Genomic DNA, 72,089 nt, shown 5'->3' with positions numbered 1-72,089 from the left:
AGGTGGGCACCATCTTAGTTCAGTGCAGAGAAGTCTGAGCAGAAGTGACAGGGAGCAGGGGCTCTGCATGAGCTGTGCTCTGGAGGCGGGCTTAGTAACAGAGGCCCAGGCCAGGAAGAGGGAGAAGGAAGGAAGAGGAGCGGAGAAGGCTCCAGGAACGAGGAACGAAGGGATCCCAGGGGTGCGGACGAGCGAGTCGCCACCGCACGCCCGAATCCACCTGCGTGGAGGGGTCAGGCCAAAGGGGGAGACCGGTCCCCGAAACTAGTGGAGGCGGGAAACGACCCTCAGCTAGAAACCGGAGGCTGTGACATTTTATGTGGCGCAGCCCCTCGCTACACCCGCTAGGAAGGCACCACATAGGGTCAGGGAAACTGGCGCCAAGTTTACCAAGAGGAGGCCCGAGGCAGCCGGACAGAAGCGTTGGTAAGAAAGGCCAGGCAAAGGACACACATAGGGGGTCCTGTGAAGCGCTCCATAGTTATCTGGGAGTTGTCTGAGCCCGTCACCTGGTGAGCACAGTACGACGTGGGCAGCCGTTACCTGCAGAAGTGGTCTGGATAATATGAACTGTGAGTAATGGCCCTGGACTGCATCACTGACTCCGTGTTGTTACTGCTGCTGCCCTGCACCATCACCCCCATCCTCCGCATACACTGCCCTGAGGCTATACTCCTCCCGTGGGGAGTTATGCTACGCTCTGCTGCACCCACAACACCAGCCTCAGTGGTCTGCCCTGTAGCGGCGGTTCACTCTGACCACAATCCACGGGTGGCGTAGTCGGACATTTAAACATGAAAACCCACATAAATAGTTCCGCCACTGGTTTGACCGCCCTGAGCCACGGAACCGGGTCGCCGCCACGGAGACTACAGCCACCAGCATCCACCAAAAAGGGTCCGGCTCCAGGTGTCCCAAGGCCCAGGGGGTGCGTCAGAACATTTTAATCACCTTTCATAATCACCAATGGGACAAGGCAGGGATGTCCTCTCTCCCCTCTCTTATACATCCTAGTGACGGAACACCTGCTCTCATCAATTCGCCATAACCCCAATATTAGGGGGATTGAGGTGGGAGGCACAGAGTACAAGTGCTCTGCATTTGCTGATGATGTCCTAGTATATATCACTCAATCACATATATCCATCCCTGCTGTTATGGCTGAAATAGATCACTTTGTTACATGGTCAAATTTTAAAATCAATGCAGCGAAGTCTGAGGCCCTCGATGTCTCCCTCCCCAAATCCATACAGGATTCCATCCAGTCCAACTTTCCCTTTGCCTGGCCCTCAAAGGGTATCAAATACTTAGGAATTCCTATTCATAGAGACCTCTCCCGTCTATGTTTTCTTAATTTTGGGCCCTTTATTGAACAACTCCATACAGACCACGGTTGGCAAGTTAGAACTGCAAGATTCACTACGTGAACCACTGGTGTTTTGTGGAAAAGCACATGTACACTGTGTTCCAAATTATTATGCAAAAAGTGTTTAGGAGTGATAAGGGAAGAATTTGTTTGTCAGTTAAACTCATTGATGGTGATGTGTGTCAGGGCTCTTTATATCACTGTAAGCAATTGCAGACACCTGTGCTAATTAGTTTGGCAGGTGTGTCCAATGAAAGGCAAGACTACTTAAGAAGGCTGTCCCACATTATTAAGCAGCCTACATTTTCTGCCAAAATGGGAAAGAAAAAGGATGTGTCGGCTGCTGAGAAGCAACAAATTGTGGAGTGTTTAGGTCAAGGCATGACTACAATCAACATTGTGCGATGATCAGGATGAAGTGCCTTGGCAATCAAGAAGTATGTAGCTGATTCACAGTACACACGTGTGCGTGCTGATAAGGGCAAATTGAGGACTCTTTCCTACAGGCAATTACGTCAGGTTAAAAGAGCAGCGGCAAAAAAGCCTTGTCATAGCAGCAGACAAGTTTTTGAAGCTGCTGGTGCCTCCAACGTCCCCCGAATCACAAGATGCAGGGACCTTCAGAGGTTTGCAGCTGTGCGTAAGCCGTCCTGTCGACCTCCTCTATCCACTGCACACAGGCAGAAACGGCTCCAGTGGGCCAAACAATACATGAAGACTGACTTCAAAACTGTTTTGTTCACCGATGAGTGCCGTGCAACGCTCGATGGTCCAGATGGATGGAGTGGAGGATGGCTGGTTGATGGACACCCCACGCAAACATGGCTACAGCGCCAACAAGGAGGAGGTGGATTAATATTTTGGGCTGGAATCATGGGGAGAGAGATTGTCGGCCCCTTTAGGATCCCTGAAGGGGTAAAGATGAACTCCATAATGTATGTGGAGTTTCTCAAACAGCACTTCCTGCCATGGTTCAAGAAGAAGAACCGTGTATTCCACAGCAAGATCATTTTCATGCATGATAATGCACCGTCTCATGCTGCACATAACACATCTGCATCTCTGGCTGATATGGGCATAAAAGGGGACTAACTTATGGTGTGACCCCCATGCTCCCCTGACCTCAACCCCATTCAGAACCTCTGGAGCATCATCAAAAGGAGTGTCTATGATGGCGGGAGGCAGTTCACATCTAAGCAACAGCTCTGGGAGGGTATTCTGTCCTCATGCAAAACAATTGAAGCAGAAACCATCCAAAACCTGACAAATTCAATGGACGAGAGAGTTCAGAAGCTCCTTTCGAACAAAGGGTCCTATGTGCAAATGTAACATCACCTAGAATAAAATTTTGAGTTGAAAACTGTTTGATTTCAGTTTCTAATAACCTGCTAATGCTTATAATTTCAAAAATGACCATTTTTTTGTTCTTTATTAAAATAAAAAGGTTGATCGAAGAGTGTGGGGGATCTTAGAGTGTGGCATCCCAGTAGTCAGGATTACTTTGAATTCTGACAATCTGAGGGTCATGTTGCAGGTAGTGCAGCAAGAAGGCACTCATGTGTCTTGTGCATCTAGGAGCCCCAAAATTATTTTCCGGGCTAGATGCAGCTAAAAATTATTATTAATTTTAAATCTGGTGGAGCTTAGTATAGATGGCCTAATAGAATCATTGCTGCACACTGCTAGAACGCCCAAATAATTTTCCAGCCAAGATACAGATAAACATGATTAGTAATTTTAAATCTGGTGTAGCTTAGTATAGATGGCCTAATAGAATCATTACTGCACACTGCTACAAAGCCCAAATTATTTTCCAGCCAAGATACCGATAAACATGATTAGTAATTTTAAATCTGGTGAAGCTTATTATAGATGGCCTAATAGGATCAGTGCTGCACACTGCTGCAAAGCCCAAATAATTTTCCAGCCAAGATACAGATAAACATGATTAGTAATTTGAAAGCTTAAAACGGTTGGTGAGGTGATTTTAACCAATCATCAAGCTTTTACTCTCCCCAGGATGACACAGGGGTAGAAAAGTCGTTTTGGATCCATGATTTGTTCATCTTTATGAACGTGAGTCTGTCTACATTATCAGTGGAAAGCCGCGTGCGCTTATCTGTCAGCACACCACCAGCAGCGCTGAACACACGTTCAGACAGAACGCTGGCTGCGGGGCATGACAAGATCTCCAAGGCGTAAGTGGCGAGCTCCGGCCATTTATCCAGATTGGAAGCACAAAAACAGCAAGGGTCCAGTAACACAGTCATGGCTTCAATGTTTACTTGGAGATACTCCTGTACCATCGTCTCTAGGCGTTGACTATGTGTCAGACTTCTTGTCTCCTGTGGCCTTGCAAAGGATGGGCTAAAAAAGTGGTGAAATGATTCCTCAAAATTGATGTTACCAGCAGATACTGTGTTTCTGTTACGGTTTGAGTGCTGAACAATCGACGGTCGCACGGTTGGCATGTTGGAACTGTGAGATTCACTACGTGCACCACTGGTGTTTTGTGGAAAAGCACATGTAAGATTCTGCAACAGTCTCTGCTGATACTCCTGCATGAGTGCATCCCTTCCTATGGCAGGAATAATTTCTGAAAATTTACTTTTGTACCGGGGATCTAACAGTGTGGCAACCCAGTAGTCAGGATTATTTCTAATTCTCACAATTCGAGGGTCATGTTGCAGGTAGTGCAGCAAGAAGGCACTCATGTGTCTTGCGCATCCAGGAGCACCAAGTCACTGTTGTGTTGGTGGCGAGGTAACAATCATGCTTCCTTCCTCTGTCCTCTCCCCCCAACCTCGCACAACAGAAATGTGATCAAGGTCTCCCTCATCTGATGAGTCTTCCATCAGTTCATCCTCCACTTCTTCCTGGGCTCCTGCACCTTCCTCACTAGTTTGGCTGCTACCATGCGCCCTGGTAAAACCATCTCCCCCACATTCACATGCCTGCCGCCTTGGTGCTGCCGACCGTCTGGACCTTGCAGATGTTAGCCCTTCCGCATACAACTCCTCCTCCTCTACTTCCTCCACCTCCTCTTGTGCCACCAACTGACTCCGAATTCTGTTTAACATGTGCTCCAGCATGTAAATCACCGGAATAGTCATGCTGATAATGGCATCGTCAGCACTAAACATCTTCGTCGCCATTTCAAAACTGTGCAGAAGGGTGCATAGGTCCCTGATCTGAGACCACTCCTCCAGCGTGATTTGCCCCACCTCTGGATCTCGTTGGCCCAGGCTATACGTCAGAACGTATTGCACCAGGGCTTGTCGGTGCTGCCACAGTCGCTGCAACATGCGCAGAGTTGAATTCCACCAGGTAGGCATATCGCATTTTAGCCAGTGAAGTGGCAGGCGCAACAACTTCTGTAGAGATGTAAGTCGCTAAGCTGCGGGATGCAAACGGCGGAAGTGAGCACACAGCGACCGTGCCCTCTGCAGAAGGCCATCTAGTCCGGGATAGTGGGCTAAAAATTGCTGGACAACCAGGTTCAACACGTGAGCCATACAAGGCACGTGTGTGACATTGCCCCGGCGAAGGGCCGCACCCAGGTTTGCAGCATTGTTGCACACGTCCTTCCCTGGTTTCAGGTCCAGTGGAGACAACCATTTATCAAATTGGTTCTCCAGAGCTGACCACAACTCCTCAGCTGTGTGACTCCCATTTCCCAGACATTTCAAAGTAAAAACCGCCTGATGATATTGAGCCCTGCTGCCAGCATAGTAAGGAGGTGTGCAGGATCCCTTCTGCGCAGTTAGAAAGCTTGTGGCATGACCAGACAGGCTATGGGTGCAGGTGGAGGACCGAGAGGAGGTGGAGGGGGCAGAAACAGTGGAGGAACTTTGAGATAAAGAGGATTGACGCACAACTTGTGGGGACGGCAAGACTTGGACAGCAGCCCCTTGTCCTGCTGTCACCATAGTTACCTAGTGTCCAGTCAGCGACATGTAATGCCCCTGTCCATGCCTACTCGTCCAAGTGTCTGTGGTGAAATGCACCCTGTCACACACAGAGTTTCTCAAAGAAGCGGTGATGTTGTGTGCGACATGCTGGTGGAGCGCAGGCACACCTTTCTTTGAGAAGTAGTGCCGACTGGGCATCTGGTACTGGGGCACTGCGACGGACATAAGGTCTCGAAAATCCTCTGTGTCCACCAGGCAGAAAGGCAGCATTTCTGTAGCCAAGAGCTTGCAGATGGTGAAATTCAACCTCTTAGCTTTCTCATGGCTAGGAGGAAATGGTCTTTTACTTGTCCACATCTGAGGGACCGAGGGCTGGCTGTTGTGCTTAGACGGGGTTGATAAGGGTGTCCCCGGCAAACTGCCGGTCTGTGAGGAAGATGCAGGCGGACATGTTAGGTTGCCTTGATCCAAAGGTGGTGCTATCGATGTCGGACAGCGCTCAACACCAGCTGGTGTTACCACCTCCAAAGAAAATAATGACCTGCCAATCACGCTGGCTGTTGCGGGTAAAGAGGTGGCAGGTCTGCATCCCAAAACAGGTGTGACTGCTGTCCCCCCAGTCACAGAGTATGACGAGGCCGCGGATGCACAAGATGTGGCAGATAGTGGTTGGCCCGGCCGGCTAGGCCGCATTGTAGCACAGTGAGCTTCCCACTGCAACTTATGCTTCATGTCCATATGCAGGTTCATGCATGAAGTACTCAAACTATGTATTTTTTGGCCTCTACTTAGCTTTTGCTGACAAATGTTACAGATAACATGAGTTGCGTCATCTTTATCGATCTGAAAAAATGCCCAGGCTATGCAAGGCTTAGCACCCATGCGACCTGAAGAGCCACCACGACTTGTGGTCAGAGGCAGAGTTTTGTTTGAGGATGCAGTTGTTGATGTTCTTCCAGTACTACGTCTCTGTCCAGGAAGGTGCAACCTGACCTCGTCGTCACTAGCATCCTCCTCCACCTCCTCTGCTGACCTCATCTCTTGGCTGACTGTGGGTTGACAGTAAGTGGGATCTCCAACCTCATCATTATCACCCTGTGTGTTATCACACCCGTCGTCCTCAGAGCCAACCTGTTCCTGCCCTGACAAAAAACTAAAGTTGTCGCTCCAATCAGGTATTTGAGTCTCATCATCGTCTTCCTCATTGTCTCCACCAACAGGAGTTACAGTTTGGGAATGAGGGTCTACATTATGGTCAGAACCTTCTGCTTCTGGTCCTGGATCCGACTCATAAAGATTCTGGGCATCAGTGCAGATCATTTCCTTGTCTGGATTCACAGAAGCTCTGGAGCCGACCTTTGATTCCCAGGCTATAGCATGAGTAAACAGCTCTGCAGACTCAACCATCTGTTCTACCCCATACTCAGATGGGCAGCTGGAGATTTGGGAGCTGTGAGGAAGCAAGTGCGATTGAGGTGACACCTCTGAGGACTGGAGTATTTGTGATGTTGAAGTTGATGTGGAGGAGAGCCCATTTAAAGGAGCACTTGATATCCGTTGAAGCACCTGCTGTTTTTGTGCCTCATCTGGAATTTGTAGCGATTGGAGTGGCCGTAAGAAAGGGATCTTATCGCATTGTCCGCTAAAAGAAGCAGACATTTTAGTTTGGCTGGAAGATGGTGTTTCTTCTGCAGATTTTACTGTTGCTTTAACACCTACCCCACGGACACAACCTTTTTTCCCTTTCCCAACACGCTTATTCCCCTTTCCACCAGCAGCAGGCTTTTTTCCACTCATTTTGGTGGTTAACTAATTCACAACTCTGGAGTTGTTTGCACAAAAAAGCAATGGATGGGAACCGAGCAGAGCTGAGTGGCCAATCTGTGGTATTAGGCTAAAAGTATTGGTTGGGTTAGATGCAGAAAAAAATTATATTGAATTTGCAACCTGATGGAGGTCAGTATAGATGGACTAATAGACCAAGTCCCACACACTGCTAGAAGCCCAAATTTTTTTTCAGACCTAGATGCAGAAAAAAATTATATTCAATTTGCAATCTGATGGAGGTCAGTATAGATGGACTAATAGACCAAGTCCCACACACTGCTAGAAGCCCAAATATTTTTTCAGAGCTAGATGCAGAAAAAAATTATTTTTAATTTGCAACCTGATGGAGGTCAGTATAGATGGACTAATAGAACAAGTCCCACACACTGCTAGAAGCCCAATTTTTTTTTCAGAGCTAGATGCAGAAAAAAATTATATTCAATTTGCAACCTGATGGAGGTCAGTATAGATTGACTAATAGAACAAGCGCCACACATTGCTAGAAGCCCAAATTTTTTTTCAGAGCTAGATGCAGAAAAAAATTATATTCAATTTGCAACCTGATGGAGGTCAGTATAGATGGACTAATAGAATGATGCTATGCCCAAAAGGTTTTACTTCACTAGGTGCAGTAAAAAAATTGGTATTCTATACACAGGTGGTGTAGCTTGCAACACAGATAGGCTACTCCACTGACTAACACACTCTGCAATAGGCCAAAAAGGATTAGCTTTTCTAGATTTAGCCAAATGCTGTGAAAAAAACTTGCACAGCACTGGCACAGACCTGCCTGGCAAAAACAGATAGGAACTGATGTAACTTAGTCCTGAAAAGGACTGCAATTACAATTAGTCTTTACTCCCAACCTATCTATTTAAGAGCACAGACCAGCCTGATAAAAGTCATAGGAAATGCTGTAACCTAGTCCTTAAAAGGACTGCAATCACAACTCTTCCCTACTCCCAAGCTATCTGTAGATTTGTGCGAAAATTGGCTTGAAATTAACAAGGTATAGCACACACAGCAACAGCGGTGCCGTCTAACACGCAGCTGCAGCAGTGAGAAAATGGTGGCGACGGGGAAAATGGCTGGGTCTTATAGGGCAAGGACATGTGACATACACTGCCAATGACACATGCCCTTGCTTGTGTGAAAAAAAGCACTTCGTTCCGTGTGTGCGCTGCTGATAGGCTGACAGATTGCTCCTCCCCACTGTAAATGTGGGAAAGATAGAAAAAAAATGGAGATCTTCATTATTCCTGCAGAGATCCATCCCCTGCCCCTCCCCCCGCCCTGCTGTACACTAAAACTGCGTATTAACATTAATTTTCAGCATTACTGAGAAAAAATCCAGTTATGATTTTGGGGCACGAACAGTTATCGAACATAACCTCGAACAGCCGAATTTTTTTCAAATCGTTCGTGTTCGCCGAACGGCTTGAACACCACCCAAAACAGCTTGAATTTGAGATTGGCGAACAGTTCATCTCTAGCCAAGACCCTCCACTATCAAGAAAGTGCGGCAGTTCCTCGGGCTGGTAGGCTACTACAGGAGATTCATCAAGGGTTTCACCAAGATAGCGGCACCCATGCAGGACCTCTTAGTGGGCCAGTCCAAGAAGGCCAAGAAACCGAAACCTCCATTCAAATGGGGTAAAACAGAAGACGAATCTATCACTCGACTGAAAATCGCTCTTTCTGGAGACAAAGTCCTGGCCTACCCCGACTATGGCCAACCCTTTATACTTCATACAGATGCCAGTGACGTGGGACTGGGAGCGGTGCTGTCCCTGGTACAGCAGGGCAGAGAGAGAGTGATTGCCTATGCCAGCAGAAAGCTCTGACCTACAGAAAGGAACCCCGACAACTATAGTTCCTTTTAGTTGTAGTTTTTAGCCATAGTCTGGGCTGTAATGGAGTGCTTCAAACACTACCTCGCCTCCTCCATATTTACAGTCTTCACAGACAACAACCCGCTGATGCACCTGGAGACTGTGAAACTTGGTGCCCTAGAGCAATGATGGATGGCCGGACTGTCTAACTACGAGTTTACCCTCAAGTATCGGGCGGGGAATAAAAACACCAATGCTGATGCGCTGTCCAGGATGTCCAACTTTCCAGATGGGGAAGAAGACCCGCAAGATCTGGAGGAGGTTCCATCGCCACAGGGTGACCCAGTGCTCCCACTGTGTGAGGAACAAGCGCTCTGCCAACAGAGAGGCCACGTTCAACCCATTGCCCCACCATGGATGGGCAAAGACGCAAGATAGCAACCCGGCTGTCTGCCTGGAAAAGGAGTTCCTGACAAAGCTGACTCTAACCCTGATACAAATGCTCCACAGGAGGTCCAACAGTTCTGGTAGGAGAAGGGCAAACTGTTCATCTATGAGGGAAAGCTGTGTAGAAGAAGTATGAATTCCCGGACACACAATCTGGTCTGGCAGGTGGTGGTCCCGAGGTGGGATGCACCAATGGTCTTAGAAGCGTACCACGATGGAGCAGAACACTTCGGGTAGAAGAAGTTGGAAGTCCTGCTACGTGAGCGATTCTACTGGGTTGGCATGAGAAAAGCAATCGAGAGATGGTTTTGAGAATGTGGTCCATGCAACCTGAGACAGAAATACCGTGACAGCCAGAGGGCTCCCCTGCAGCCCATAATCACCAAACAACCACTTGAACTGGTAGCCTTGGACCACGTGAAGACAGACCCAAGCCGGTCAGGCTACGTCTACGCTCTCACCATAATAAACCACTATTCCAGGTTCTTGGTAGTAGTGCCAGTGAAAGATCAGATGGCTCAGATGGCAGCCAAAGCGTTTCAACAACACTTTTGTTGCCAGCACGGTTACCCTGAACGAGTGCTGACCGACCAAGGTCCTGCCTTTGAAGCAGAAGTGTTTCAGGAATTATAATGACCATGACGTATTATCCCCAGACCAAAAGATTTTGCTAGAAAATGAACCTGGTGGTAATAGACCTGTTGAAGACGTTGCCCCTTGAAGAGCGTAGCCTGTGGCCAGAGAAGTTACCAGATTTGATGGACCTATATAACCACATCCCGGTGAACTCCAGCAACTGTACACCCGCTTACCTGATGAGAGCAAGACCTGCTAAGCTACCCATTGACTTAGACATGGGAGTCTTAACACCAGAGACTACATCACCAGAGCGGCAGCAACAATACCGCAAGGTGCAAGAATGTGTGGAGAGAAGTTTGTCCCAGGCAAGACAGAAGCAGGAGAATACTTACAATCAGCACGCACGTGCAGTTCCCTTATCACCTGGAGAACAGGTAATCAAGAGGAAGAGACGAGTCCATAAATTATATGACCAGTGGGAGGTTGAGCCATATACTGTCCTACCCTCGAATTATGATAACACCAAAGTGTGCCTCATCAGTAAAAATTGAGGGGAAACTTCTGCTGCAGTCTCAAGAGACCACCTGAAGATATTCCCTGAACAGTTGAAACGCAAAGAAGAAGACCAAGACAGCCCTCAGCCCATAGAAAAAGTGGATGAAACGGTCCAGACAGTCCTTGGGGCATTTCCCCGGTCTTGGACACAGGTGAACAGAGCAATTGTGGTATCGGTCCTGACCTTTCTCCAAGCGGACTCACCGGAAGATGCAGAGGCTCCAGAACAGCAGAGAGACCAATCAGCGTCAGAGACAGATGTTTCATCAGCAGCAGATCAGGAGAATCTACCCTCTGCTAGCAGTGAACCTGTCATACCCAGGGTGAGCCAAAGAATTCGTAGGAGATTACCCAGCCTACCGGTGTTACCTCAGACTACCCGTACTGTAGTTCACACTGAACCCACAACACCAGGGGCAGACACTAGGGACCAGGGTAGGTCAGTGACAACAAATGTACTACGTAGATCGACCCGGAGTACTAAAGGTCAGCTCCCTGCCCGCTGGAGGAACTAAAGTGTATGTTATATATAGTTGTATCCATTAAATAATCTTGGAAATATATAGTTGTTAAACTTATGGACAATTGGACCACAGGACTAGGTGTAGTCAGGACAATATTGAAAATAGTTAGTAAGTGGCCTTGAAAATAAAGAGCAGGCGTGGCCGAAGACCGGGCCCAACGACAGAGTGCCCTGAAGCCACGCCTGGGGACGATAGACAAAGTGCGCTGATGCGGTTCCCACCAGCAAATTTCAATTATCCGGATTGTGGTGTAAAGACTAAGCGCCACAGTGACTGCTATACATTTTTGGTTTGGTTGTTTGTAATTTTTGACTTCGTAAACTAATTGTAATTGTTATTCTTGTTGATTGTTAATTAAAAAAAAAAGGTATCCTCAGTCCGTAAGTACTGAATTTAACTAAGGGGGAATGTGGCACCCCATGGGTCCGGTTGCCACAGTGGCATTGCCTCCCTCACAAGAGGTGATGCCATGCCAGGAAGCAAGCAGGGGTCCCATAGTCAGGTATACTAGCATGCAACACTTTCCTGGCTCCAGACCAGTGAGGGGTGCTCCTCCCCTTAGCAACTGGGATCTGGAGGCGGGTTTAGTTAGAGTTAGTGAGAGGAATTGAAGACAGGACAGCGAAGAGGAAAGACCTGGGGAGTGGAGCTGCATGGCAGTTCACCCCAGAAAGGAGCATAGAAGAATCGGACACCGGAGTCTGAGGTTGTGGGGCACTGAAGGCCCAGCAGCAGAAACCGGAGGGCAAAAGACTGCATGTCTCCTTGCCCCATCAGATGCTCGGAGGCTCCGCAGCACATAGGGCCCAGAAACACCACATAGGAGCGACACTCCAGGAAGGCCCGAGCTGCTTGCCATACGGGTGAGCACAGAGAAGTTTTACCCAGGGACGATGGCCACAGCACAGCTATAAGCAGCAGGGCCAAAGAGATTAGCGCAAAGAGAAGGCCTCAAACTTCACCTGGCGAGTTGGATTCCCAACTTGCTTTCAGGCCGCCCGGACCTCTACTACAAGCTAGTACCCGTGCCGCGGTCTGCCTATCCACCGCAAGTAAAAATAAGAGGAAACCATCATTAAGTTGTGGACTGGTTATTATCTGCGCCTTCCCCTGCATTAAACTGCACAGTAACATTTATAACATCACCACTTCCTGCCCTGGAGCTAAGCTCTGCCTGTGGAGAGCTGTCCCAACTCTGCTGAGTCACCATCAGCTCCAGAGGATCTGCACCGCAGTGCCGGCTCCACATAGCCGCATACCACAGGTGGCGTCACGAACATTAACCCCTTTAAAGCCCAAGACGTACTAATACGCGTCAGTGCCCTGGGCTTTAAGAGCCTGACCCGTATTAGTACGTCATCGCGATCGCGCGCGCACACAGGCTGTGCGGGCGCGATCGCCGCCGGGTGTCAGCTGATTGTCACAGCTGACACCCGGTACTATGTGCAGGGAGCGGTTTCGCACCACTCCCGGCACATTAACCCCCGCAATGCTACGATCGAAGTCGATCGCATCATTGCGGTGGCTGAGAGGAGGTGATCGGTATACTCACCTCCTCTTCCGGCCTCCAGCGCTGTCTGACGTGGCTACCAGGATGTTGCCATGACGACCCGATGTCGTCATGACAACATCCGGGTCACCAGACAGCAGGAAGATTTTTTGGACATGCGCAGTGCATCTCCAAACTATGTTCTCCCTGTCCAGCGCTGACTGCCTGCATGGCACAGGGATGGTGCTCCATTCCTGTGCCATGCAGGCGATCAGAGAAAAAAAAGTGAAAGTCCCATAGTGGGACAAAGTAAAAAAGTAAAAAATCTCCCAGAAAGTGAAAAAAAAAAAAAAAAAAAATTGTAAAAATATAAAAAAAATAAATAAATAAATAATCCACTAAAAATAAAAATATAATGTACCCATCAATAAATATTATAATGAAAAAAAAGCAAAAAAACAATAAAAGTACACATATTTGGTATCGCCGCGTCCGTAAAGACATGATCTATAAAACTGTTTCACTAGTTAACCCCTTCAGTGAACACGGTAAAAAAAAAAAAAATCGAAGCAAAAAACAATGCTTTATCATCATACCGCCAAGCAAAAAATGGAATAACACGCGATCAAAAAGACAAATATAAATAAAGAAGGTACCGCTGAAAACGTCAATACAGCAATACATCTCCATCAGCCAAAAATAAAAAAGTTATAGCTCTCAGAATAAAGCGATGCAAAAAAATATTTTTTTCTATAAAATAGCTTTTATTGTGTAAAAGCGCCAAAACATAAAAAACGATATAAATGTGGTACCGCTGTAAACGTACTGACCCAAAGAATAAAGATACCTTATCAATTTTACCACACGCGGAGTAGAATAAAAAAATGTAAAAAAACACAATTCCTGAATTGTTGGTTTTTGTTTATTCGGCCTCCCAAAAGCTGGAATAGAAAGCGATCAAAAAATGTCACGTGCCTGAAAATGGCACCAATAAAAACATCAACTCATCCCGCAAAAAACAAGCTGTCACATGACTCTGTAGGCCAAATGGCAATGCAAAAACTAGATTTTACAAAATATGTGTCTTTTAGTGTGTGACAGCTGTCATTCATAAAAACCCGATATGATTCTGCTATCGCTGTAATCACAGCGACCCGAAGAATAAAGTAATCTCATCACTTATACCGCACGAGGAACGGCGTAAAAAATAAACGCTAGGGCTGGGGTTGGGGTTGTGCTAATGTTAGGGTTGTGGTTGTTGTTTTTATCAAAAGTAAAAAAAAAAAAGATGACAATATGGCAACTAGTGTTGAACTCAAGTGCTCGCTACTTGAGTTTGCATCGGGTGCTCGGGTATGCACTGAGTATCGCGGGTGCTCGAGTCTCCGCCCCATATGCTTCGCGACCAAAAAAACCTTGCGGGGATTGCCTGCCATGCACGAGCGATCCTCGCATGTTTTTTTTGGGGTGTCTAATAACCGTGAAACATGCGGGCGGGGAATCGAGCATTTCACTTGAGCACCAGTGATACATGGTGAATATCTGAGTACCCGATGCAAACTCAAGTAGCGAGCACTTGCGCTCAAGAGTAATGACAACTTATTCAATATGATGACCTAATGTTATCAAATTCTGTGTCGTACCTCTGGGGTCAAAATGTTCACTATACCCCTTAATAAAATCCTTGAGGGGTATAGTTTCCAAAATGGGGTCACTTGTGGGGGGTTTCCACTATTTAGGCACATCAGGGGCTCTCCAAACGCGACATGGTGTCCGCTAACAAATTGAATGGAAAATCGGCTCAAATTGTTAGCAGACACCATGTTGCGTTTGGAGAGCCCCTGTGTGCCTAAACATTGGAGCTCCCCCACAAGTGACCACATATTGGAAACTAGACCACCCAAGGCACCTATCTAGATGCATAGTGAGCACTTGGAACCCCCCGGTGCTTCACAAATTGATTCGTAAAAATGAAAAAGTGTTTTTTTTCCACTCTTTCATTTTTACGAATCAATTTGTGAAGCACCTGGGGGTTCCAAGTGCTCACTATGCATCTGGATAGGTGCCTTGGGGGGGTCTAGTTTCCAAAATGGGGTCACTTGTGGGGTAGCTCCAATGTTTAGGCACACAGGGGCTCTCCAAACGCAACATGGTGTCCGCTAACAATTTGAGCCGATTTTCCATTCAATTTGTTAGCGGACACCATGTTGCGTTTGGAGAGCCCCTGTGTGCCTAAACATTGGAGCTCCCCCACAAGTGACCACATTTTGGAAACTAGACCCCCCACGGCATGTATCTAGATGCATAGTGAGCACTTGGAACCCCCAGGTGCTTCACAAATTGATTCATAAAAATGAAAAAGTGGAAAACAAAATACTTTTTCATTTTTACAAATCAATTTGTGAATCACCTAGGGGTTCCAAGTTCTCACTATGCATCTAGATAGGTGCCTTGGGTGGTCTAATTTCCAAAATGGGGTCACTTGTGGGGGGTTTCCACTGTTTAGGCACATCAGGGGCTCTCCAAACGCAACATGGTGTCCGCTAATTATTCAAGCAAATTTTTCAATCAAAAAGTCAAATGGCACTCCTTCCCTTCCGAGCCCTGCCGTGCGCCCAAACAGTAGTTTTTCCCCACATATGGAGTATCTGCGTGCCCAGGGGAAATTGCACAACAAATTTTGGGGTCCATTTTTTCTTGTTACCTCTGCAAAAATAAAAAAAATTGGGTCTAAAGAAACATTTTTGTATAAAAAGTTAAATGTTCATTTTTTACTTCCACATTCCAAAAATTCCTGCGAAGCACCTGAAGGGTTAATAAAGTTTTTGAATGTGGTTTTGAGCACCTTGAGGGGTGCAGTTTTTAGAATGATGTCACTTTTGGGTATTTTCTGTCATAAAGACCTCTCAAAGTGACTTCAAATGTGATGTGGTCCCTAAAAAAATGGTTTTGTAAATTTTGTTGGAAAAATGAGAAATCGCTGGTCAACTTTTAACCCTTATAGCTCCCTAACAAAAAAAAATTTTGGTGCCAAAATTGTGCAGATGTAAATTAGACATGTGGGAAATGTTATTTTTTAACTATTTTGTGTGACATATCTCTCTAATTTAAGGGCATAAAAATTCAAATTTTGAAAATTGCTAAATTTTCAAAATTTTCAAAAAATTTCCATTTTTTTCACAAATAAACGCAAGTGATATCGATGAAATTTTATGACAATCATGAAGTACAATATGTCATGAAAAAACAATCTCAGAATCAGTGGCATCCGTTGAAGCGTTCCAGAGTAATTACCTCATAAAGTGACAGTGGTCAGAATTGTAAAAATTGGCCTGGTCATTAAAGTGCAAACCACCCTCAGGGGTAAAGGGGTTAAACTATAAAATCTATAATCCCCTTTTTATTGACCGCCCTGGGTCACGGACCAGGTTACCGCCACTGTGACATCCTCCAGCACCGATCGGCCCGGCACCGAGTACCCCATTTCCCAGGGGGTGCGTCAGATAGATGGGTAAGATGGATGTGAGATCCAGGCTTCAGCCTCCATTGTCTTTATGGGATAATAATACTCTGTAGATTTAATAAACTTAGAGATGTTTCTGTAGGTCTTTTCGTGCGCTTCATATTTGCTTTGTAATTAGTAAATTACTTGGCGGCCGTCTCTGTCACATGGATGACTGTCTGCAGACACAGGAGCGGTTTACTTCTGGATTCTGTGCCAGTACATTAATGAGGTTGAGGATATTGATCTCAGCTTAAAAAATTAAGAGCAAATATTGTCACGTTGTCCCCAAGATTGCAGCTCACACAATGATTTGTAAAGTACGAGAGACGCCACATTGACCATCTCTGCCCCCTGATAACATTGGAACACCAGACCCAGAAATGTACTGACAGGCGATCCACTTATCTTCAGTAATTGGTATAGACCCCAATACTGAAAAGCCAGGGTGACACCTATAGGGGGCATTCTCCAAGAACATGACACTCCTTCCCCATGAATGAGACTTCTCTGATACCGTTCATCGTATATAATCCTGGTAATAGAAATATGGGAATGAATTTGATGCAAATTGAATTTGTGCTAAATTTTAGGAATTCACATAACTTGGCAAATTCAAACAATATGTGATTGTCTTTGTGTAAGTCTCCAAAGATGATTTTCTACATTGCAGAAGACAGCGTCCTCCAGAGAAGGATCACATGGCCTCGCATGGTGCCGCTGGGTTTCCCTTGTGGCATTTTTTCTTTTTTACATTTATACAGAAACAAGCCGCAAATATTGCTGAAAGAAAATAAAATAAAAAGAACATTTACCTCTATGATGCCTCACAAAGTGTTCATGTCACAAACAGGAGGAGTTTTTGAACACCTGTTTTATTAATCTAATTTACCAAATATTCACAGCACAATGATAATGCGGACTGCTGCTGTTATATAATTGTGTACCTTGTATTCCTTGGTCGTTCCTTTATGGGAAGTGGATAATGGTGCTAAATAAATGCCATAGAGAAGTGAATATCAATTTGTGACGGATTCATCGTGGTTAGCATTGCAGCCTTGCAGCGCTGGGGTCCTGGGATCAAATCCCACCAGGGACAACATCTGCAAGGAGTTTGTATGTTCTCCCCATGTTTGTGTGGGTTTCCTCCGGGTTCTCCGGTTTCCTCCCACACTCCAAAGACTGATAGGGAATGTAGATTGTGGACCCCAATGTGGACAGTGCAGATATTGTCTGTGAAGCGCTGTGGAATTAATGGCGCTATATAAGTGAGTAAAATAAATAGTGCGCCTGTCACATAGCAATATCAGCTTTTCACACCTATCATATTAGTCTCATTCGATGTGTGTACATGACACACTAATAAGGCTGAGTTTTGCTGCTGTTATTTTTTTGGACATTTATCTATAATTTCTTAGCTCCTTTTTTTGGAAAGTGGAAATTGTGGCTGTAAAAACAAATATTAATTATAATGCAATAAAAAGTATGGTAAAAGAAAAAGAGGCAATGGACATGGATGGGGAAATGTGAAAAATAAGGAGAAGAAAAACAAGAAACTATGAGCCGTATACCCTTGTTTGGATGGGAAGTGGTGCATGGGAATACAACAAAAAAAAAGTAACATTTGAATTGGCTTTATGCTACGCTGCTGTCATCCGGTGGAGTTGAGAAGTCTGGCCCAATCCAGCCCTTTTTCAGTTTGATAAGAGTCGGCCTGTCAGCATTTTCAGTTCACTTGCCTTTGTTGGACCTGGTGTGTGTCTCCCTCATCTCTCCTCTTTGGTTGCCGAAGGAACTATGTCCTCTGCCTCCAGCGTTGTCAGATGGTAATTTTTTTACTAATTGTTTGACTAGGGAATTCTGGTATTGCACCATTTTACTAGTCCTGTTCGCCACAGGAAGGAGTGATGAAAAGTTCTCCTTGTAGACTGAGTCGAGAAGGGTGAACAACCAATAATCAGTGTTGGACAAAATGCATATAACGCGAGGTTCACGGAAAAGGCAGAGAGACATAAAGTCAGCCATGTGTGCCAGACTCCAAACAGGCAAGACTTCACTGTCCTCACCGGGAGGATGACTCTCCATCTACTCCTACTCCCTCTCTTTCTCCCCCTCTTCAGCCCATCCACGCTGAACAGACTAAATGAAGATGGTTTGGCTGGTATCCTCTGTAGTGCAGGCAACCATCTGCTGTTCCTCCTTCTCCTCCTCAGCCTCCTCCTCTTTATTACCCATTCTGTGCTGAGATGAGGTTGGGCTGGGCAGTATCACCCTGGCTATCATCCTGCGTAATTGCTTCTAAGGACACCAGGGACAAAATTGTAGACCTGTACAAGGCTGGGATGGGTTATAGGACAGTAGGCAAGCGGCTTGGTGAGAAGGCAACAACTATTGGCACAATTATTAGAAAATGGAAGAAACACAAGATGACTGTCAATCTTCCTCGGTCTGGGGCTTCATGCAAGATCTCGCCTCGTGGGGTAATGATAATTCTAAGAGAGGTTGGGAATCAGCCCAGAACTAAATGGGAGGAGCTGGTCAATGATCTGAAAAGAGATGGGACCACAGTCTCAAACATTACCGTTAGTAACACATTACGTTGTCATGGATTAAAATCCTGCGGGGCACGCAAGGTCCCCCTGCTCACGCCAGCACATGTCCAGGCCCGATTGAAGTTCACCAGTGACCATCTGGATGATCCAGAGGAGACATAGGAGAAGGCCATGTGGTCAGATGTGACCAAAATAGAACTTTTTGGTATCAACTCCACTCGTCGTGTTTGAAGGAAGAAGAAGGATGAGTACAACCGTAAGAACACCGTCCCGACCGTGAAGCATGGATGGGGGAAACATCATACTTTGATGGCGCTTTTCTGCATAGGGGACTGGATGACTGCACCGTATTGAAGGGAGAATGGATGGGGTCATATATCACGAGATTTTGCCCATCCACCTCCTTCCCTCAGTAAAAGCATTGAAGTTTCTGGGTCTTTCAGCATGACAATGACCCAAAACACACAGCCAGGGCAACTATGGAGTTACTCCGTAAGAATCATTTCATGGTCCTGGAGTGGCCTAGCCAGTCTCCAGACCTGAACCCAATGGACAATATTTGGAGGGAGCTGAAACTCCATGTTGCCCAACGACAGCCCCGAAACCTGAAAGATCTGGAGAAGATCTGTATGGAGGAGTGGACCAAAATCCCTGCTGCAGTGTGTGCAAACCTGGTCAAGAACTACAGGAAACGTCTGACCTCTGTAACAGCAAACAAAGGTTTCTGGACCAAATATTAAGTTCTGTTTTCTTACTGTTTCAAATACTTATTTCATGCAATAACATGCAAATTAATTATGTAAAATTCATACAATGTGATTTTCAAGATTTATTTTTAGAGGGAAAATTTGTAAAGTAGGCAGTGTATCAAATACTTATTTACCCCACTGTACATCGTTAGAAGTGTCTGGTGAGTGCTACTGTCTCCTCATTATCTGTGCTGTTACATCCGTGTACCTGTTTACACTTGCATCATAGTCAAGTTGTGCCGGTTGGATGGGTGGGTGGAGGGCTGCTTGTAGGGAAAGGTCTCTTGTAAGCGCCAATGGCATCTGTAGTTCTGTATGAACTATAATCCTAACTTTATTTGAGAACATTATGATCTTTGTTCTTTACTTGCTGGCAGAGACCAACATCCTGAATTGCATAAAACGTTTTGGCGCAAAACCCAAATGTAAACAGCACCTGGCCGTCCTGCATCATCAGACCATCATCCATGTGACAGAGGTGGTGCCAAGTCAGTTCATTAATCGCAAATTAAATATGAAGCACAACAAGTTCACATATTGTACTGTATATAGCAATATTATATTATATAAGACAATGGTGGTTAAAACATATTTATCTATCTATTTTCTATAATCTACCTTTTATCTATTTATCTGTAATCTACCTATTATCTATCTATCTATCTATAGATAGACATGTTCCCTAATAATAACAGCTCACAGCTGTTTCATTAGCCGCCGCATCCCCACGAACAGCTAGAAGCAGCACTTTGGATGCAGCGTATTTTTGTTGCGTTCAAAACGTGGGGTTCTTATCCTAAATCTAAACTCTAGTCTACGCTGCAGGTTTTGACCGATTGAAGTGTCATTATATGCATTGGATTCATATTTACTGACAACAAAATTGCGGTATTAGAACCCCGCATTTTGGATGCAATGCAAAATACACTGAGTCTAAAGTGCTCCTTCTATCTGTTAGTGGGGATGTAGCGGCTAATGAATCAGCTGTGAGTTGTTATTATTAGGGAACATGTTTGAAATCTAACTCTTTTGTTTGATGATGACAAAGTGTGAATCAGACCCTTTCATCACCAAAGTAAAGTAAAGAGCAAAATAAACACACAGACACAGAGTAAACACTTTATTTGAAATACAACAGACACATTATTTAATCATTTAAATTATATAATGACACTTCATTCGGTCAAAATCTGCAGCGGAGACTAGCGTGTCCGCTACAGAAATTGACATGCTGTCAGTGAATTTACGTTCAGGAGCCGTTGCAGGTTTTACACTGTGTACTTGTGCAGTGTCATACCCGCAGGATTCAGATGTTACAGCATAGTGGATGGGATCTCTAGGAATCCCATGTCCGCTATGCGTGCATCAGAGGCTACGAATCACTCGTGGACACGGACATGCAATGAGTCTTTCAGGACAGCAGCATGTAAAATTCTCTTGCAGAGTCGCTAGTCTTCGCAACCGAAATTTGTTCATGAGAAAGTATAGAATGCGATAAATCCACATGGTACAGTGAACACATTCAATAGAACGCAACGTTTTGGATGCAGCAAAAGATATGCTTCCAAAGCGTGTCATTTTTATAACCAGCAGAGGGAAAGCCGACAGCTGAAGGCTGATATTAGTAGACGGGGAAGAAGCCATTAGCCAAAAATGTTCCCTGGCGATTAATAATAATAAACTGTTTGTTTAGCCTTTATTTGCTAGATTACAGGGGGACCCCAGAAAAAATTGACGTAGGGTTCCCCTATAAAATCTAACCAGAAAAGGCTAAACAGGCAGCTGCGGGCTGATTTTAATAGCCAGGGAAGGGGTGATGGATACTAGCCCCTTCTGCAGCTAATAATATCACCCCTCAACAGTCCCAGAAATGGTGCTTAGCCTCCACTTTTCCCACTGCCCTGTAGCTATGTCAAGTGGGGTAAAGGGGTTGGAGTTCACGTCAGCCTTGGACTGGCGGCTGACTGAAGCTCAGGATAGTAATGGAGGGTGTCTTATAAGACGCCCCCATCACTAACCGCGTAGTTAAGTGGTCACCGCTTTTTCAATAAATACACAGCCAGAATAAAGTATTTTAATTAAATAAAAAACACACGGTTCTAAAAGAAATTTTATTACCCTCTCAGTCCCTGAAGCCTTTGATCGTCTGAAAAAAAGGTCAAATAACAAACTACCATATCCCTCACCTATCCACCATCAACGACGTAGTTCACGCGCCGCCAACAATTGTCCTATGATGATCCGTGTCACTTCTACAGGAGTAATATGAAAGAAAACCTCAGCACACCATTAGAAAAATAGAATATGGACAATGCAGATTGTGCAAAAAGAATATAGTTTATTCAGCCATCCTTTTCATAGCTCAAAAAATAGCTATATGTAAACTTATACCATCCTTTACTTATTCATAGTCCAAGAATATTGTGATCAAGCATTCACCGACGTTTCGACCTATGTAGGTCTTTATCAAGGTAATTTGGTGTTAGATCAACAAGGACTGATGTTTCGACCTATGTAGGTCTATATAAGGTAATTCTATAATAGAAAAAGACATTGGTGAACTGGTCATATACAATGGAGAAAGGTAAGCGACTACACACGTATAAGAGTGAAATGTAGTTAGGAAAGGGAAAGAGGAAGAAAAAAAGGGGGAGAAAAAGAGCAAGTGAATTAATAGACAAATATCCGTATATGAAAAGGATACTGACATATACTGTTAGTTCTAAACTCAGGCCCGTTTGCATAGAGGGGCATATATAAATTAAGAAATATTATCAGAAAAAAATCTGATATCATCGTATATCATGAAAACAAATGCCCATAAAGTCAGAGAACTTACTGGTATATGTTGTTAGGACAATAGGGACCAATGGAATAAAGGCCCCTGTGGTGCTAAGGGAAAACCTCATAAAAGGAAAAAAATTATTTTTAAAGAGAAGACCAAACTATTAGAGAGATAATGGATACATATCCAAACCTAATTTGCCGTATTGCAGTGTTGTACCGACATACGTGTGAGGGATAGAGAGTGCTGGCCAAAGGATTCGTCCCGTGTCAGGAGCGGTGAGTGAAGTGAGCACAGGGGTGTATTATATATATGCACGCTGGTGATTATGCCCTATGTCCGCATCCAATCGCGTGTCCGTAGCCCACGTGCATGGTCGGTATATCCGGTGAAGTTCGTCGCTAAGAGCCCGAGTGACGTCATTGAATTTCCGGGAGAGCGCTTCCTGTCTATGGAACGCATGGTGAACCGCATAGGGATTCTTGCGCATGCTCCCTATGTAGTGACATGTATTTCCGGGTATTGGAGCGCACAGTGGGACGCTAACAGGATGCTGGCACCTATAATTTTAATAACGGGGACGGAGACTAGGATCAAACAAGATTATAAGTGACCACTATGTGTAATGTGTAACAGAAGGAGAAGATCCTATCCTACATAACGGGGAAAGGGGGAAAAAGGGATTCTCATTCTTAATTATGAGTCTGTAAGAGAAAAGAAAGAAAAGAAAAAAAGGGATACAAGTTAGAATACAGCTGAAACCCATTAAATATTCAGGTACAAAATCATGTTGTTTATGAATATAATCGACGATAAAGTACAGTTGAAATCAATCATATATACAGATACAAAATCATGTTGTTTATGAATATAATCAGTGATAATGGGTCTCGTACTCCCTATTCAAACCCCCAGGGGATAAAGTTTGTAAAGTGTGGATCCAATAAGATTCTCGTTCTTTCAATCTCGCAACACGATTACCTCCTCTTCTGTTTATTGGAATGTGGTCAATCACTTGAAACCTCAACTGCGAAATCATATGTGACATTGCTATAAAATGAGCTGGAATTGGTAACATCGTACGGGAGCATCTAATAGTAGACTTGTGTTGAGAGATACGGTCTCGGATATGTTGGGTAGTCTCACCAACATATCCGAGACCGCAGGGGCACTTAATTAAATAGACCACATAGCTGGAATCGCATGAGCAGTATCCCTGTATAGGATATCTTTTCCCCGAGCGGGGATGTGTGAAAGAATCACCTTTGGTGATATTTGAACACTGAGGACATGATAAGCAGGGAAAAGTGCCTCGACGTGGAGTAACCAGAGACCGTTGAGTAGGTCCTGTCTGCTTAGATCCAATGTCTGCCCGGACGTGGAAATCTCATAGGTTACGAGTTCTTTTGTAACAGCACAGGGGGGTAGTGCTGAATTCAGGAATTGTAGGATAAGATTCTTTCAATAGGGGCCAATGTTGTTCAATGCATTTGTAGATGGCTCTACTAAATGGATGGTATGTATTAAGAAATGCTATCCGAGAGTTTTTAACTTTTTTAGAATTGTGTATTGTCTGTCGTAAAGATTCGACGGGGTAGCCTCTTTGTCAAAATTTAGAGTCCATCTCTGAATGTCTCATGTGCTTAGCCGTGTCATTGGATACGATTCGATCAACTCTGCAATGTTGTGATTTGGGAAGTGACTTCTTCACATGTCGTGGGTGGCAACTAGAATACAGCAAAAGGCTGTTTCTATCAGTGGGTTTTGTATACAAGTCACTCTCAAGTGCTCCCGTACTGAGTAGTGTAATAGTTGTGTCCAAAAAATGAATAGAACGTGGATCGCAGTGTCGGGTAAAGGTCAAACCTGGAACTCTCGTGTTAAGATAATCGAAAAAGAGGGTAAACTCAATGTCAGTACCAGTCCAGATCAAAAAAATATTGTCTATAAAACGTTTCCAATAGCGTACATTGGTTTGATAGAGATGATGAGTGTATATATAATTGTTTTCGAAATCAGCCATGTAAATGTTGGCATAAGGGGGTGCCACATTGGACCCCATTGCAGTTCCCCTTTTCTGTAAGAAAAATTGATCCCCAAAAAGAAAAAAGTTTTTCTTCAAAATGATATTCAGTAGATCTACACAGAAATCAATTTGTTGTATTGTAAGTTCTGTCTGTGTATTGAGGAAATGAGTTATAGCTTGAATTCCTCTGTCATGGTCAATGCTGGTGTAAAGGCTGTTGACATCGATAGTAACGAGCGTACTATTGGTAGGGATTGGGCCGAGTGCCCTCATAGTGGACAAAAAATGAGTTGTGTCCTTTAGATATGAGGTAATATGTGGCATGTATGGAGTGAGGATCTTTTCCAAAGTTATGGCGAGTGGAGATAAAATAGAATCGGTCGAGGCAACGATTGGTCTCCCTGGTGGTGTCTGTAGGTTCTTATGTATCTTTAGTAATGTATAGAAAACAGGGACGATGGGGTGATTGTTAACCAAAAATTCCTCCAGTTTAGTATCAATGGACCCGACCTGTACATGTTTCGTAATCAAATTGGCAATGAGACCAGATATTTCAGAGGTAGGATTAGAGGATAAAGGTAAGTATGTGTCTCTATCCAATAGTTGTGTTTGAATCTCTGTAATATAGTAGGTGCGGTCCATAACTACCACTGCGCCCCCTTTGTCGGCGGGTTTTATGATCAAGTCCTTCCTGTTTTTTAATGAGGAAAGGGCACTTGTTTCCTCAATCGTGAGATTATTTTTATTGTGAAACTCACCACGTTTAACTGCATCTAGGAACCCATTAATATCCCTCTGTACTAGGTCTATGTATGTTTCCACATGATAGTAGGACCTGGGAGGCTGAAAACGACTGGGAATATTCAATTTTAGATCTTGTAAATGAAACATATTGGTTTTGTCACTGTGATCATCGACAAGACGATCTATACAATATTTATCTGATGAAAAATGTACTTTTAGTCTCAAAGTCCCATAGAAACAAAGAAGTTCTTGTTCCAGGGTAAAAGAATTCAGGGGGGGGGGGGGGGGTTGGGCAAAAAGAGAGTCCTTTTTGTAGAACGGATAGTTCAGTTGGAGTTAGTATGCTTGATGAAATATTAAAGACTATGTTTGATGTCCTACCTGGGATCTCTTCATCATTCAGGTATTGTCCCATTGGTAATGCTCGCCTCCCCCTCCTTGTCTTCTTCGGAAGAGTGGTGGTCTTTGTTGCTGTAAAAAATGACTCGGATAGCTTATGTCTCTTTCACTATCCGTAGAAGAATTATGACCTGTAGATGAAGTATAACCACGTCTGTGAGAACTGCTCCCTCTGTAAAAATCGGACGTACGCCAATTGTATACTCGATTATTAAGATAATCTTCGGTATCACAAAGAAATTTAGCTTTTTTCTTTGCTTGAAGGTCGTTGCGATAATCACTGATGACTTTATCTACCCTGTTCTTCAGAGCCGTGAAGTCCTCAGAGGAGATGGTGTTGTTAAGTTGTTGTTCTGTTGCTGTGATCCTAGTGTTCAAGTCTGTTATTTCCTTGTGGAGAAAATCAACAGTAAGTGAAATAATGTCCATTGAACATTAGTTTAAGATTCCCTCAAATTTAGCACAGAATTCCGGGTTGTCATGGAATAAGGTGGGCCGTAATGGAACTCTCAAGCCCCGTGGAATGTGTTGGTTTTTATGGTATTCGGCAAGAGTTATACTATGTAGCTCGAGGGCCGTATGTCTTTTACGTTCTTTTTCTAAATCTCTTGTTCGTACTTCCTCTATTGGGGTATGGAGGAAAGTACCAGGGGTTGTAACACGTGAAATGATGCCGTTAGCCTCCTCCTGATTGTATGCAAAAGTGGAAAAAGACATGGAGACTACAGGAGCGGGAGCCCAAAAAAATATATATTATGCAAAATGAGGGGTCGCTCACTGTGGAATTGGGGGCTCAGAGGTAATGTAAAGTCTAATAATATGAAAGAAAACCTCGGCACACCATTAGAAAAATAGAATATGGACAATGCAGATTGTGCAAAAAGAATATAGTTTATTCAGCCATCCTTTTCATAGTCCAAAAAATAACTATACGTAAACATATACCATCCTTTACTTATTCATAGTCCAAGAATATTGTGCTCAAGCATTCACCGACGTTTCGACCTATGTAGGTCTTTATCAAGGTAATTTGGTGTTAGATCAACAAGGACTGACGTTTCGACCTATGTAGGTCTATACAAGGTAATTCTATAATAGAAAAAGACATTTGTGAACTGGTCATATACAATGGAGAAAGGTAAGAGACTACACACGTATAAGAGTGAAATGTAGTTAGGAAAGGGAAAGAGGAAGAAAAAAAGGGGGGGGGGGAGAGCAAGTGAATTAATAGACAAATATCCGTATATGAAAAGGATACTGACATATACTGTTAGTTCTAAACTCAGGCCCGTTTGCATAGAGGGACATATATAAATGAATAAATATTATCAGAAAAAAATCTGATATCATCGTATATCATGAAAACAAATGCCCATAAAGTCAGAGAACTTACTGGTATATGTTGTTAGGACAATAGGGACCAATGGAATAAAGGCCCCTGTGGTGCTAAGGGAAAACCTGATAAAAGGAAAAAAAATCTTTTTAAAGAGAAGACCAAACTATTAGAGAGATAATGGATACATTGTCCTACTGGAAAACCCATGACTTCTGAGGGAGACCCAGCTTTCTCACACTGGGCCCTACATTATGCTGCAAAATTTGTTGGTAGTCTTCAGACTTCATAATGCCATGCACATGGTCAAGAAGTCCAGTGCCAGAGGCAGCAAAGCAACCCCAAAACATCAGGGAACCTCCGCCATGTTTGACTGTAGGGACCGTGTTCTTTTCTTTGAATGCCTCTTTTTCTTTCTTGTACACTCTATGTTGATGCTTTTTCCCAAAAAGCTCTACTTTTGTCTCATCTGACCAGAGAACATTCTTCCAAAACGTTTTAGGCTTTCTCAGGTAAGTTTTAGCAAACTCCAGCCTGGCTTTTTTATGTCTCGGGGTAAGAAGTGGGGTCTTCCTGGGTATCCTACCATACAGTCCCTTTTCATTCAGACGTCGACGGATAGTACAGGTTGACACTGTTGTACCCTCGGACTGCAGGGCAGCTTGAACTTGTTTGGATGTTAGTCGAGGTTCTTTATCCACCATCCGCACAATCTTGCGTTGAAATCTCTCGTCAATTTTTCTTTTCCGTCCACATGTAGGGAGGTTAGCCACAGTGCCATGGGCTTTAAACTTCTTGATCACACTGCGCACGGAAGACACAGGAACATTCAGGTCTTTGGAGATGGACTTGTAGCCTTGAGATTACTCATGCTTCCTCACAATTTGGTTTCTCAAGTCCTCAGACAGTTCTTTGGTCTTCTTTCTTTTCTCCATGCTCAATGTGGTACACACAAGGATGCAGGACAGAGGTTGAGTCAACTTTAATCCATGTTAACTGGCTGCAAGTGTGATTTAGATATTGCCAACACCTGTTAGGTGCCACAGGTAAGTTACAGGTGCTGTTAATTACACGAATTAGAGAAGCATCACATGATTTTTCAAAGGGTGCCAATACTTTTGTCCACTCCCTTTTTTAGGCTCGGTGTGGAATTATATGCAATTTAGCTTTAGGACAATTATTTTTGTGTTTTTTTCTTTGAAGACAAATTAAATAAAGAGAATAATACCAAAGAATTTGTGATTGCAATCATTTTCAGGAAGAAACTGAGTATTATCTGACAGAATTGCAGGGGTGCCAATACTTTTGGCGAGCACCTACATAGGTCAAAACGTCAGTCCTTGTTGATCTAACACCAAATTACCTTGATAAAGACCTATATAGGTCGAAACGTCGGTGAATGCTTGATCACAATATTCTTGGACTATGAATAAGTAAAGGATGGTATATGTTTACGTATAGCTATTTTTTTGAATATGAAAAGGATGGCTGAATAAACTATATTCTTTTTGCACAATCTGCATTGTCCATATTCTATTTTTCTAATGGTGTGCCGAGGTTTTCTTTCATATTACTCCTGTAGAAGTGACACGGATCATCATAGGACAATTGTTGGCGGCGCGTGGACTACGTCGTTGACGGCAGATATGTGAGGGATATGGTTGTTTGTTATTTGACTTTTTTTTCAGAAGATCGAAGGCTTCAGGGACTGAGAGGGTAATAAAATTTCTTTTAGAGCTGTGTGTTTTTTATTTAATTAAAATACTTTATTCTGGCTGTGTATTTATTGAAAAAGCGGCGACCACTTAACTACGCGGTTAGTAATGGGGGCGTCTTATAAGACACCCTCCATTACTATCCTGGGCTTCAGTCAGCCGCCATTACAAGGCTGACTTGAACCCCAACCCCTTTACCCCACTTGACATAGCTACAGGGCAGTCGGAAAAGTGGAGGCTAAGCACCAGATTTGGCGCATCTTATGGATGCACCATATCTGGGACTGTTGAGGGGTGATATTATTAGCTGCACAAGGGGCTATCATCCATCACCCCTTCCCTGACTATTAAAATCAGCTCACAGCTGCCTGTTTAGCCTTTTCTGGTTAGATTTTATAGGGGAACCCTACGTCAATTTATTCTGGGGTCCCCCTGTAATCTAGCAAGTAAAGGCTAAACAAACAGCTATGGGCTGATATTAATTGCAAGGGAACATTTTTGGCTAATGGCTTCTTCCCCGTCTACTAATATCAGCCTTCAGCTGTCGGCTTTCCCTCTGCTGGTTATAAAAATGACGCACTTTGGACGCATATCTTTTGCTGCATCCAAAACGTTGCGTTCTATTCAATGTGTTCACTGAACCATGTGGATTTATCGCATTCTATACTTTCTCATGAACAAATTTCAGTTGCGAAGACTAGCTACTCTGCAAGAGAATTTTACATGCTGCTGTCCTGAAAGACACATTGCATGTCCGTGTCCACGAGTGATTCGTAGCCTCTGATGCACGCATAGCAGACATGGGATTCCTAGAGATCCCATCCACTATGCTGTAACATCTGAATCCTGCGGGTATGATGCTGCACAAGTACGCAGCGTAAAACCTGCACCGGCTCCTGAACGTGGCCACGTACCCAAATTCACTGGCAGCATGTCAATTTCTGTAGCGGACACGCTAGTCTCCGCTGCAGATTTTGACCGAATGAAGTGTCATTATTAGTGTTGAGCGAGCAGTAAAATGCTCGGGTGCTCGAAGCTCGGGCCGAGCTCGCCGTGATACTCGGGTGCTCGACCCGAGCAATGAGCCCAATGTTAGTCTATGGGAGACTCGAGCATTTTTGCGGTGGCACCCCCGGCAGTCTTTTAAAAGCCTAACAAGTGCCCAAAACGATAGTGACAGTGCTCAAATGACATGGGGATAGCATGGGGATCGCCCCAGGAAGCATTTCTGACCCCCATGTCACTGCTGTCAACAACGTGGTCAGAGGTATTAAGCCACTTTTACAGGCTCACAATAAAACGAAAGTGAAACTTTTTTCCTGTGAAATATGTTAAGGAACATCCTTTCCAGGGAAAAGACTTGTGTATAAGTTAAAATAAATGACCAAAAACAAAAATACTCCTCCACACCTTCGGCTATGTTCACAAGCAGCATTTTTTATGCGTTTTTGCACTTTTGTATTGCTTTCAACTATGACAAATGCATTCACCGGGAAATGTCATTTTAACATTTTACAACCTTATCTGGCCATGTGCTGTGTGACACATGCATAAAGTGCTGAAAAGACATGGGAACAGCATGGGGAAGACCCCTGGAAGCATCTCTGACTCCCAGGTCACTGTCTAAAAATGTGCCCATCATAAGTGATCCTTGCCGCATCAGAAGATGCAGACTTGCAACTATCCCCATGCAAGTTCTAGTCCCAGGGCAGTGTTCAATTGTACCTCCCCCATTCCTTGCAATACAAGCGCAAGTATGCAGCCTGCCAGCCACCCACCCCCAGGCTGCAATACCATACTGCTTGCTTGCTTGAACTTGAAATTGGGCCTTTTAGGCATGTGGAGGCGGAATCTGGCCACCACGTCATGGCTGCGTTGGCGGCCTGGACTCCATACTCAGTCCCCAGCCGCCCGGCGGCCGGGTGTCCATACTCAGTCCCCAACCGCCCCGCGGCCGAGTGTCCACACGGTCCCCAGCCGCCTGGGGGCAGTCGGGTGTCCATAAACGGTCCCCAGCCGCCCCCATTTCTCCTTGGAACATCCCCCCACACACTTTTCTTAGCCCGGCCTGCTTTAGGCAGCATTGGACGAGCCCACCAAAGAACCAGACTCCTCCGGTGGGCCCTGACTTCTCACTCGGTGGAGTTGAGAGTGCCAAGGTGAGGAGCATGATGATGATGACAGAAGTTAGCATCTGCTATGTTTTCTTTTAATGCAAGTGTAAGTGTGCAGCCTGCCACCCACCCCCAGACTGCAATTCCATACTGCTAGCTTGCACTTGAAATGGGGCCTTTTAGTTTAGAGGAGTCCGAAGCTGGCCACTTCCTCATGGCTGCTTCGGCAGCGAGGTATCCATACTCAGTCCCCAGCTGCCCCTATTTGTCCTGGTGTGCCTTATACATAAGATTAAGCGCGTATACCAAAACATTACCTGTGCCCTCCCCAGTGCATTTAGTGGGAAGGAGAGCCTATTCCGCTGTAGTGTGTGCATGCCAAACCCCTGTTCATGGTACATGCGAAGATGCCTCCCACTTTGCACCTGTCGTTGCAGACTTGCAACTATCCCCATTTAAGTCCTTGTCCCAGGGCAATGTTCAATTGTACCTCTCCCTTTCCTTGCAATGCAAGCACAAGTATGCAGCCTGCCACCCACCCACCCCCAGGCTGCAATACCATACTGCTTGCTTGCTTGCACTTTAAATTGGGCCTTTTAGGCATGTGGAGGCGGAATCTGGCCACCACGCCATGGCTGTGTCGGCGGCCTGGTATCCATACTCAGTCCCCAGCTGCCTGGTGGCCGGGTGTCCCCGCTTGCTCCCCAGCCTCCAGGGGGTGGCCGGGTGTCCATACTCGGTCCCCAGCCACCCCTATTTGTACCGGTAACCTTTCCCACACTTTTCTTAGCCTGGCCTGCTTTAGGGCAGCATTGGCCGAGCCCACCAGACTATCAGACTCCTCCGGTGGGCCCTGGCTTCTCCATCAGGGGAGTTGAGAGTGCCAAGGTGAGGAGCATGATGAGGATGATAGAAGTTAGCATCTGCTTTGTTTTGTTGTAATGCAAGCGCATGTATGTAGTAGCGGCTAGGCCTGAGGAGGTCAGCGTTTTGGCGCATATCCTACCTCCTCCGAGGATTGCTGGATGTTTTCCTGCTACTATCCAAGTTCTATGACTCCCGTTAAAACAAAGCTTCAGGTGATAAATGATGGATGAGGTAGTGGCAAAGGAGAAAGAGCAGGAGGAACAGGGACCATTCACATCAATATCAGGCCAGTCAACCAGATATGTATTGTAGGATATGTTTCTGTAACAAAAGGAGCGGTTCGGCTACACAGTTATAGGGCATACAGTGAGTGCAATGCCTACCAAAAATTTCGAGGCACTCCAATGCCCCTTGGAAATGACATGGAGGTCAGAGGGCGTTAACTAAACTTTTTTTTCCATTTATAGCAACTGGGTCTCCTGTGCACTGTTGGCCTAAGCAGTGAATGGAAGGCTTTCCAAAAATTATGAGGTACTGCAATGCCCCTTACAAGAGCCATGTGTGTCACCCCAGGGGTCTGGTCACCACAGTAATAGAGATTACGTCGGAGAGCAAGTGGGAGGTTTCCTGGTCAGGATCCCTTAAACATGCAACATCCTCCTGCCCCAGTCCTGGGAGGGGAGAATTCTGCCCTTATAAACTGGATCTGGGGTGGGGTTGAGTGAGTCAGAGAACAGACAACAGTCAGAGTCAGAGTGAGAGCAAGGGAAAGTAACACCAAGGAGCTCTGTAGGAGCTAGGAGCTAAAGACGAGGGGCTGGAAGCTGAGCAGAGCTCGCCCTGGCAGAAGACAATAGGAACCGGACACAGGAGTCCGAAGCTGTGAGGACTTATATATCCAGCAGCAGAAACCAGCCGGCAGGGGATTTCAGGTCCTCTGGCCATAGAAGCCCAGAGGCTCAGTCACAAACAAGGGACCAGCACTGCCGTCGTGGAGCGGAGGCTAATAGAAGGCCCCAAGTCACCAGCCATACGGGTGAGCACTACACGGTACACTCAGGGACGTGGGCTACTTCTACCCGCTTACAGCAAGGTAGCCAGGAAGAGTGCAGACAGACAGGGAGGCCTACAACTCCACCTGGCCAGGGGAACTCCTGCTTGCTCACAGACTGACCAGGCCTCTTATGCTAGCCAGTACTCCCGGGAGGGTCTACCTTATAATCATCAGTAAAGACCCTGAACTGCACTGCAAAGACTCTGAGTCATCCCTGCTGCGCTCGTGCACCATCACCCCCATCATCCACACTCACTGCCCTGAGGCTATACTCCTCCCGAGGGGAGTTATCCCATTTTATGCTGCGCACACAACACCAGCCTCAGCGGTCTGCCTCGCAGTGGTGGTACTCCCTGACCGCAATCCACGGGTGGCGCAGTCGGACAATTAACCTCAAAACCTAAGAAAGATTGCCACTGGTTTGACCAGCCTGAGCCACGGGACCGGGTCACCGCCACGGAGACTACAGACCCCAGAGACCGGGCACCGGGTATCCCACACACGTGTACACACGGCCCAGGGGGAGCATCACATGCAGTACAGCATATTACAAACATAAGTCCCATTATTGGGGAGTGGGTGTCCCATAGTATTTGCTTATGCCTTGCAAGCAAAAGCTGCCAAAAATTAGGACTGAGCAATTTGCAATGCCCCTTACAAGAGCCATGCAGTACAGCATATTACAAACATAAGTCCCATTATTGGGGAGTGGGTCTCCCATAGTATTTGATTATGCTTTCCCAGCAAAAGATGCCAAAAATTAGGACGGAGCAACTTGCAATGCCCCTTACAAGAGCCATGCAGTACAGCATATTACAAACATAAGTCCCATTATTGGGAAGTGGGTGTCCCATGGTATTTGCTTATGCTTTCCCAGCAAAAGCTGCCAAAAATTAGGACGGAGGAACTTGCAATGCTGGCACCCTGGTGGTATAGTGGTGGTGGAGGCTGAGGATAAGGAGAAGAAGATTAAACAGCCGAAACGAGGAAGCGTATACCGATGTGTGGGTGTGAAGCGGTGCATGTGAATACACCTCCCGAAATAACACAGTGGATTTGACTTTATATTACTCTGCTGTCATTTGGTGGTGATGAGAAGTCTGGCCCAATCCAGCCCTTGTTCATTTTGATAAGGGTCAGCTTGTCAGCATTGTCAGTTGACAGGCGAGTGCGCTTATCAGTTATAATTCCCCCAGCGGCACTAAAAACACGCTCCGATAACACGCTAGCGGCAGGGCAGGCCAGGACCTCCAAGGCGTACAGAGCGAGTTCATTCCAAGTGTCCAGCTTGGATACCCAATAATTAAAAGGCACAGAGGAATCACGGAGGATGCTGGTACGATCGGCAAGGTACTCCCTCACCATCTTTTGAAACTTTCCACTCCTTGTGAGAGTACCCCGCGCCTCAGGGCCTGTAAGCTGGGCGGGTGTCAGAAAACTGTCCCAGAACGTTGACAGTGTTCCCCTGCCTCTTCTGGCTTGGAGTTGCATCTCTCTCACCTGTACGCCTTGGTTGGGCAACGAACTGTGACCTCTGCCGCTAGCGTGTTCAGATGGGAATTTTTTTAAGAGTTCTGCAGCAAGGGCCTTCTGGTATTGCCCCATTTTTGTAGACCTCTCCACCTCAGGAATAAGAGAGTGAAAGTTATCCTTGTAGCGGGGGTCTACAAGAGTCACCAACCAGTAATGACTGTCACCCAACATTTTGACAACGCGAGGGTCACGGTTAAGGCAGCGTAACATAAAGTCAGCCATGCGTGCCAGACTGGTAATGGGCAAGATTTCCGTGTCCTCACCAAGATGACGACTGACCATGCTCTCCTCCTCCTCCTCCTCTTCCTCCTCCCCCCTGTCCTCAGGCCACCCACGCTGAACCGACGGTATGACACTTGTACAGGTACTACCGTCTACAACGCATGATAGCAGCTCCTGTTCTTCCTCCTCCTCCTCTCCCTCATTGTCCCCCAATGCACTTTGGGATGAGATGAGGCTGGGCTGTGTGTAATCGCCCGCTACGGCTTCTTGATCCATCTCATCATACTCTGGCTGCAATGCCTCCTCTTTAATTCTCTGCAGAGAGCGTTGCAAAAGACAGACAAGTGGGATGCTGACACTAATGATGGCGTCATCGCCACTCACCATCTTGGTGGCCTCCTCAAAGTTTGTCAGGATGGTACATATGTCAGACATCGAGGTGCACTCCTGAGGTCTTATGTGTGGAGTCTGACCTGAATATCGACGGCCTTGTTGCAGCTGGTACTCCACAACTGCTCTCTTCTGCTCACAAATCCTTTGCAATATGTGGAGGGTAGAGTTCCAACGTGTGGGGACATCACACACCAGTCGGTGTGCCGGAAGCTACAAACGCTGCTGCAACACAGCAAGGGCGGTGGAAGCTGTAGCCGACTTGCGAAAATGAGCTGACAGGCGGCGTACTTTCACGAGCAGATCTGGCAACTCGGGATACGATTTAAGAAACCGCTGAACCACGAGGTTAAGCACATGAGCCAGGCATGGTACGTGTGTGATCTCACCTCGCCTCAGAGCCGCCACCAGGTTACGGCCATTGTCACACACGACCATGCCGGGATGTAGGTTCAGCGGTCTCAGCCACAGATCTGCCTGCTCTTTCACAGCTGTCCACAACTCACAAGCAGTGTGAGGTTTATCACCTAAGCTTATGAGTTTCAGCACAGCCTGTTGCCGCTTGGCGGAGGCAGTACTGCAATGCTTCCAGCTTGTAACTGATGTGGTGATATCTGAGATGGAGGCTGAACATGAGGAGGAGGAGGAGGAGGAGGATGCGCAGGAGTTGTACACTGTGGGGGCAACTCTGACTGACATAGGGACCGCAATCCTCGGTGTGGGGAGGATGTGTTCCGTCCCAAGGTCCGACTGGGTCCCGGCTTCCACTATGTTTACCCAGTGTGCCGTCAGAGAGATGTACCGTCCCTGGCCACAAGCACTTGTCCACTTGTCCATTGTCAGGTGGACTCTCCCAGTAACTGCGTTGTTGAGGGCACGGCAGATGCTTTGGGACACGTGCTTGTGTAGTGCGGGGATGGCACACCGGGCAAAATAGTGTCGGCTGGGGACCGAGTACCGAGGGACGGCCACCGCCATAAGATTGCGGAAGGATTCCGTTTCCACCAGCCTAAAAGGCAGCATTTCCAATGCAAGCAGTCGTGAAATGTGCGAATTTAGGACTGTGGCCTGTGGGGCGTTAGCTGCGAATTTCTGCTTTCGTTCAAAGGTCTGGGATATGGACAATTGAACGCTGCGGTGGGACGTGGACGTGGACGTTGATGCTGTTTCTTGAGAAACTGCTATAACAAGTGAAGACTGAGAGGAGGGGGCATCTTTACATGCAGTATGGACAGGAGATTGCCTTGCACACACAACAGGGGGTTCTATTGCACGCACAACAGTGGAAGAAGCAGTGGTGACACCCGCTGACACTGGTCGTGGACCCTGGGTTTCGCCCCACAAAGTCGGGTGCTTTGCTGCCATGTGCCTGATCATGCTGGTGGTGGTCAGGCTGGTAGTTTTGTCACCCCTGCTGATGCTGGCATGGCAGGTGGAACATATGGCCTTTTTGGGGTTATCAGCAGAGTCTTTAAAAAAATTCCAGACTCTGGAAGACCTACCGCTTGTACTGGCAACGTCCCTCGTGTTGGTGTTACGGGGAACGGTTGCCTGCCTTCTGTCTGCGGCCACCACACTGCTTCTTCCTGCCTGTTGGGGTACTCTGCCTCCCTCCCCCTGTGTGCTGCTGGCCTCACTCTGCATGTCCTCCTTCCACGTTGGGTCAGTTACTAGATCATCCACCACCTCCTCCTCTTCCACTTGCGCACCACGATCCTCCTCCTCACTTCCTGGCAATTGTGTCTCTTCATCGACCACCTCTTGTGACAGATTGCCAACGTCGACTTCCTGTGGCCGTGGCTGTTCAAATATTTGGGCATCGCAACATGGGATCTCCTCTTCCACCACTTCAAGCGTATCAGGCGAGGGGCCCAAATATGGAAATGGACCAGTGAACAGCTCTTCAGAGTGTCCAAGTGTGGGATCACTTGCTGTCTGACGACACTCGGCATGGTGGGAGGAAGGAGCATCAGGGTGAGGAGGAGTATGCGGTCGAGACTCACGGCTACTAAGAGTTGACCGTGTGGAAGACAGACCGGAGGTGGTGGTGCCCAGGTAACTGGAAGTATTGTCTGCTATCCAATTAATAACCTGTTCACACTGATTAGTTCTCAATACTGGTGTTGTTCTGTGCTTTCCTAGTAATTCGGTCAAGAAGTGGGAGCGAGAAGATGTGGCTGTTAGTTGTGGCACATTTTCACCTTGGCCACGGTCTCATCCTCTGCACGAACCATCACCAGAACGTCCACTTCCACGTCCCTTGCCACGCGCCTTGCCCATTGTAAATGAAGTAAAATAGCTTACACTTGCACTATCAATGGAAAAAGGGTAATAAAGAGTAGATTAGAACCATGGAAGAGGAAAACCCCAGTTATTGTTTACTGGGGTATACCACACTTTTTTAAATAGAGATATTTGCGGCTGACCAGTGAGCGACACACTCAAACTGTTTTTTTTAGATACAAATGGCCCAAAAGTGGATAATACAGGGGTTTGTACCGTGGAACTGCAAAACTACACTTGTATTTCTCGGGCCTACACCAGACTATTTTCAACAGATATATTTGTGTCTGAAAATTCAGGGAGACACTATTATTATTTTTATACAGCAAAAAAGACAAAAACAGGATAATAGAGATGTTTTACCGTGGAACATCAAAACCACAGTAATAATTTACTGGTGTATACCAGGCTTTTTAAAATATATATATATTTGCGGCTGAACAGTGAGCGACACACTCAAACTGTTTTTTTTAGATACAAATGGCCCAAAAGTGGATAATACAGAGGTTTGTACCGTGGAACTGCAAAACCACACTTGTATTTCTCGGGCCTACACCAGACTATTTTCAACAGATATATTTGTGTCTTGCCAAGTAAGTTTCGTAATTGCAAAGCAAATATGAAGCGCACGAAAAGACATACAGAAACATCTCTAAGTTTTTTAAATATATTATTATCCCATAAGAGAGGGTCTGCTATACAGTTATAGGGTATGCAATAAGTCAGACGGCTGAACAATTGTAGGAAAAATCCCATGAAGAATTTAAAGACACATAGATTAGGGCCACAGTAACGACGAATTCCCATTAGAAAGGAGAGGGTCTGCTCTGCAGTTATAGGGTATGCAGGAAGTCCGCGCACGCCGTCCTAAGGAGTCCCCGGCCAATTGCCGGAAGATCTCCCATATATAAGGCACCTCCTCCAAAATGGAGGTGCCTGAGCAAAGTTGTTTGCACTGTGTCTTCCTGTGCTTCTGCCCTCAGGTTCCGCTGCTAGCCTGACTTCTCGTCCTGCCTGCCAGCCTGTTATCCATCAGTTACCTGCCTGTTACCTGCCTCGTCTGTCAGACCATTCACCTGGGAGCGTCCACCAGTTACATGCCTGTCACCTGCCTCGTCTGTCAGACCGCTCACCTGGGAGCGTCCACCAGTTACCTGCCTGTTACCTGCTTTGTCTGCCAGACCTCTCACCTGGGAGCATCCACCAGTTACCTGCCTGTTACCTGCTGTCTCCGTCAGCCCGCTCACCTGGGAGCGCCCGCCAGTTACCTGTCAGGTATCCGCCTCGCCTGTCTACCCAGAGACTGTCCCCGTCACTTGCCTTGACCTCCTGCCTGTCTACCAAGAGACTGTCCCCGTCACTTGCCGTGACCACCTGCCTGTCTACCCAGAGACTGTCCCCGTCACTTGCCGTGACCACCTGCCTGCTTACCCAGAGACTGTCCCCGTCACTTGCTGTGGCTACCTGCTTGCCTTCCCCGGAGTCACCCGCTTCCTTACAAGGACTTCCCCTTTGTATTGCAGCTCAGAGGTTCCACCTCCCGGCCCCGTTACAGTTTGCTCGGGCCATGGAACCCGGTGGCACCCAAGCTCCCTCACTCTCGGACCTATGCCATGAACTATCCCATCAGAGGTCCCAACAGGAGCCCATCCTGAGTCACCTGCGTAGTGTTAACTGCCGCCTGGACACACTGACTGCCTCATCGGGAGCTGCTTCCACTCGCACAACTACTACCCCGGCAGCGTCGCTGCCCATCAATACCATGGCATCCCTTCCCGGTCCCCGCCTTTCCGCCCCGCCTCGTTTTGGTGGAGACCCCGGCCTGGCACGGGGCTTCATTAACCAGTGAACCCTGCACTTCGAACTTTTGGCACACCAGTTCACCACCGACCGGGCCAAGGTGGCCTTCATCATGTTCCATCTCACTGGGGAGGCACTGGCCTGGCTAAATCCTCTATGGGAGAGAAGAGACTCCCTGGTGTCCAACTTGCCAGCCTTTCTCACGGCTTTCCGGAAAGTCTTTGATGAACCAGGAAGAAAGACCTCTTCTGCCTCCTCTCTGCTACACCTTCGCCAAGGGAGTCTCACCGTGGGCCAATATGCCATACGGTTCCGTACCCTTGCTTCCGAGCTTGCCTGGGATAACGAGGCCCTGGTGTCCGTCTTCTGGGAGGGCCTATCCGGCCGGATTAAAGATGACATTCCAACCACCCTGGATGCCTTGGTGACACTTGCCACCCGGATTGACATCCGGTTCCAGGAGCGTACCAAAGAGGTCACCCGTGAGAGGAAGTTTCCCCGCCTTGCTCCTACATCTGTAACTCCCCGGGCGCACTCGCCAGAGCCCATGCAGGTCGACCAGACCAAGATGGTCAAAACCCGTCAAGAGTCACGCCGTGTCGAGGGGAGCTGTTTCTACTGTGGCAGTAAGGAGCACCGGATCCGTGCCTGCCCAGAGAGGCCGGGAAACGCCTGTGTCTAGGATCGCTCAGAGAGGTCGTCCTAGACAAGAGTAAACCCTCTCTATCTCTTATGCTGTCAGTCTCTATCATCTGCGGGGAGAACCGTTAATTTGAACTAGCTCAACTTGATTCTGGAGCTGCCGGAAATCTCATTTCTCAGTCCCTGGCAGAGAAATACCGCATTCCCACTAAACCTCTGGCTGAACCCTTATCTGTCGCCTCCGTGGATGGGGGTCTCTTACCGCAACCCATCCAACTCATCACCGAACCCATAACGCTGCAGGTGGGAATGCTGCACTCTGAGAGCATCTTCTTCCATGTTCTACCGGGACTCTCTCACGCCCTTTTGTTAGGCCTACCTTGACTCCAGAGACATGCACCCGTGCTGAATTGGCAGACCGGAGAAGTCCTACGCTGGGGGCAGGACTGCCATAAGACTTGTTTAGTTCCTGTTCGTCCTGCTCGTCCCTCTCATTCTCCAGCCAATCTACCCGGCCTACCGGTCCCTTATTGGTCTTATGCTGATGTTTTCAACAAGAAAGAAGCAGAGACATTACCCCCTCATAGACCATACGATTGCCCAATCGACCTGGTACCCGGCGCTACTCCACCCCATGGGCGTATTTACCCGTTGTCCGCTGCCGAGACCCGGGCCATGTCTGAATATATCGAGGAAAATCTGGCCCGGGGATTTATCCGGAAATCTACCTCCCCGGCGGGAGCAGGCTTCTTCTTCGTTAAAAAAAAAGATGGTTCACTCCGTCCCTGTATTGACTATATAGGTCTTAACCGGATCACGGTGAAGAAAAAATACCGCCTTCCGCTCATTCCTGAATTATTTGACCGTCTGAGTGGTGCCAGAATCTTCACCAAGCTGGATCTCCGTGGGGCGTATAACCTGTTCCGTATCCGTCGCGGGGATGAATGGAAGACGGCATTCAACACCCGGGACGGCCACTATGAATACCTCGTAATGCCCTTCGGCCTCTGTAATGCTCCCGCCGTCTTTCAAGAGTTGGTCAATGACATCTTCCGTGACCTTCTTTACTCCTGCGTGGTGGTGTACCTGGACGACATCTTGATCTTCTCTCCGGATCTTCCCGCACACTGGAGGGACGTTCGTCAAGTCCTGCTCAGGCTCAGGCAAAACCACCACTACGCAAAATTTGAGAAGTGCCTCTTTGAGCAGACCTCACTTCCATTTCTGGGCTACGTCATCTCCCAGACAGGCCTACGAATGGATCCTGAGAAACTTTCTGCCATCCTGAAGTGGCCCCGACCGGAGGGGTTGAAGGCTATTCAGCGGTTACTGGGCTTCGCCAACTACTACCGCCTCTTCATTCCTCACTTCTCTTCCAGGACTGCCCCTACTGCAACGCCTCCTTCACGTTTAAAGCATAGTCCCATACACTGTCCTGCACCCTTTGTTTGCACCTGTAGAACTTCCTTTTATTCTCTGCTGTTCTACGGGTGTCAAAGGTATCCTTCAACCGGGCCAGTATTTCCATAACAGTGCCTTTGTCCCTGCCCGGCCAGGACTTCACCTCTCTCTGGGCTGCACTGATTAGCTGGCCGATGAGGATGTTGACTTTTTGCTCCTCAGACAGGGGGTACACTTTAAACAAACTGCACAGTCTCTCCTCAAAGTCGCTCAGAGTGTGCGACTCCCCTGAGTACTGAGGCAACCACGCCGCCCCCAGTATGTGCGGCATTGATAACGGCATTACAGTGGCGGCTGCCGAGCCCGCAGCTGAATCCTCTCCCAGGTTGGGCATCTCCCCCCCCCCTAGTGAAACTCAGCCAGGTCCTGGGCGTCTGCTGACGTACCAATATGCTGCTCTGCAGGCAGTTTCCGGATCGGGGCCTCCTGCTTCCCCTCGGCTGATGGCAAATGACATGATGATATAGTTCAGTAAAGTCTATGGCACACAGTACCCGGTTATACCTGGCTTCGTGAATCCTGTTTGTGACGCCTAGTTGACGCTCCCCCTGGGCCATGGGGTATGAGGTAGCTGGGCCGGTCGGTGCTGGGGGATGTCACAGTGGCGGTGACCCGGTCCGTGACCCAGGACAGTCAATAAAAAGGGGATTATAGTTTTTATAGTTTAATGTTTGTGACGCCACCTGTGGTATGGGGATATATGGAGCCGCCGCTGCGGTACAGTTCCTCTGGAGCTGATGGTGACACAGCAGAGTTGCGACAGCTCTCCACAGGTAGAGCTTAGCTCCAGGGCAGGAAATGGTGATGTTATAGATGTTGCTGTGCAGTGTAATGCAGGGGATGGCACAGATAATAACCAGTCCACAACTTAATGGTGGTTACCTCTTATCTTTACTTGCGGTGGTTAGGCAGACCGGGGCACGGGTACTAGCTTGTAGTAGAGGTCCGGGCGGCCTGAAAGCAAGTTGGGAATCCAACTCGCCAGGTGAAGTTGGAGGCCTTCCCTCTGCGCTAATCTCTTTGGCCCTGCTGCTTATAGCTGTGCTGTAGCCCTCGTCCCTGAGTAAAACGTCTCTGTGCTCACCCGTATGGCAGGCAGCTCAGGCCTTCCTGGAGTGTCGCTCCCACGTGGTGGTGCTGGGCCCTCTGTGCTGCAGAGCCTCCGGGCATCTGATGGGGCCAGAAGACCTGCAGTCTTCTGCCCTCCGGTTTCTGAGGCTGGGCCTTCAGTGCCCCACAACCTCAGACTCCGGTGTCCGGTTCTTCTACGCTCCTCTCTGGGGTGAGCTGTCGTGCAGCTCCACTCCCCAGGTCTTTCCTCTTCGCTGTCCTGTCTTCAACTCTCACTAACTCTAACTAACCCCACCTCCAGATCCCAGTTGCTAAGGGGAGGATCTCCCCTTGCTGGTCTGGAGCCAGGAAAGTGTTGCATGCTACTGTACCTGATTAGGGGATCCCTGCTTGCTTCCAGGTATGGCATCAACTCCTGTGAGGGAGGCAATGCCACTGTGGTAACTGGACCCCTGGGGTGCCACATATCTATCTGAGATGAGAGAATTTATTCAATGGGAATCACGTTCGTGTTGAAGTTCATGAAATTTGCAAATGCCAGAGAATTCTAAAAATGTGCAATTCAATTTCCCCGAATCACAAAATACTGCCCAGCGCCTCTTTACACTTTGCAGATGATGAATATCAGACACTGAAGACTCCCATGGACTGAGACATGAGCACAGGCGCTGCTCCATAATCCATGCAGATGTCTCATGGTGGAGCGTCATCCATCAGCTGTCATACGCTTCATGGACACTAGTCCTCCGAGACTGGGAAGGGACAAATTGTTCCTTACAAGTAAACCAAAATTCTGCCCATTCCACTGGGAAATGAGAGGACTGTCTGTCCAGTACCATCCGGACATGGAGTCCTACAGCATTAACTCCTTCATGACTGGAGCATTTTACGTTTTTGCCTTTTCGTTTTTTTCTCCCCTTGTTCCCGGAGCCATAACATTTTTATTTTTCGGTCAGTATGGGCATGTGAGGGCTTATGTTTTGCAGGGTGAGTTGTATATTTGAACGACATCACTGGTTTTACCATATCGTGTACTGGAAAAAAGTGCGGTGAAATTGCAAAAAAAGCACAATTTCACAGTTGTTTTGTTTGTTTTTTTTTACCACGTTCACTGAATGATAAAACTGACCTGCCATTATTATTTTACAGGTCATTATGAGTTCGTAGACACCAAACATGTATAGGTTCTCTTTTATTTAAATGGTGAAACAAAAATCCAAAGTTTGCAAAAAAAAAAAAAATTAAAAATGGTGCCATTTTATGAGACCCGCAGCGTCTCCATTTTTCGTGATCTGGGGCTGGGTGAGGGCTTATTTTTGTGCGCAGAGCTTTAGTTTTTATTGATACCGTTTTGGGGTAGATCCTATGTGTTGATCGCCCGTTATTGCTTTTTATTGCAATATTGAGGTGACCAAAAAAATTAATTTTTAATTAATACAGAGTACCTGAGGAACTAGAACAGAATTGTGAGTAAAATCGGATGACTGCACCCCACTGCCTCCGTCAGTTATTTCCTCTGTGTCATCACCCCCTGCACTACAAGTCCCAGCATCTCCACCACCCACTCTACACTGCCCTGGGGCCCGCTCCACCTGTGGGGAGCCGTTCCAACCAAGCTGCCCTGTCAACTGCCCGAGAGGTCTGCAGCAGCGCTGGTACCGATTACCGGAAACCACAGATGGCGTCACGAAACAGAACTACTAATCATTCCATCGAATGACAGCCCCTTTTTCAAGAGAGACCCCAGAGTACGGGCCCAGGAGAAGACTGCTGTGACAACCTACAACGAAGGTAAAGGCCCGGGTACCGAGTTTCCCCATATCCCCTGGGCAAGTCATTTCCGTCTACTGTGCTTAGTAGTGGTGCTCCCTCCGGGGAAGCTCTTGTCCACTGTAGGCTGGCCCAGCCGGGTCTTCAGCGCTGTAGGGTGAAGAACTGCTCCTTTTCTCCACCCTGTGGACATTCAGGGCATACCAGCCCCTCTCACCTCTGTGCCTTGTGTAGGTGACGTAATCACCCGGGTACAAGTTCCGGCCCGGATGACCTTCTTTTAGCTGGGACTCCACGTCCCTCCGGTTTACAAAAAGATCCGTCTCAGACTGCGGGTCCTGGATGAAGCCCCAACCTCCGTCCAGGTTGAACTTCACTACGGTTCCTTCGGCACGGGGACCGTATGCTGAACTCCTGTGCAAAAAATACATATATAGCACCAATCCATAATAGTACAAAACTATATGCAAATATATTATTAAGAAGTACCTCATGTACTAAAAGTGACATGTGCTATACATATATGCCTATTGACAAGGAGCATGTTATGTGCATAAAATAACTAATACATCACAACGTAGTGCAGTAGACAAAAAACAGCAGCAAAAACAGCAAAAAAATGCATATGAATCAATCAAACAGACAGCATATGGCATCCATCACAGGAAGGCCTGGGAATCCAACAACCTCAAGGAAAAACAACAACATACAACAAAAGACAATAAAAAAGGGGGGATAAAAATGGAATAAAACCAGCATACATAGGACTCAGGTCAAAAGGTGGAAAGGACATCCATAAAAGTACAAGGCAATTTAGAGGAAAGGCACAAAGCTGTTATGATCATTGAGTCCATGGGGGGATATAGTATTCAATTTATAAATCCATTTTGTTTCTTTTTGGGCCAATAGTTTTTTCCAGTTACCCCCTCTGGGGCTCAAAAAAAACACGATCAATGCCTCTAAACACCAATCCAGTTGGGTCAGAATTGTGAGTCACTTTAAAGTGACGGGGGATCGGTTTTAATAAAGATATATAGGGGATCCTTATATATACCTACCCATTCCAGCATCCCATCACCCCTGGACGAAGCATTTCCCGTGCGAAACGCGCGTCGGGTGCGTGGTGGGTGCCTGGACCACTGACCTGAGCTTGTTGGTAATTATGGTTATATCTTAGTCTCTTTAATAGTCCCTTTGGGCATTGATATTTATACATGTAATTGTACTGGAATGATTGACCAACAGAGGTTATTTATTAACTATTAATTTATATATTTATGGATTGTTATTATTCTCTGTAACAAGTATATATATTTTCTCTGTTGCTCGATGTATTTAATATCTTATTTTGTACTGATTATCAACTATATGCCTATGTTAGCTACTTGAATGACATAGTTGTTAGCTTATACATATTATGGGTCCAGGCACCCTACCACCTTTTTCATCTGTGGAGTGCCTTGTTTTTATTATTGTTGTATGTACTTTTTAAATGTTTTCATTAAAGTATTGGCAATTTTCAACTTTGGGTCATATAGTTGTTTTTTTGCCCTTATTACTTTTGGTGCATTCTAGGTCTGTTTCGCCCATAAGATTCATTGGTGTCTATTGACCTCTGTAACTGAAATAAGTTTATCAGATACATATTTTCCCCACTCTACAAAGATAGAAGTGTCTGTTAAGTGCTACTGTCTCCTCATTATCTGTGCTGTTGCATCATACCTGTTTACATTGCATTATAGACAAGTTGGGCCGGTTGGATGGGTGGGTGGAGGGCTGCTGGTGGGGAAGGGTCACTTGTAAGCGCCAATGGCATCTGTAGTTCTGTATGAACTATAATCCTAACTTTATTTGGAAACATTAAGATCTTTGTTCTTTATTTGCTGGCAGAGACCAACATCCTGAATTGCATAAAACGTTTTGGCGCAAAACCCGAATGTAAACAGCACCTGGCCGTCCTGCATCATCAGACCATTATCCATGTGACAGAGGTGGCGCCAAGTCAGTTCATTAATCGCAAATTAAATATGAAGAGCAACAAGTTCACATATTGTACTGTATATAGCAATATTATATTATATAAGACAATGGTGGTTAAAACATATTTATCTATCTATTATCTATGTATCTATCTATCTATCTATCTATCTATCTCTCTATCTCTCTATCTAAAGTAGCACCAACACAGTTTTTGGCTATGTGCGCACGGTCAGGATTTGAAGCAGAATTTTCCTGACTGTTTCTGTATCTCCTTGGCAGGAAAATTGGTGTGGAAAAACCGTGCGGTTTTGACGTGCTTTTGATGCATTTTTCATGCGGTTTTTGAAGCGTTTTTTGTACATCAATGATGCTTTTTGGAGCTAAAATTAAGTTATTTGATGGGACCTTATTTTTTGGATTACAGAACTGGGGCGAGTATACTGATTAATTTAAATGATTAAAGAATGTGTCTGTTATATTTCAAATAAAGTGTTTACTCTGTGTCTGTGTGTTTATTTAACTCTTTACTTTACTTTGGTGATGATTCACACCTTGTCATCACCAAACAAAAGAGTTAGGTGTCAAACATGTACCCAAATAATAACAGCTCTCAGCTGTTTCATTAGCTGCTACGTTCCCACGAACAGCTAGAAGCAACACTTTGGACGCAGCGTGTTTTTGTTGCATCCAAAATGCAGGGTTATAATGCCGCACTTTTGTTGTCAGTAAATGTGAATCCACTGCATATAATAACTTTTCAAAATTCGGTCAAAATCTGCAGAGGAGACTAGCATGTCTGCTACAGAAATTGACATGCGGGTGAATTTGGGTACGTGGCCACGATCAGGAGCAGCTGAAGGTTTTACACTGCATACTTATGCAGCGTCAAACCCGCAGCATTCAGATGTTATAGCATAGTGAATGTGATCTCTAGAAATCCCATGTCCGCTATGCGTGCATCAGAGACTGCGAATCACCCTTGGACATGGACATGCAGTGTGTCTTTCAGGACTGCAGCATGTAAAATTCACTTGCAGAGTCACTAGTCTTCGCAACTGAAATTTGACCATGAGAAAGTATAGAATGCGATAAATCCACATGGTTCAGTGAACATATGTGGGCTTTCCTGTGTTCAATCGAATGCAGCGTTTTGGACGCAGCAAAAAATATGCGTCCAAAGCGCGTCATTTTTATAACCAGCAGAGGGAAAGCCAAGTACTGGGGACTAATATTAGTAGCTGGGGAAGAGGCCATTAGCCAAAAATGTTACCTGGCTATTAGTATCAGCCCACAGATGTTTGTTTAGCGTTTACTGGCTGGATTACAGGGGTACCCCAGAAAAAAATTGACGTAGGGTCCCCCTATAAAATCTAACCAGAAAAGGCTAAACAGACAGCAACAGGCTGATACTAATAGCCAGGGAAGGGGCCATGGATACTAGCCCCCTCCGCAGCTAATAATATCACCCTTCAGCAGTTCCAGAAATGGCGCATCCATAAGATGCATCTGGCGCTTAGCCTCCGCTCTTCCCACTGCCCTGTAGCAGTGGCGAGTGGGGTAATGGGTTTGTGGTTCACATCAGCTTTGTATTGGCGGGTGACGTGAACCCCTGGTTTGTAATGGAGGATAGACGCCCCCATTACTAACTGCATAGTAAAGTGGTCACCACTTTTTCAATAAATACATGGCCAGAATAAAGTATTTTAATGAAACAAAAAACACACATTTCTAACATTTTTTGTATTACTCTCTACAATGACACTATATACAGAGCTCCTGTGTATAATGTCACTGGTAAGCCCTGTATTACCTGTACACTTATACTATATACTGTGTACTATATACAAAGCTCCTGTGTATAATGTCACTGATGAGCACTGTATTACCTGTACACTATACGCTATGTAGTGAGCTCCTGTGTATAATGTCACTGATGAGCCCTGTATTACCTGTACACTTATACTATATACTGTGTACTATATACAGAGCTCCTGTGTGTAATGTCACTGATGAGCACTGTATTACCTGTACACTATACGCTATGTAGTGAGCTCCTGTGTATAATGTCACTGGTAAGCCCTGTATTACCTGTACACTTATACTATATACTGTGTACTATATACAGAGCTCCTGTGTTAAACGTGGGTGAGGGATGGTCACAGCACAGGACTTATAGTTAGGTCCTAGTTTTATAAACCAACCAGTTTATAAAACAAAGGAAATGATGTTAGGTAAACAGCGTATAAGTAACAAATCAGATGACAGCAGTTATTCTAAATAATACCAACTAAAAGTATACGCAGGTACACTTAACAGAATTAACAGTTCTATATAAGCAAAATACACGCGATTAACCCTTTCCATGCATAAAGCCATAAAACGACAGTGTTGTGCCAGTACTTTAGTAATCGCCTACTCAGAGCAGTTTTTGAAGTGTCTCTTACAGAAGAGGCCTTTTCTTCTAACTAAACCTCTGTAAAGTTATTTATATATATTTAGATGTACGATAGAACCTGTTCGTCCTCAGACTGAAGTAGAAGGGTCCTTGCTGGGTCGAGTACCAAATAATCAGAAATGCTGACTTGAATCTCTTAGAGAATGCTGATCTCTCTAACACAGGACTTCTCTAAGTCCTTTGAGATAGAGCCTCACGAGGCCGAGCTCAAGATGCTGTGTCCTTGGTTGTCCTCCCCAAATTGGTTCATATCAAGCCAAACAACACGTCCCAGAGTCACCAAAAACAGATCCAGGGTCGCACCGCTGTATCCAGACCTTTTCTCCAATGATGTGCAGCTTCACTCAGTCTTTCAACTCCCCTAGCAAATGTCAACAACTGCCGAACCTCCACGCTGCAACTCTGTCCTCCCCACTGCACTCTACTGGCCAGATCATATATTACATCACAAATCTCCAGCAGTACAGTAAACTATAATTATCCATTACATGTGTATGATGGCACTTATTGTATTATTAGTGTTATTTGTATTGGGGTTTTAATTAATGGTCAGTATTGTAGTATTCATTGACTATGTGGTGGTAGTATGTGGTCTGGTCATGATGTGGCAGTATTTCGCACATATTTTGCCTGTGACCGATGGGGACAGAGATTAGGTGTAGCAGAGAGTTGAGGTGACACATGGACAGGATGTCCTCCTGGAGACAGACTTATAGGGTGTTACGGGTCCGGGTGGTAGAACCTCTGTGCTTCGGTGCAAGGAGGGACCAGAGGGGTGTAACTAAGTGCCTACTTGCACCGACCCAGATCACACGACTCCGTGAACCAGGGAGGAACCGGGCAGGTGAACCAGGTGCCACTCTGGTACCGACCTTGTGTGAGAGCAAGTGACTCCCATGGGTCAGATGACAGGAGCTGACTGGTACAGTGGATGAGCATAGCAGGAAGACTGGTGGGTGATCCGGGTAGGTAAGCAGGCAGTTACGGCTGATAGCCAGACATGTAAGCAGGCGGGTACGGCAGGTAACTGGCAAGTGGTCTGGGTAGGCAGGCTGGTGGGCACGGCAGATAACTGGCAGGTGCACCAGGTAGGCAGGCTGGCGGGCACGGCAGGTAACTGGCAGGTGCCCCGGGTAGGTAGGCTGGCGGGCACGGCTGATAGATAGACTGGTGGGCAGGACTGTTAGACTGGCAGGCAGAACTGTTAGACAGACTGGCAGGCAGGACTGTTAGACAGACTGGTGGACGAGGCTGACAGGCAGCAGGACCTGAGGGCTGAGGAAAGTGTTAACACACAAAACAACAACCTTACACAGACACCTCCATTTTGGAGGAGGTGCCTTAAATAGGGGAAGTCCTCCGGCCATTGGCCGGGGACTCTTTAGGATGGCACACGCGGCCCTTTTAAGAGGGAGGGAGTGCGTGCGCACCCTAAGCACAGTGCCCGGGAAGCTGCATGAGGTGTGCACCACAGCAGCAACAGGAGGGGAGCAGGAAGATACGGGACGGGGACCGCGGCGGTGAAGGGAACAGTGTCTCTGCCCGGCAGGAGGCAAAGACGCCGATGCTACGTAGGGGTTTTCCTACAAAAAAAGCTATGCTATGTACTGTGTAATGACTGTGTGTCACCGTACAGGGACATGGTCTGATCATACCAGAGAGCCCAGTGGTCGGCACTCATACCAAGAAAGCAAAACTGCTACATATAGGCAATCTGATCATCGCCTGTGTGTAGCAGAGGACATCTGACAAGTGCTGCTTCTAGTCTCCTATGGAGACTATTGATGCAAGTAAAAAGTGTAAAAAAATGTATTTAAAAACATTAAGAAAATAAAAAAAATATAAAAGTGTAAATCACTCCCCTTTCGCCCCATTCAAAATAAAATAATAAAAAACCACATATACACATATTTTCAATTGCCCAGTTCAGAATCACCCGATCCATCAATATAAAAAAATAATTCATTCGATCGGTAAACGCTGTGACAAGAAAAAAATTCTAAATGCCAAAATTAATTTTTTTTGGTCGCCTCAATATTGCAATAAAAAGCAATAACGGGCGATCAACACATAGGATCTACCCCAAAACGGTATCAATAAAAACGACAGCTCTGCGCACAAAAAATAAGCCCTCATCCGACCCCAGATCATAAAAAATGGAGACGCTGCAGGTCTCATAAAATGGCGCCATTTTTAATTTTTTTTTTGCAAACTTTGGATTTTTGTTTCACCATTTACATGAAAAAGAACCTATACATGTTTGGTGTCTACGTACTCATAATGACCTGGAGAATAAGAATGACAGGTCAGTTTTAGCATTCAGTGAACGTGGTAAAAAAAATTAAAAAAAACAACCGTGAAATTGCACTTTTTTTGCAATTTCACAGCACTTTTTTCCAGTACATGATATGGTAAAACCAGTGATGTCGTTGAAAAATACAACTCACCCTGCAAAACATGAGCCCTCACATGCCCATATTGACCAAAAAATAAAAATGTTATGGCTCCGGGAACAAGGGGAGCAAAAAACGAAAAGGCAAAAACGTAAAATGCTCCAGTCGTGAAGGAGTTAATGCTGTAGGACTCCATGTCCGGATGGTACTGGACAGACAGTCCTCTCATTTCCCAGTGGAATGGACAGAATTTTGGTTTACTTGTAAGGAACAATTTGTCCCTTCCCAGTCTCGGAGGACTAGTGTCCATGAAGCGTATGACAGCTGATGGATGACGCTCCACCATGAGACATCTGCATGGATTATGGAGCAGCGTCTGTGCTCATGTCTCAGTCCATGGGAGTCTTCAGTGTCTGATATTCATCATCTGCAAAGTGTAAAGAGGCGCTGGGCAGTATATTGTGATTCGGGGAAATTAAATTGCACATTTTTAGAATTCTCTGGCATTTGCAAATTTCATGAACTTCAACACGAACGTGATTCCCATTGAATAAATTCTCTCATCTAAGATACACTGGTGGCCAAAAGTATTGGCACCCCTGCAATTCTGTCAGATAATACTCAGTTTCTTCCTGAAAATGATTGCAATCACAAATTCTTTGGTATTATCATCTTCATTTAATTTGCTTGCAAGGAAAAAACACAAAAGAGAATGAAGCAAAAATCAAATCATTGATCATTTCACACAAAACTCCAAAAATGGGCCGGACAAAAGTATTGGCACCCTCAGCCTAATACTTGGTTGCACAACCTTTAGCCAAAATAACTGCGAACAACCGCTTCCGGTAACCATCAATGAGTTTCTTACAATGCTCTGCTGGAATTGTAGACCATTCTTCTTTGGCAAACTGCTCCAGGTCCCTGATATTTGAAGGGTGCCTTCTCCAAACTGCCATTTTGAGATCTCTCCACAGGTGTTCTATGGGATTCAGGTCTGGATTCATTGCTGGCCACCTTAGAAGTCTCCAGTGCTTTCTCTCAAACCATTTTATAGTGCTTTTGGAAGTGTGTTTTGGGTCACTGTCCTGCTGGAAGACCCATGACCTCTGAGGGAGACCCAGCTTTCTCACACTGGGCCCTACATTATGCTGCAAAATTTGTTGGTAGTCTTCAGACTTCATAATGCCATGCACACGGTCAAGCAGTCCAGTGCCAGAGGCAGCAAAGCAGCCCCAAAACATCAGGGAACCTCCGCCATGTTTGACTGTAGGGACCGTGTTCTTTTCTTTGAATGCCTCTTTTTTTTTCCTGTACACTCTATGTTAATGCTTTTTCCCAAAAAGCTCTACTTTTGTCTCATCTGACCAGAGAACATTCTTCCAAAACGTTTTAGGCTTTCTCAGGTAAGTTTTGACAAACTCCAGCCTGGCTTTTTTATGTCTCGGGGTAAGAAGTGGGGTCTTCCCGGGTATCCTACCATACAGTCCCTTTTCATTAAGACACCGACGGATAGTACGGGTTGACACTGTTGTACCCTCGGACTGCTGGGCAGCTTGAACTTGTTTGGATGTTAGTCGAGGTTCTTTATCCACCATCCGCACAATCTTGCGTTGAAATCTCTCGTCAATTTTTCATTTCCGTCCACATCTAGGGAGGTTAGCCACAGTGCCATGGGCTTTAAACTTCTTGATGACACTGCGCACGGAAGACACAGGAACATTCAGGTCTTTGGAGATGGACTTGTAGCCTTGAGTTGCTCATGCTTCCTCACAATTTGGTTTCTCAAGTCCTCAGACAGTTCTTTGGTCTTCTTTCTTTTCTCCATGCTCAATGTGGTACACACAAGGACACAGGACAGAGGTTGAGTCAACTTTAATCCATGTTAACTGGCTGCAAGGGTGATTTAGTTATTGCCAACACCTGTTAGGTGCCACAGGTAAGTTACAGGTGCTGTTAATTACACGAATTAGAGAAACATCAAATGATTTTTCAAACAGTGCCAATACTTTTGTCCACCCCCTTTTTTAGGTTTGGTGTGGAACTATATCCAATTTGGCTTTAGGACAATTCTTTTTGTGTTTTTTCATTGATGACAAATTAAATGAAGATAATAATACCAAAGAATTTGTGATTGCAATCATTTTCAGGAAGAAACTGAGTATTATCTGACAGAATTGCAGGGGTGCCAATACTTTTGGCCACCACTGTATATATGTGGCACCCCAGGGGTCCGGTTGCCACAGTGGCATTGCCTCCCTCACAAAAGATGATGCCATGCCTGGAAGCAAGCAGGGGTCCCCTAGTCCGATATACTAGCATGCAACACTTTCCTGGCTCCAGACCAGCAAGGGGAACTCCTCCCCTTAGCAACTGGGATCTGGAGGCGGGTTAAGTTAGAGTTAGTGAGAGGAGTTGAAGACAGGACAGCGTAGAGGAAAGATCTGGGGAAGGGAGCTGCAAGGCAGCTCACCCCAGAGAGGAGCGTAGAAGAACCGGACACTGGAGTCTGAGGTTGTGGGGCACTGAAGGCCCAGCAGCAGAAACCGGAGGGCAGAAGACTGCAGGTCTCCTGGCCCCATCAGATGCCCGGAGGCTTCGCAGCACAGAGGGCCCAGCATCGCCACGTGGGAGCGACACTCCAGGAAGGCCTGAGCTGCCTGCCATATGGATGAGCACAGAGACGTTTTAATCAGGGACGAGGGCCACAGCACAGCTATAAGCAGCAGGGACAAAGAGATTAGTGCAAAGAGAAGGCCTCCAACTTCACCTGGCGAGTTGGATTCCCAACTTGCTTTCAGGCCGCCCGGACCTCTACTACAAGCTAGTACCCGGGCCCCGGTCTGCCTAACCACCGCAAGTAAAGATAAGAGGAAATCACTATTAAGTTGTGGACTGGTTATTATCTGCACCATCCCCTGCATTACACTGCACAGAAACATCTATAACATCACCATTTCCTGCCCTGGAGCTAAGCTCTGCCTGTGGAGAACTGTCCCAACTCTGCTGCATCACCATCAGCTCCAGAGGAACTGCACCGCAGCGGCGGCTCCATATATCCCCATACCACAGGTGGCGTCACGAACATTAAACTATAAAAACTATAATCCCCTTTTTATTGACTGTCCTGGGTCACGGACCGGGTCACCGCCACTGTGACATCCCCCAGCACCGACCGGCCCGGCTACCTCATACCCCACGGCCCAGGGGGAGCGTCAACTAGGCGTCACAAACAGGATTCACGAAGCCAGGTATAACCAGGTACTGTGTGCCATAGACTTTACTGAACTATATCATCACGTCATTTGCCATCAGCCGAGGGGAAGCAGGAGGCCCCGATCCGGGAACTACAGGTAAGAGATCCCTTCTGCCTGCAGAGCAGCATACTGGTACGTCAGCAGATGCCCAGGACCTGGCTGAGTTTCACTAGGGGGGAGTAAGATGCCCAACCTGGGAGAGGATTCAGCTGCGGGCTCGGCAGCCGCCACTGTAATGCCGTTATCAATGCCGTACATACCGGGGGCGGCGTGGTTGCCTCAGTACTCAGGGGAGTCGCACACCCTGAACGACTTTGAGGAGAGACTGCGCAGTTTGTTTAAAGTGTACCCCCTGTCTGAGGAGCAAAAAGTCAGCATCCTCATCGGCCAGCTAATCAGTGCAGCCCAGAGAGAGGTGAAGTCCTGGCCGGGCAGGGACAAAGGCACTGTTATGGAAATACTGGCCCGGTTGAAGGATACCTTGACATACTTCCTGTTTGATGATGCACAATAACCCTGTCTGTATATCTGGTTGCTAACCAACCGTATCATGTGACCATGACATACTTTCTGTTTGACGATGCACAATAGCGTCTCCTTGGTAACCGTGTCACATGCTTATGACACATTTCCCCTTATGAAGCTGCAGCCCCAGGCAGCGGAACGCGTGGGGTGGGCCACGGGGACCTCATATCCCTATTTTGGGGCTGGCAATATTGTGGCAGGCTATTGCATCAAAACCCATGCTTTCTTTTAGGCTATGTGCCCACGATGCAGAAATGAAGCAGAAAATTTCTGCAGCATTTCTGCATCTCCCTGGCAGAAAAAACGCATGCGGATTGTGCATGCGGATTGTGCATGCGTTTTTCCTGCAGAATACATGCAGATCCACATGCGGATTGACAAGTGCTTTCCAGGCGATAGCATCACTTGGAAAGTGCTTGACAACTAGGTCACACTGTATAAATCCATGCAAATAGCATATACAGTGTGAACCGTAAAAATTAAAACAAATAAAGCTATACTCACCCCCGAGGCCCCGGCGTGGCTGCAGCGCTCGTTCCTGTCTGGTTCCTGGCTGCCGGCATATCGCGAGACAGAGCGGTGAAGGGCCTGCGGTCACATGACTGTGACGTCACCGCAGGTCCTCAAGCGATGCCAGCATTCAGACAGAAGCCTTTGGAAAGGTGAATATAAACTTTATTTGTTATTTTATTCTTTTTTTACAGGTACAATGGTACCCAGGTCTGGATGAGAGTCTCCTCTCCTCCAGAACTGGGTACCATCCGCACATAGAGACGCATAGAAGCCGCTTGTAAAAATGTACAGTCGCGGTTTCTATGTGTCTCAATGCAAGTCAATGGCGGGATTTCCGCTGCGCTTCTGCAAAATTAAATGACATGCTGCGGATTTTTGTACGCAGCATAAACGCTGCGGAAAAATCCGCAGCATGTGCATAGAACATGCGGAATCCCATTGGGGACCATGGGGTGCGGATTACCAAGCCTTTTACAAGCGTTTCCGCTGTGGAAATTCCGCATCAAAAATGCTTGTAATCCGCAACGTGGGCACGCAGCCTTATGGTCACTTAGATTATGCCATATCCATGGATTTTTATCCAGACCTATAGAACTGCATGAGGTATTTGCTTGCATATATAGGCTTTTTATAAGCTATTACAGAGGGTAGTATATGGAATTTATAGACACCATAGGATGTAACTTCCCATTTAGGATTTTATACTGTCCTTTTGGAGATTATATGGATATATTCCAACCATATGCGTATGAACATCACTATATATAATGCCTATATCTGCTCTGTGTATCTTCTGTGACACATTTTGATCAATTTATTGGCCGCCAACTGTATTGTCATGAATTTCAGATACATATCCTCTGGGGTTAATAGTGTGTGTTCATATATTTTGTCATTATAATCATGACCTACTAAGAATTTATCACGCACTATTGACGAATTAACTTATTCATGATCATCCTATTGCGATAATTGTGTTTCCCATGATCTTGGTATCTTGTATCTGACTACTTGAGGTTCCCTTGTGTGTGTTATTTAAATGATTTTATCTTGTTTTTGTCCACATGCTTGTAAAGAAATAAATCTGTACTTTTTTGCATACATAATTCGGTGTGCTTCCTCTCCATTATATGCCATCATTTTTTTCTTCTGGTTCGTTGGTTGTTTGTTGGCATGGTGAGCAGCCATTTACATTTGACTTAATTAGTGGTGCTCCTCTATCCCTTAGTGCAGGTTGAAGGATACCTTTGACACCCGCACAGCAGCAGAGAATAAAATGAAGTTCTACAGGTGCAAACAAAGGGTGCAGGACAGTGTATGGGACTATGCTTTAAACCTGCAGGAGGCGCTGCGGGCCGTTAAACAGGTAGACCCCGACAGTGTGCGAGATGAGGACAGATTGCTAACTGAGCAGTTTATCGAGGGGCTCCTGTCTAATGCTCACCGGACACAGCTGCGCATAATGGCTCTGCAAAACCCTGATCTGGACTTTGTGCAATTTAAAGACCGAGCCATCCGGGTGCTGCGAGAACCAACCCCAAGTGGCACTGCACCCCTCTGGCGCCCAGCTATCACCTACCACCAGGAGGTGGCATCCTTTTCCCCAGAACCTGTGGAGGCTGACGCGCAGACCGTAGATAATGACCCGTCTGCAGACCTACGCCTTCAGTTCCAGTAGCTGACCAAAAGTGTGGCTACACTAACCAAAACCAAGCAGGCCATACAAGTGTCTCCTAAGGAAAAGATCCAGCTGGATTCCAGTCCAGATGATGTCCCGTGGCGGTGACAGAGAAGGATTCCACCGACCAGAGGGAGGAACAGCGATCGCTACGACAAGAACGGACAACCCATCTGCCGCCGTTGTGAGAAGGTGGGGCACTTCGCAAGATTCTGTAATTTTAAACGAGCAACCCCTGGGGCAGAGGGCCAACCCCCAGGAGTAAGACGACCGGGTCCACAAAGCTGGCAAGACAAGTACGTGGGAGGATGTCCGGTCCTACCTGTCGTGCTTGATGGAATCCCGATGAATGCACTGCTGGACACTGGGTCCCAGGTGACCACGATGCCATATATCCTTTATAAACAATACTGGACTGACTCAGACATCACCTGCCATCCAGATGAACCTCTTAGTATCTATGCCAGCAATGGTCAGCCCTTACCTCAGGTGGGGTATAAAGAGGTGACCATAAAATTTGGCCGAGTGGAATTGCCATCACAAGGAATGATTATTGCTGATATTGATCGCTGTGAAAGTCATCCTATGATAACTATAAGCACCAATGTGTTAGAGAATTGTCTTGGGGAAATTATTCTTTTGTTACAACAGGTCGCAGATACTGCCAGTTCCAGTCAGCAGCGAGTTCTGCAAAAGGAGATCAGAGCCCTGATGCAAAGACAACAGGTAGAGCTGTGTGGTGGAGAAGTCGGCAGTGTCAGGATGAGCGATCCATTCCCCATTGCAATGCCTCCTAGGAGTGAAATGTTAATATGGTGTCGGGGAGCAATTGGTCTCAGGGGTCAAGATTATCAGGCCCTGGTAGAACCCGTGTACTCTGATAGTAGGCCCACCATCTTGACAGCCAGGGGGCTAGTCTATGTCCGCAAGGGGAGATTACCGATACTCATCCTGAATTGTGGGGAGAAAGAGGTCCATTTACCCTGGTATGCTACCCTTGCTAAGCTATTCACTGTCAGTAACAACGCAATAAAGACAGTTGAACTGTTGCCTCTGTCCAAACCTGCAGAAGATAATGGCTCCAAGGGGCAGATGGAGGATTGGTGTCAGAAGCTACAAGTGGGCACTGACTCCACCCCTTTGCACCAAAAGCATGGAGTATACCGGGTGGTCCAAGAATATGAGCGAGTCTTTAGCAAACACCCACTAGATTTTGGGCATGTAAAAGGAGTCCAACATCACATCCCCACGGGAGATCATCCGCCTATTAAAGAGAGGTACCGGCCTGTACCCCCAGCTCACTATCAATGTGCCAAAGGAATGTTACGGGAGATAAAGGAGGCTGGGGTGATCAGAGATAGTTGTAGCTTCTGGACAGCTCCATTAGTTCTTGTCAGAAAGAAATATGGTACAATGAGGATGTGTGTTGATTACAGGCAGATTAACAGCATTACACATAAGGACGCCTACCCATTACCCAGAATTGAGGAATCATTAGCAGCATTGAGATCAGCTAACTATTTCTCCACTTTGGATCTCAAAAGTGGGTATTGGCAGGTTCCTGTGGCAGAGGCGGACAGAGAAAAGACCGCGTTTACAACACCAATGGGCCTCAGCGAGTTCAACTGCATGCCATTCGGGCTCTGCAATGCCCCAGGAACCTTCCAGCGGTTAATGGAGTGTAGCCTAGGACACAGAAACTTTGAAACCATCCTGTTGTACCTAGACAACGTAATTGTCTACTCAAAAACATATAAACACCACCTGGCCGAGGTATTCGAAGCCCTATCTGGTTATGGCCTAAAAGTAAAGTCGTCAAAGTGCCACCTGTTAAAGCCCAAGTTGTAGTACCTAGGTCATGTGGTAAGCGCCGAAGGTGTAGCACCAGACCCTGAAAAAGTCACTGTGATCAAGGACTGGCCGAGACCCTCCACTATCAAGGAAGTGCGGCAGTTCCTCGGGCTGGTAGGCTACTACAGGAGATTCATCAAGGGTTTCACCAAGATAGCGGCACCCATGTAGGACCTCTTAGTGGGCCAGTCCAAGAAGGCCAAGAACCCGAAACCTCCTTTCAAATGGGGTAAAACAGAAGACAAATCTTTCACTCGACTGAAAATGGCTCTTTCTGGAGACAAAGTCCTGGCCTACCCCGACTATGGCCAACCCTTTATACTCCATACGGATGCCAGCGACGTTGGACTGGGAGCGATGCTGTCCCTGGTACAGCAGGGTAGAGAGACAGTGATTGCCTACGCCAGCAGGAAGCTCCGACCTACAGAAAGTAACCCCGACAACTACAGTTCCTTTAAGTTGGAGTTTTTAGCCATAGTCTGGGCTGTAACGGAGTGCTTCAAATACTACCTCGCCTCCTCCATATTTACAGTCTTCACAGACAACAACCCGCTGACGCACCTGGAGACTGTGAAGCTTGGTGCCCTAGAGCAACGATGGATGGCCGGACTGTCTAACTATGAGTTTACCATCAAGTATCGGGCGGGGCATAAAAACACCAATGCTGATGCGCTGTCCAGGATGCCCAACTTGACAGATGGGGAAGAAGATGCGGAAGATCTGGAGGAGATAGAGCTACCCGCTTTCCATCGCCATGGGGTGACCCAGTGCTCCCACTGTGTGAGGGACAAGCGTTCCGCCAACAGAGAGGCCACGTTCAACCCATTGCTCCACCAAGTATGGACAGAGACGCAAGATAGCAACCCGGCTGTCTGCCTGGTAAAGGAGTTGCTGACAAAGCTGACTCTAACCCTGATCCAGATGCTCCACAGGAGGTCCAACAGTTCTGGAAGGAGAAGGGCAAACTGTTCATCTATGAGGGAAAGCTGTGTCGAAGAAGCATCAACTCCCGGACACACAATCTGGTCTGGCAGGTGGTGGTCCCGAGGTGGGATGCACCAATGGTCTTAGAAGTGTACCACAATGGAGCAGGACACTTCGGGTGGAAGAAGTTGGAAGTACTGCTACGTGAGCGATTCTACTGGGTTGGCATGAGGAAAGCAATCGAGAGATGGTGTTGAGAATGTGGTCCATGCAACCTGAGACAGAAAGACTGTGACAGCCAGAGGGCTCCCCTGCAGCCCATAATCACCAAACAACCACTTGAACTGGTAGCCTTGGACCACGTGAAGCTAGCCCCAAGCCGGTCAGGCTACGTCTACGCTCTCACCATAGTAAACCACTATTCCAGGTTCTTGGTATTAGTGCCAGTGAAAGATCAGATGGCTCAGACGGCAGTCAAAGCGTTTCAACAACACTTTTGTTGCCAGCATGGTTATCCTGAACGAGTGCTAACCCACTAAGGTCCTGCCTTTGAAGCACAAGTGTTTCAGGAATTATAATGACCATGACGTATTATCCCCAGACCAAAAGGTTTTGCGAGAAAATGAACCAGGTGGTAATAGACCTGTTGAAGACGTTGCCCCTTGAAGAACTTAGCCTGTGGCCAGAGAAGTTACCAGATTTGATGGACCTATATAACCACATCCCGGTGAACTCCACCAACTCTACACCCGCTTACCTGATGAGAGCAAGACCTGGTAAGCTATCCATTGACTTAGACATGGGAGTCTTAACACCAGAGATGACATCACCAGAGCGGCAGCAACAATACCGCAAGGTGCAAGAATGTGTGGAGAGAAGTTTGTCCCAGGCGAGACAGAAGCAGGAGAATACTTACAATCAGCACGCACGTGCAGTTCTCTTATCACCTGCAGAACAGGTAATCAAGAGGAAGAGACGAGTCCATAAATTAGATGACCAGTGGGAGGTTGAGCCATATACTGTCCTACTGTCACGCTGTCTCTGTATACTGGAGGTAGGGGGCCTAAGCTGACCCTAATCTGGGGCCCTGACTAATCCCTCAACCTGGAGGTACTGTTAAAGGTACAGAGGTCCAGGCCACCAGCGTAACCCCTACCTCCTGAGGATCCCTGCACCTAAGTAATCTAGTCCTGAGAAGGACCCCGATCACAACAAAAGGGGACAAGTAATAATATGCCCACACACAGTACTTAGACGAACGAGACAGTACAAGGGAAAAACCAAAACCACCTTGCATACAAAAACTACACAACTACAACAGAGGGAACACCAACGGGAAAGGAGATAAATGATAAAGCGAGGAAGGGAAAAAACTCTCCAAATACACTTATCTCTGAAACTCCAAAAACCACGATCCGCTCTGTTAGTCTGCATGAAATGCTTTCACCGACACTCCCCTAACAGACCAGCAGGCATTTGAAGGAGTCTCACTACAGCAGCATTGATTGCAGCTGGGCGAGGCTGGACCTCGTCTAGCACAGAGAGAGAGAGAATTAACTCCCTCACTGCCGAAAAACACAAAGCACCAAAAAGTCAGCTGCGAGAAGTCAGGCTGTGTAATCGTGACGATCTTCGTGGCGACACACCCGTGACAGTACCCCTCCTTCTACGAGGGGCCTCCGGACCCTCAGGGCCAGGTTTATCCGGGTGAGTCGTGTGGAAGGCCCGAACTAATCGGTCTGCGTTAATATCCGACGCAGGAACCCACATCCTCTCCTCAGGACCATACCCTTTCCAATGAACCAGGTACTGAAGGGACCGGCGATTAAAGCGTGAATCGATGACCCTCGATACCTGGAACTCCAAGTTACCATTGACCACCACTGGAGGGGGAGGTAAAGGTGACGGTACCACCGGCGCCACATACCTCTTAAGCAACGATCTGTGGAACACGTTGTGAATTTTAAACGTAGGGGGGAGGTCAAGACGGAATGCCACCGGATTAATAATAGAACTGATTCTGTACGGCCCGATGAACCTGGGACCCAGTTTCCAGGAGGGAACCTTAAGTTTTATATTCCTGGTAGACAACCATACCCGATCGTTCACACTTAGGTCCGGACCAGACACTCTCCTACTATCAGCCATACGTTTGTATCGGTTCCCCATAGTATTCAGATTCTTCAGCACCCCTCTCCATACTGAAGCGAGTGATGAGGAAAATCGTTCCTCCTCAGGAACCCCCGAAGAGCCCCCCCTACTGAAAGTACAAAACTGGGGGTGAAAACCATATGCCCCAAAAAACGGGGACTTACCAGTGGACTCGCTCCGCCTATTATTAAGAGCAAACTCTGCCAGAGGTAAGAAAGAAGCCCAGTCCTCCTGGTTCTCTGACACAAAACACCGGAGATATGTCTCCAAGCTCTGGTTCATACGTTCCGTCTGACCATTGGTCTGAGGATGAAAAGCCGATGAGAACGACAAATGCATCCCCCGCCGTGCACAAAACGCCTTCCAGAACTTGAACACAAACTGAGACCCCCGATCAGACACCACCTCGGAGGGTACCCCGTGAAGCCTCACAATCTCCCCAATGAACACCTGCGCAAGAGTTTCAGCATTAGGGAGAGCCGGAAGAGCGATAAAATGTGCCATCTTGCTGAACCTGTCCACTACAACGAGTATGACCGTTTTACCCGAAGACGGAGGGAGGTCCGTAATAAAGTCCATAGACAGATGAGTCCAAGGACGCTCCGGGATCTTCAAAGGTAAGAGGGCCCCAGACGGACGGGTATGTGAGGTCTTAGAGCGCGCACAAACCCCACAGGACGCGACAAAAGTTACCACCTCCTTATGTAAGTTAGGCCACCAAAACCGACGCGAGAGGAGATCCACAGTTGCTCTACTCCCCGGGTGTCCTGCAAAAGCTGAGTTATGGTGTGCCTCGATCACCTTTTGTCGCAACTGATCTGGAACAAACAGTCTCCCCGGAGGTCCAACAGGGGCGTCCCCCTGAGCCTCCAATACCTCCTCCTCCAGCTCAGAGCATACTGCCGAAACCACCACCCCCTCCTGAAGGATAGGAATCGGGTCGTAAGTATTCCCGGCCCCAGGGAAACTACGAGATAAGGCATCCGCCTTTACATTTTTTGACCCAGGACGATATGTAGCGACAAAATTAAACCTGGTAAAAAACAATGACCACCTAGCTTGTCTGGGATTCAGACGTTTCGCGGACTCCAGATATAGCAGGTTCTTGTGATCGGTGATGACGGTGACCGGATGGACTGCCCCCTCCAAAAAATGGCGCCACTCCTCAAAAGCTAACTTAATGGCCAAGAGTTCCCTATTGCCGACATCGTAATTCCTCTCAGCGGACGACAATTTTTTAGAGAAAAAGGCGCACGGATGCCACTTACCAGGGGACGAACCTTGTGACAATACTGCTCCCACCCCTACCTCGGAAGCGTCTACCTCTACAATGAATGGCTGTGACGCATCAGGTTGAATGAGTATGGGTGCCGAGGCAAAACATTTTTTCAAGGAGGAGAATGCTTGACAAGCCTTGTCAGACCACCTAGAAAAATCCGTCCCCTTTTTAGTCATGTCTGTGAGAGGCTTAACCACGGACGAGAAATTACGAATGAACTTCCGGCAATAATTAGCAAACCCCAGGAAACGTTGTAGTGCCTTAAGATTCTCTGGCCGATCCCACTCAAGAACTGCCCGCACTTTCCCAGGGTCCATACGAAAACCGGACGCTGAAACCAGGAAGCCTAAAAACTGGAGTTCCTGTACGGCGAACACACACTTTTCCCATTTGGCACACAGTTTATTATCCCGCAAGATCTGTAACACCTGCCTAATGTGCTCCTGATGAGACACCAGATCCAGCGAGTAAATTAAGATATCATCCAGATATACGACAACAAACTGTCCCACCAGGCGGCGAAAAATGTCATTAACAAAGTGTTGGAACACCGCCGGGGCATTAGTCAGACTGAATGGCATGACAAGGTTCTCATAATGCCCCTCCGGAGTGTTAAACGCCGTCTTCCACTCATCCCCCTCCTTCATCCTAATCAGATTGTACGCCCCCCTGAGATCCAACTTAGAGAACCATTTGGCGCCCACGATCTGATTAAAGAGATCGGGAATAAGTGGGAGCGGATACGGATCTCGGACCGTAATCCGATTAAGTTCACGGAAATCCAGGCAAGGGCGTAGGCCTCCATCTTTCTTCTTAACAAAGAAGAACCCCGCAGCCACCGGTGAAGATGAAGGTCTAATATGCCCCTTAGCCAGACTTTCTGAAATATAATCCTTCATGGCCTGCCTCTCAGGACCAGAAAGGTTATACAACCTAGCTTTAGGTAACTTGGCCTCAGGGAGCAGTTTTACAGAACAGTCATACTCGCGATGAGGAGGTAGTTCCTGACACCCTTTCTCCGAGAATACATCCTCAAAGTCCGCCAGAAATGGAGGTAAGACCCAAGGAGTAACCGCACCGATGACCGTGTTCATGCAGTTTTTATTACAGAATTTACTCCATTGGCTTATCTCTCTGGTTTGCCAATTAATAACCGGGTTATGCTTAGTTAACCAAGGAAGGCCCAACACTATAGGAGTGGGAAGACCCTCCAACACGTAGCAAGACAACAGTTCTTTATGTATCGCCCCCACTTGAAGTTTTACGTCATGCACAGCTTGCAAAAAACTTCCCTGACCGAGAGGCCTGGCATCGATCGAGAATATGGGGATGGGTTTAGCCAACTCACTCAATCGCATACCTTGAACCCGGGCAAACCGAGCATCAACCAGATTAGCCCCGGCCCCACTATCCAGAAGAACAGATATCCTCTCAGTTCTCGTACCCACCACCACCTCCGCCGGTACGAGAAACTGAGACGAACTTAGGGACGAAATACCTACTCCCAGATTGCCGTCCACCACACAACCTGGGATCAACAGTTTTCCGACGACTCTTCACTCTGCAAGGGACGGGATGGACACCCCCCAATAAAATGTCCCTTTCTCCCGCAGAAGAAACACCTTCCTGTCTTATGGCGCACCACCGGTCCCCTCCCCCGAAATGATATCCCTCCTAATTGCATAGGCTCCTCTGGACTGACCAGGGAAACCACCATATGAGGGGACCTTGTAGGAGGTGGAGTCATCACAGGGGGTAGAGTTATCCCGCACCTCTCCCGAAGCCGTCTGTCAACGCGAATAGCAAGGGCCATAGCGGCTTCCAGTGACGCGGGAGAGTCATACTGTGCCAACACATCCTGTAATTTGTCGGATAAACCTTGACAAAACTGGCTCCTAAGAGCCGGGTCATTCCACTGGGTGTCCGTGGCCCACCTACGGAACTCCGAACAGAATTCCTCCGCCGGACGATCTCCCTGCTGGATCCTACGTAACTTAGACTCAGCAAGGGAGATCCGATCTGGGTCATCATATACGAGTCCCAGAGCAGCGAAAAACCTATCCACTGACTGGAGAGCCGGGGAGCCCGGGGGAAGAGAGAACGCCCAAGATTGTGGGTCCCCTTGTAGGAGCGAGATGACAATTCCCACCCTTTGTTCTTCACTCCCCGATGACCGAGGCCGCATCCGAAAGTACAACTTGCATGCTTCCCGGAAAACAAAAAACTTGTCCCGCCCCCCAGTGAACCTGTCAGGGAGAGCTACTTTAGGTTCTGGTCCGGCTTGCTCCCGAGGATACAAAACCTTGGACCTAACGTCCGCCAGCTCCATGGACAAACTCTGCAACTGCCGAGCTAGACCGGCTACTGGATCCATGGTAGCTGGAGAAAAACTAAGTGGGTCGGTGAAAATGTCACGCTGTCTCTGTATACTGGAGGTAGGGGGCCTAAGCTGACCCTAAGCTGGGGCCCTGACTAATCCCTCAACCTGGAGGTACTGTTAAAGGTACAGAGGTCCAGGCCACCAGCGTAACCCCTACCTCCTGAGGATCCCTGCACCTAAGTAATCTAGTCCTGAGAAGGACCCCGATCACAACAAAAGGGGACAAGTAATAATATGCCCACACACAGTACTTAGACGAATAAGACAGTACAAGGGAAAAACCAAAACCACCTTGCATACAAAAACTACACAACTACAACAGAGGGAACACCAACGGGAAAGGAGATAAATGATAAAGCGAGGAAGGGAAAAAACTCTCCAAATACACTTATCTCTGAAACTCCAAAAACCACGATCCGCTCTGTTAGTCTGCATGAAATGCTTTCACCGACACTTCCCTAACAGACCAGCAGGCATTTGAAGGAGTCTCACTACAGCAGCATTGATTGCAGCTGGGCGAGGCTGGACCTCGTCTAGCACAGAGAGAGAGAGAATTAACTCCCTCACTGCCGAAAAACACAAAGCACCAAAAAGTCAGCTGCGAGAAGTCAGGCTGTGTAATCGTGACGATCTTCGTGGCGACACACCCGTGAAACCTACCCTCGAATTATGATAACACCAAAGTGTGCCTCATCAGTAAAGATGGAGGGGAAACTTTAGTCTCAAGAGACCACCTGAAGATATGCCCTGAACAGTTGAAACACAAAGAAGAAGACCAAGACAGCCCTCAGCCCATAGAAAAAGTGGAGGAAACGGTCCAGACAGTCCTTGGGGCATTTCCCCGGTCTTGGACGCAGGTGAACAGAGCAATTGTGGTACTGGTCCTAACCTTTCTCCAAGCGGACTGACAGGAAGCTGCAGAGGCTCCAGAACAGCAGAGAGACCAATCGGCCTCAGAGACAGATGTTTCATCAGCAGCAGACCAGGAGAATCAACCCTCTGCTAGCAGTGAACCTGTCGTAACCAGGGTGAGCCAAAGAATTCGTAGGAGATTACCCAGCCTACCGGTGATACCTCAGACTACCCGTACTGTAGTTCACACTGAACTCAACACACCAGGGGCAGACACTAGGGACCAGGGTAGGTCAGTGACAACAAATGTACTACGTAGATTGACCCGGAGTACTAAAGGTCAGCTTCCTGCCCGCTGGAGGAACTAAAGTGTATGTTATATATAGTTGTATCCATTAAATAATCTTGGAAATATATAGTTGTTAAACTTATGGACAATTGGGCCACAGGACTAGGTGTAGTCAGGACAATATTGAAAATAGTTAGTAAGTGGCCTTGAAAATAAACAGCAGGCGTGGCCGAAGACCGGGCTCAACGACAGAGTGCCCTGAAGCCACGCCTGGGGACGATAGACTAAGTGCGTTGATGCGGTTCCCACCAGCAAATTTCAATTATCCGGATTGTGGTGTAAAGACTAAGCGCCACAGTGACTGCTATACATTTTTGGTTGGGTTGTTTGTAATTTTTAACTTCGTAAACTAATTGTAATGTGAATTGTTATTCTTGTTGATTGTTAATTCAAAAAAAATAAGGTATCCTCAGTCCGTAAGTACTGAATTTAAATAAGGGGGCATGTGGCACCCCAGGGGTCCGGTTACCACAGTGGCATTGCCTCCCTCACAAGAGGTGATGCCATGCCTGGAAGCAAGCAGGGGTCCCCTAGTCAGGTACACTAGCATGCAACACTTTCCTGGCTCCAGACCAGCAAGGGAACTCCTCCCCTTAGCAACTGGAATCTGGAGGCTTGGTTAGTTAGAGTTAGTGAGAGGAGTTGAAGACAGGACAGCGAAGAGGAAAGACCTGGGAAGTGGAGCTGTATGGCAGCTCACCCCAGAGAGGAGCGTAGAAGAACCGGACACCGGAGTCTGAGGTTGTGGGGCACTGAAGGCCCAGCAGCAGAAACAGGAGGGCAAAAGACTGCAGGTCTCCTGGCCCCATCAGATGCCCGGAGGCTCCGCAGCACATAGGACCCAGAAACACCACAAAGGAGCGACACTCCAGGAAGGCCCGAGCTGCTTGCCATACGAGTGAGTACAGAGAAGTTTTACCCAGGGACGATGGCCACAGCACAGCTATAAGCAGCAGGGCCAAAGTGATTAGCGCAAAGAGAGGGCCTCCAACTTCACCTGGCAAGGTGGATTACCAACTTGCTTCCTGGCCGCCCGGACCTCTACTACCAGTTAGTACCCGTGCCCCGGTCTGCCTAACCACCACAAGTAAAGATAAGAGGAAACCACCATTAGGTTGTGGACTGGTTATTATCTGCGCCATCCCCTGCATTACACTGCACAGCACCATCTATAACATCACCATTTCCTGCCCTGGAGCTAAGCTCTGCCTGTGGAGAACTGAACCAACTGCTGCATCACCATCAGATCCAGAGGAACTGCACCGCAGCGGCGGCTCCATATATCCCCATACCACAGGTGGCGTCACAAACAATAAACTATAAAATATATAATCCCCTTTTTATTGACCGCCCTGGGTCACGGACCGGGTCACCGCCAGTGTGACATCCTCCAACACCGATCGGCCCGGCACCGAGTACCCCACAGCCCAGCGGGCGCGTCAGATAGATGGGTAAGATAGATGTGAGATCCAGGCTTCAGCCTCCATTGTCTTTTATGGGATAATAATACTCTGTACATTTAATAAACTTAGAGATGTTTCTGTAGGTCTTTTCGTGCGCTTCTTATTTGCTTTGCAATTACGTAAATTACTTGGCGGTCGTCTCTGTCACATGGATGACTGTCTGTAGACACAGGAGCGGTTTACTTCTGGATTCTGTGCCAGTACATTAATGAGGTTGAGGATATTGATCTCAGCTTAAAAAGTTAAGAGCAAATATTGTCACGTTGTCCCCAAGATTGCAGCTCACACAATGATTGGTAAAGTACGAGAGACGCCACATTGACCATCTCTGCCCCCTGATGACGTGGGAACACCAGAGCCAGAAATGTACTGACAGGCGACCCACTTTTCTTCAGTAATTGGTATAGACCCCAATACTGAAAAGCCAGGGTGACACCAATAGGGGGCATTCTCCAAGAACATGACACTCCTTCCCCATGAATGAGACGTCTCTGATATCGTTCATCGTATATAATCCTGGTAATAGAAATATGGGAATGAACTTGATGCAAATTGAATTTGTGTTAAATTTTAGGAATCCACGTAACTTGGGAAATTTAAGCAATATGTGATTGTCTTTGTGTAAGTCTCCAAAGATGATTTTCTACATTGCAGAAGACGGCGTCCGCCAGAGAAGGATCACATGGCCTCGCATGGTGCCGCTGGGTTTCCCTTGCAGCCTTTTTTCTTTTTTGCATTTATACAGAAACAAGCTGCAAATATTACTGAAAGAAAATAAAATAAAAAGAGCATTTACCTCTATGACGCCTCACAAAGTGTTCATGTCACAAACAGGAGGAGTTTTTGAACACCTGTTTTATTAATCTAATTTGCCAAATATTCACAGCACAATGATAATGCAGACCGCTGCTGCTGTTATATAATTGTGTACCTTGTATTCCTTGGTCGCTCCTTTACGGGAAGTGGATAATGGTGTTAAATAAATGCCATAGAGAAGTGAATATCAATTTGTGACGGATTCATCGTGGTTAGCACTGCAGCCTTGCATCGCTGGGGTCCTGGGTTCAAATCCCACCAGGGACAACATCTGCAAGGAGTTTGTATGTTCTCCCCATGTTTGTGTGGGTTTCCTCCAGGTTCTCCGGTTTCCTCCCACACTCCAAAGACTGATAGGGAATGTAGATTGTGAGCCCCAATGTGGACAGTGCAGATATTGTCTGTGAAGCGCTGTGGAATTAATGGCGCTATATAAGGGAGTAAAATAAATAGTGCGCCTGTCACATAGCAATATCAGCTTTTCACACCTATTATATTAGTCTCATTCGATGTGTGTACATGACACACTAATAAGACAGACTTTTGCTGCTGTTATTTTTTTGGACATTTATCTACAATTTCTTAGTCCCTTTTTTTTGGAAAGTGGAAATTGTGGCTGTAAAAACAAATATTAATTGTAATGCAATAAAAAGTATGGTATAAGAAAAAGAGGCAATGGACATGGATGGGGAAATGTGAAAAATAAGGAGAAGAAAAACAAGAAACTATGAGCCGTATACCCTTGTTTAGATGGGAAGTGGTGAATGGGAATTGGCTTTATGTTACGCTGCTGTCATCCGGTGGTGTTGAGAAGTCTGGCCCAATCCAGCCCTTTTTCAGTTTGATAAGAGTCGGCCTGTCAGCATTTTCAGTTGACCTGCCATTGTTGGACCTTGTGTGTGTCCCCCTCATCTCTCTTCTTTTGTTGCCCAAGGAACTATGTCCTCTGCCGCCAGCGTCGTCAGATGGTAATTTTTATACTAATTGTTTGACTAGGGAATTCTGGTATTGCACCATTTTACTAGTCCTGTTCGCCGCAGGAAGGAGAGATGGAAAGTTCTCCTTGTAGACTGGGTTGAGAAGGGTGAACAACCAGTAATCAGTGTTGGACAAAATGAATATAACGCGAGGTTCACGGAAAAGCAGCGAGACATAAAGTCAGACATGTGTGCCAGACTCCAAACAGGCAAGACTTCACTGTCCTCACCGGGAGGACGACTCTCCATCTACTCCTACTCCCTCTCTTTCTCCCCCTCTGCAGCTCATCCACGCTGAACAGACTAAATGAAGATGGTTTGGCTGGAATCCTCTGTAGTGCAGATGTAGCGCCCTGAGGGCTCGGCCGCTACAGGGGTATTGCACCTCAGACCAGAGGTGTGGTATTCCGCTCTCGGGTAAGGATGGAGTATGGACCAGGGCTCAGTTAGCTGCATGCAGCACACACACCCCATTTCTCAGGGACAGCCCAACGGTGCTCCCACTAGACATAAGTGCAGGCACGACCGACCATGTCCCTGCTGGAGTGGGGAGGGAGGGGTGGAACACCCAGTGCTGTAGGGGCAGATAGGGGGCGGTTTCTGAGCGTAGGAAGGAGCCCATTGGTTGCTGGTCACCTGGGCTCATGGCTAGAGGGAGATATAAAAGGTGGGCACCATCTTAGTTCTGGGTCAGTTCAGCCAGAGGAGAAGACAGGGAGTAGAGGCTCTGTAGGAGCTCTACTCCAGGAGGGCCTAGTGAAGAGGCTGAGGAGGAGGTGAAGGGGAGCTGAGATTCTGGCTCATCTCAGCTCCAAGAGAACGGAACAAGAAAGGAACAGAAAGGAACAGAGAAAGAGAAGGAGAGACAGAGAAACAGAAGGGCTCAGGAACAAGAAGGTGGAAGGGACCCTAAGAACCCACGAGAATCCAGGGTGAAGGGTCAGGCAGATTAAGGGTACCGGATCCCAAGTTGGTGGAGGAGAAACAACCCTCAGCCAAAGACCGGTCGTCGTGATCATCTATTGGTGCGACACCTCATCAAACCTGCTAGGAAGGCACCATATAGGACAGCGGAGGACGGGGCCCACGTTTAACCGCACAAGTCCGTGGCAGCTGGACAAAAGTGGGTCACTGGTGAGGCAGGCCAGAGAAAGGATTAAAGGGGGTCCTGTGCCATGCTCCTGAACTGCCTGGGAGTTGACCGAGCCCCACACCTGGTGGACGCAGCACAGCTCGGGCGGTCACTATCTGTGCACAAGTGACCTGGACTACCTGAACTGTGAGTAAAAGACATTGGACTGCAGTACGTTGTCTGTGTGCTCTTTCGCTCCTCCAGCACTATCAGCACTGGGACTCTCACTACCATCACTCCCAACATCCACTACACTGCCCTGGGGCCGCACTCTTCCCGTGGGGAGTCACATCACCTCAGCTGCACCCATCATCAGCCCCAGCGGACTGCCTTGCAGCGGCGGTTCCTAATAACCGCAATCCACGGGTGGCGTAGTCGGACATTATCTGAAGTACGTAGTAGACTACCAATGGCCTGACCACCCTGAGCCGCGGGACTGGGCCGCCACTACTACTACCCCCAACGTCTCCCTATCGCCCAGATCCGCGTGCCCCACGGCCCAGGGGGCGAGTCAGCAGACAACCATCTGCTGTTCCTCCTTCTCCTCCTCAGCCTCCTCCTCTTTATTACCCATTCTGTGCTGAGATGAGGCTGGGCTGGGTAGTATCACCCTGGGTATCATCCTGTGTACTTTCTTCTAAGGACATCACGGACAAAATTGTAGACCTTCACAAGGCTGGGATGCGTTATAGGACAGTGGGCAAGCAGCTTGGTGAGAAGGCAACAACTATTGGCACATTTATTAGAAAATGGAATAAACACAAGATGACTGTCAATCTTCCTCAGTCTGGGGCTCCATGCAAGATCTCGCCTAATGGGGTAATGATAATTCTAAGAGAGGTCGGGAATTAGCCCAGAAGTACACAGGAGGACCTGGTCAATGACCTGAAAAGAGCTGGGACCACAGTCTCACACATTACCGTTAGTAACACACTACGCTCTCATGGATTAAAATCCTGCAGGGCACGAAGGGTCCCCCTGCTCACGCCAGCACATGTCCAGGCCCGATTGAAGTTCACCAGTGACCATCTGGATGATCCACAGGAGAAATAGAAGGCCATGTGGTCAGATGTGACGAAAATAGAACTTTTTGGTATCAACTCCACTCGCCGTGTTTGAAGGAAGAAGTAGGATAAGTACAACCCCAAGAACACCGTCCCAACCGTGAAGCATGGATGGGGGAAACATCATACATTGAGGGCTTTTTTATGCATAGAGGACAGGATGACTGCATCATATTGAAGGGAGGATGGATAACCATGACCCAAAACACACAGCCAGGGCAACTATGGAGTGGCTCTGTAAGAATCATTTCATGGTCCTGGAGTGGCCTAGCCAGTCTCCAGACCTGAACCCAATAGAAAATCTTTGGAGGGAGCTGAAACTCAATGTTGCTCAGCGACAGCCCCGAAATCTGAAAGATCTGGAGAAGATCTGTATGGAGGAGTGGACCAAGATCCCTGCTGCAGTGTGTGCAAACCTGGTCAAGAACTACAGGAAACGTCTGACCTCTGTGATTGTAACAAAGGTTTCTGGACCAAATATTAAGTTCTGTTCTCTTACTGTCTCAAATAC

This window comes from Phyllobates terribilis, unplaced genomic scaffold (genome assembly GCF_046119375.1).
Source record: "Phyllobates terribilis strain yellow unplaced genomic scaffold, ASM4611937v1 Scaffold_267__1_contigs__length_2608826, whole genome shotgun sequence".
Taxonomy (NCBI): domain Eukaryota; kingdom Metazoa; phylum Chordata; class Amphibia; order Anura; family Dendrobatidae; genus Phyllobates; species Phyllobates terribilis.
The sequence above is the reverse complement of the archived record's forward strand: the minus strand, read 5'-3'. Positions refer to the sequence as shown.